Source organism: Ranitomeya imitator, chromosome 2 (assembly GCF_032444005.1).
Source record: "Ranitomeya imitator isolate aRanImi1 chromosome 2, aRanImi1.pri, whole genome shotgun sequence".
In the NCBI taxonomy this organism is placed as follows: Eukaryota; Metazoa; Chordata; class Amphibia; order Anura; family Dendrobatidae; genus Ranitomeya; species Ranitomeya imitator.
Window position 1 is genome coordinate 376,305,162 of NC_091283.1, and position 72,089 is coordinate 376,377,250.

Genomic DNA, 72,089 nt, shown 5'->3' on the forward strand with positions numbered 1-72,089 from the left:
GTCTGATCTATATATCATTGTATAAAGAACTATGGAGATGGCGCTATTCTTCTGTATAAAATACAGCTCTAGCAAAAATTAAGAGACCACTGCAAACATTTTCAGTTTGTCTGATTTTTCTCTTTATAGATATATTTTTGAGTAAAATGTAAATTGTTCTTTTAATTCTATAAACTACTGACAACATGTCTCCGAAGTTCCAAGCAATAGATTTTGTATTTATTTTCTGAAAATGAGAAGTGGTCAAAATAACAAAAAAATGCATTGCTTGCAGACCTCAAATAATGCAAAAAACAAAACAAAAAAAAAAACAAGTTCATAATCATTTAGAAACAACAATACTAATATTTTAACTCAGGAAAAGTTCAGAAATCAATATTTTGTGGAATAATTATGATTTTTAATCACAGCTTTCATGCGTCTTGGCATGCTTTCCACCAGTCTTTCACACTGCTTTTAGGTAACCATATGCCACTCCTGGTACAAAAATGTAAGCAGTTCCTCTTTGTTTGATGGCTTGTGACTATCCATCTTCCTCTTGATTACATTCCAGAGGTTTTCAACGGGGTTCAGGTCTGGAGGAACGCATTGTCCTGCTGGAAAAAAAACAGTCCTCAGAGTTTGGGAACATTGCCTGACCAGAAGGAATCAACTGTTTTTCCAGGATGCTTCAGCAAGGCTGGAAATTGGCAGGTTGATCTTTGTGTTTTCTTGCACAGTTTGTCAAAATATATAGTTTATACCTGTTTGAGTTTTTATTTCTGGTCAACAAATATGATTTTCAAGTAAAACATTTCCCACCTTCCAGGTATAATAATGGCTTCTCACTTTGTGAGATTTTTGATGTTTAGTAAGATTCCTTTTGTTGGTAAAAATTCTTAGAATGAAAATGGTTTCTCCCTCGTGTGAGTTCTCTGATGTTTAGCAAGACTTTTTTTATCTGCAAAACATTTCCCACATTCAAAACATGAAAATGGCTTCTCTCCTGTGTGAGTTCTCTGATGTCTAACAAAATGTGCTCTATTTGCAAAACATTTTTCACATTCAAAACATGAAAATGGCTTCTCTCCTGTGTGAGTTCTCTGATGTCTAACAAAATGTGAGCTATCTGCAAAACATTTCCCACATTCTGAACATGAAAATGGCTTCTCTCCTGTGTGAATTCTCTGATGTGTAACAAAATGTGATTTCCGTGCAAAACATTTCCCACATTCTGTACATGAAAATGGCTTCTCTCCTGTGTGAATTCTCTTATGTGTAATAAAATATGATTTATGCACAAAACATTTACCACATTCTGGACATGAAAATGGCTTCTCACCTGTGTGAGTTCTCTGATGTGTAACAAGATATGATTTATGTACAAAACATTTCCCACATTCTGAACATGAAAATGGCTTCTCTTCTGTGTGAGTTCTCTGATGTTTAACAAGATTTGATTTATTTGAAAAACATTTCCCACATTCTAAACATGAAAACGGTGTCTCCCCTGTGTGAATTCTCTGATGTCTAACAAGATTTGATTTACCCGCAAAACATTTCCCACATTCTGAACATGAAAATGGCTTCTCACCTCTGTGAGATATCTGATGTGCAATAATATGTGACTTCTCTGCAAAACATTTACCACATTCTGAACATGTATATGGCTTCTCCCCTGTGTGAGTTCTCTGATGTTTAATAAGACATGATATATCTGCAAAACATTTACCACATTCTGAACATGAATGTGGCTTCTCCCCTGTGTGAGTTCTCTGATGTGTAACAAGATATGATTTATCTGCAAAACATTTCCCACATTCTGAACATGAAAATGGCTTCTCCCCTGTGTGAGTTCTCTGATGTCTAACAAGATATGATTTATCTGCAAAACATTTCCCACATTCTGAACATGAAAATGGCTTCTGCCCTGTGTGAGTTCTCTGATGTTTATTAAGTGATCTCTTGTTAAATAGTTTTCCACATTCTGAACATGAATACAGCTTCTCTATTGCTTGAGTTTTCTTATGTTTAACAAGTTTTTTCTTACTTGTAAAACATTTCTCGGAGGAGAAAAAATGTTTTTCTTCCATGTGAATTTTTGGATGTGTAACAAAAGATGTTCTGAGTGAAAAACTTTTTTCACATTCAACACTTGATAATGGCTTGTTTGCTGTAAGAGCAGTTACATTTTTAAAAACTCTTTTGTGACTTTTATTTTTCTTAACAGTTTGTGAAAAATCGGAAGAAAGGACCTGTTTGGCATTGACGTCAGTTATATCTTGAATGAAATCAAGTTCATCTGACTTAAAAACTGAAGATGTTACTTGTCCCTCTGATCTCTTGGTGAGGTCACCTGCCAAGAATAAAAATTATTTTTGAATAAATTATGTTGAATTATTTTTATAAGATTTCTAAAATACCCACAGAAATTGCAAGTTATGTAGCAAAATCAAATTACCCATACAGGTCCTTCTCAAAAAATTAGCATATAGTGTTAAATTTCATTATTTACCATAATGTAATGATTACAATTAAACTTTCATATATTATAGATTCATTATCCACCAACTGAAATTTGTCAGGTCTTTTATTGTTTTAATACTGATGATTTTGGCATACAACTCCTGATAACCCAAAAAACCTGTCTCAATAAATTAGCATATCAAGAAAAGGTTCTCTAAACGACCTATTACCCTAATCTTCTGAATCAACTAATTAACTCTAAACACATGCAAAAGATACCTGAGGCTTTTATAAACTCCCTGCCTGGTTCATTACTCAAAACCCCCATCATGGGTAAGACTAGCGACCTGACAGATGTCAAGAAGGCCATCATTGACACCCTCAAGCAAGAGGGTAAAGGTACCTTCACACATAACGATATTGTTAACGATATCGTTGCTATTTGTGACGTAGCAACGATATCGTTAATGAAATCGTTATGTGTGACAGCGACCAACGATCAGGCCCCTGCTGGGAGATCGTTGGTCGCTGAATAAAGTCCAGAACTTTATTTCGTCGCTGGACTCCCTGGAGACATCGCTGGATCGGCGTGTGTGACACCGATCCAGCGATGTCTTCACTGGTAACCAGGGTAAACATCGGGTAACTAAGCGCAGGGCCGCGCTTAGTAACCCGATGTTTACCCTGGTTACCATGCTAAAAGTAAAAAAAAACAAACAGTACATACTTACCTACCGCTGTCTGTCCTCCAGCGCTGCGCTCTGCTCTCCTCCTGTACTGGCTGTGAGCGTCGGTCAGCCGGAAAGCAGAGCGGTGACGTCACCGCTCTGCTTTCCGGCTCCCAGACAGTACAGGAGGAGAGCAGAGAAGCAGAGCACAGCGCTGGAGGACAGACGGCTGTAGGTAAGTATGTACTGTTTGTTTTTTTTTACTTTTAGCATGGTAACCAGGGTAAACATCGGGTTACTAAGCGCGGCCCTGCGCTTAGTAACCCGATGTTTACCCTGGTTACCGTCATCGTTGGTCGCTGGAGAGCGGTCTGTGTGACCGCTCTCCAGCGACCAAACAGCGACGCTGCAGCGATTCGGATCGTTGTCGGTATCGCTGCAGCGTCGCTAAATGTGAAGGGGCCATAAGACCCAGAAAGAAATTTCTCAACAAATAGGCTGTTCCCAGAGTGCTGTATCAAGGCACCTCAATGGTAAGTCTGTTGGAAGGAAACAATGTGGCAGAAAACGCTGTACAACGAGAAGAGGAGACCGGACCCTGAGGAAGATTGTGGAGAAGGACCGATTCCAGACCTTGGGGAACCTGAGGAAGCAGTGGACTGAGTCTGGTGTGGAAACATCCAGAGCCACCGTGCACAGGCGTGTGCAGGAAATGGGCTACAGGTGCCGCATTCCCCAGGTAAAGCCACTTTTGAACCATAAACAGCGGCAGAGGCGCCTGACCTGGGCTACAGAGAAGCAGCACTGGACTGTTGCTAAGTGGTCCCAAGTACTTTTTTCTGATGAAAGCAAATTTTGCATGTCATTCGGAAATCAAGGTGCCAGAGTCTGGAGGAAGACTGGGGAGAAGGAAATGCCAAAATGCCTGAAGTCCAGTGTCAAGTACCCACAGTCAGTGATGGTGTGGGGTGCCATGTCAGCTGCTGGTGTTGGTCCACTGTGTTTCATCAAGGGCAGGGTCAATGCAGCTAGCTATCAGGAGATTTTGGAGCACTTCATGCTGACCTGGCACCTGCTCACAGTGCCAAAACCACTGGTAAATGGTTTACTGACCATGGTATTACTGTGCTCAATTGGCCTGCCAACTCTCCTGACCTGAACCCCATAGAGAATCTGTGGGATATTGTGAAGAGAAAGTTGAGAGACGCAAGACCCAACACTCTGGATGAGCTTAAGGCCGCTATTGAAGCATCCTGGGCCTCCATAACATCTCAGCAGTGTCACAGGCTGATTGCCTCCATGCCACGCCGCATTGAAGCAGTCATTTCTGCCAAAGGATTCCCGACCAAGTATTGAGTGCATAACTGAACATTATTATTTGATGGTTTTTTTGTTTGTTATTAAAAAACACTTTTATTTGATTGGATGGGTGAAATATGCTAATTTATTGAGACAGGTTTTTTGGGTTATCAGGAGTTGTATGCCAAAATCATCAGTATTAAAACAATAAAAGACCTGACAAATTTCAGTTGGTGGATAATGAATCTATAATATATGAAAGTTTAATTGTAATCATTACATTATGGTAAATAATGAAATTTAACACTATATGCTAATTTTTTGAGAAGGACCTGTATATACTCGAGTATAAGCCAACCCAAGTATAAGCCGACCCCCCCTAATTTTGCCACAAAAAAATGGGAAAACTTAATGACTCGAGTATAAGCCTAGGGTTGGAAATGCAGCAGCTACCGGTTAATGTCAAAAGTAAAAATAGATGCCAATAAAAGTAAAATTAATTGAGACATCAGTAGGTTAAGTGTTTTTGAATATCCATCTTGAATCAGGAGCCCCATATAATGCTCCATAAAGTTTATGATGGCCCCATAAGATGCTCCATATTATAATATGCCCCATATAATCCTATATAAAGGTTAATAATGGCCCCATAAGATGCTCCATAGACACATTTGCCCAATATAATGCTGCACAAATGTTGATTATGGCCCCATAAGATGCTCCATAAAGATATTTGCCCCATATAGTGCTGCACAAACCTTGATTTTGGCCCCATAAGATGCTCCATACAGACACTTGCCCCATATAATGCTCCACAAACGTTAATTATGGCCCCATAAGATGCTCCATAAAGATATTTGCCCCATATAGTGCTGCACAAACGTTATGGCCCCATAAGATGCTCCATACAGACATTTGCCCCATATAATGCTGCACAAACGTTGATTATGGCCCCATAAGATGCTCCATAAAGATATTTGCCCCATATAGTGCTGCACAAACGTTGATTATGGCCCCATAAGATACTACATAAAGACACTTGCCCCATATAGTGATGCACAAACGTTGATTATGGCCCCATACAGACACTTGCCCCATATATTGCTGCACAAACGTTATGGCCCCATAAGATGCTCCATACAGACACTTGCCCCATTTGCTGTTGCTGCGATAAAAAATAAATAAATCACATACTCACCTCTCCATCGCTCAGGCCCCGGCACTTTCAATATTCACCTGACTTCGTTCCGGCGCGGCTCCATCTTCAGCGTCTTCTGCACTGACGTTCAGGCAGAGGGCAGGCACTAACTATGTCACCGCGCCCTCTGACCTGAGCGTCACTGCAGAAGATGCTGAATACGGGGCGGCGCCCGGAACGGGAGCAGGTAAATATCACGCAGCGCTCCCCTCCCCATTATACTCACCTGCTCCTGGCGCGCTGCAGCTTCTTCCTGTACTGAGCGGTCATCGTTACCGCTTATTACAGTAATGAATATGGGATGTGGAGCCGCATATTCATTACTGTAATGAGCGGTACCGCTCAGTACAGGAAGAAGCTGCTGGCGCCGGGGAAAAAGACGTGCAGGGACCGCGCCAGGAGCAGGTGAGTATAATTAGACAGCCCACACTCCCCCTTCCCTGCCGACCCCTGGGTATGACTCAAGTATAAGCCAAGAGGGGGACTTTCAGCCCCAAAAAATGGGCTGAAAATCTCGGCTTATACTCGAGTATATACGGTATTTACTAAGACAAAAACAGTTAGCAATTAAACAGTAAAGTGCCATGCGGCATCAATAGTAAAAAGATCTAATGTTAAAAATAATTAAAAGAAAAACAAAAAAACCTGCTATTCTCACCTTCCGTAGTCCGACGATGTGCTCGCGCCTGCCGCTAGCTTCCGGTTCCCAGAGATGCATTGCGAAATTACCCAGAAGACTTAGCGGTCTCGCGAGACCGCTAAGTGATCTGGGTAATTTCGCAATGCATACTGGGAACGAAAGATGGCGGCAGCAGCGCGCGCATCGCCAGAGGTTCGCTGAATCTACGCTATTTTTTAATTTAATTATTTTTTTTAACAGGGATATGGTGCCCACACTGCTAAATACTACGTGGGCTGTGTTAGATACCATGTGGCTGCTATATACTACCTGGCCAGTGTTAGATACTATGCGGGCTGTGTTCTATACTGTGTGGGCTGCGTTATATACTACATGGCTGCTATATACTACGTGGGCAGTGTTATATACTACGTGGCTGTGTTCTATACTGCGTGCTATATACTACGCGGCCACTGTTAGATACTATGTGGGCTGTGCTATATATTACGTGGCCAGTGTTACATACTACGTGGGCTGTGTTATATACTGCATGGCTGCTATATACTGCTTGGCTGCTATATACTGTGTGGGCTGTGTTATATACTACGTGGGCTGTGTTATTTACTGTGTGGCCTATATTAACACATCGGGTATTCTACAATATGTATGTATGTATATAGCAGCCACATGGTATATACCACAGGCCACGTAGTACTCCTATATACTACGTGGCCTGTGCTATATACTATGTGGCTGCTATATACATACATATTCTAGAATACCCGATGCGTTAGAATCGGGCCACCATCTAGTGTAATATATGAGTTTCACTTTTTGTAATTGAAGAACTGAAATAATTTAACTTTTTGGTGATATTCTAATTTAGTAAGAAGCACTTGTATTCGAATCTGTTCAGACAGTAAATACAGAAAACTATACCTGCTAACACTAAGGAATACATTGCTAAAAAACAAGGATTCCACCCACTGGTAACAGATGACCAGATCCACAGAGCTAAATTATGCGAAGAAGCAGCCTCCTGGATTACAAACAGAGAGGACAACAGGATGCCTCTTGTGATCACATACAACACCCACATGAGCATCCTAAGGAAAATTGGTGCTGATCTCCAACTCATATTCCACAAACGAAAATAAATATTCTCAGAACTACCTCTTCTCTAATACAAACAGCCCCCTAACTTAAGGAATCTCTGTGTCAAAAATGTCCTCATCACCATCAGTGACAGCCAAATTCCCATGTAACAATAAAAAAATAAAAAAAAAAATCACTCAGCCAATCCAGATCTCCACTTTGCACTGACGAGGGGCAGTACCCCGAAACACTGTCCGCAAATTGAGATTCTGGTTTGGCTTTTATCCAAAGTCATGTGACAAGGCTTATTAAAGGGTCGACATTGACTGTTAGGATTGTTACTTCCAATAGGTGGAACTAGAGTTCTAGTCCTCTTCCTCTCTGAAGAGACAATTTGCATATTTCCCTGAGTAGCATTGCGGCTTTAAGTCTCCTCATCTCGACATGTCACTCTCCGCAAGGTGACACGATACTTCTTGGATCCCGGTCAGATGCCTCTCACTCAGCCAAACCAGATTTCCACTGCACTGACGAGCTGCAGTACCCCGAAACACAGTGTCCGCAAATTGAGATTCTGGTTTGGCTTTTATCCTAAGTCACGTGACAAGGCTCGTTCAAGGGTCGACATTGACTGTTAGGATTGCTACTTCCAATAGGTGGCACTAGAGTTTAGTCCTCTTCCTCTCTGAAGAGACAATTTGAATAAAAAATGCAAAACTTGTACCCACTGTGATAGAGTCACTGGTAAAGTGATGGAGCGGAGATACGTGTCACTGCGCATGATGGCGTCAGTGAAGTGAAACCAGAATAGTTTCCTCTAGAACACTGCATGTTGGGATGGTTTATATAAAGTTATATAATGGTCTGGTTTTAGTAGAACTCCATAGAGCGGGTGGGAGGAGGGCCACGTATCTCCCCCTGCAGTATCCTTACAGGACCTATGTGATGTCAGGATCATGTGATCAATCACATGATGAAGGAGTCACAAGGTCTGAACTTAAATAGCTGACTGCCAGAGCTTCCAGTGTTCAGTGAGTGGTTCCTGGAAAGATAGGACTCTGGGAAGTTGTGTGCTCTATCTGAACCTGGACATTGCAGCCTGTAAGCGGGCTGATCCCACTAGGAAAAAGGACTATGCCTTTTTTTGTTTCTTTGTTTGGCTGTGTTTACTTTCCCAGTTTGGTTTATGTTGCTACAATAAACTGAGCCTTTTCTTAAAGAGACAGTGTTCCAGTTATACCTTTGTGTCCAGCTGAGTGAGCTCCTTGACTACAAGTGGTGTTAGAAGTGCGGGCAGTTTCCCAGCGAACAAGTGTGGTGGCCGTAAGCCAGCGTAGATGGCAGGCAAGATGGGGACCTGCTCAAACATCTGCTCCAAGCACAGCAGCAACAGCAGCTACAACATCAGAAGAAACTACTGCAGCAACCCATGGCGCAACAGGAGACAAGCTGCTTATACAGCAGATACAGCTGCAGCAACACTAGCAGCAGACTGACTTACTGGCAGAAGCGGTTCGTGGAAGGCTGGCAGCCCCTCCCCTAAGTCCAGGTGACAACACATACGTCGGGAAGACGGTAAGACAAGCCATGCAAAAAATGACCACGGGTGATGATGTGGAGGACTTTTTGACAGTATTCGAGTATGTGGCGGAGCGTGAGAAGCTACCAACAGAACAGTGGGCAGAGGTGCTGGTCCCCTATTGCGCTGTTGAGCTCCAGAAAACCTATTATGATTTGGCACTGCAGGATGTGGAGAAGTATGCCAAACTAAAAACTGAAATTTTGGCATGCGCAGGGGTGACTATGTCAGTCAGAGCACAACGGGATCACCACTAGGTCTATTGTGGGGATAAACCACCTCAGTCCCAAATGTTTGACCTGCTATATCTGGTACAAAAAGGCTGTAGCCAGAATTCTCCACTACAAGCCAGATAGTCGAGCACGTTGTCATGGACAAGTTCATGCACTCCCTTCCTAGACCAGTGCACACCTGGGTTGCCCAGGGAAATACCTGAAATGCAGATGAACTGGTGGGCCTAGTCGAACGGTTCCAGGTGGTCGCGAGGAGAGCCACGGGGTGGTGCATCATCATACTGGGGTACCCAGCGAGAAACTGAGCCCGAAAAGAGGGGTAGTAAAGCCACCACTGGGAGGGAGTCCTAGATCCCAAGTGGTCACTGAGGGGTAGTCAAAGGCCACGGGTAAAGACCTGATCTGCTGGAGATGTGGCAGTCCTGGACATATAGCCGCCCATTGTCCCTTGTCCTCCGAAGAGATGGACTGTAGCCTAGGGAGGCGCTGCTCCTACTATGCCTACCCTGCCTGCAGCGTGGACTATCAGTCCGGTTAAGGGCCACAGGCATGTCCCATGTCAATAAATGGGGTGCTGGTGACATGACTCTTCGACTGAGAGTTTAGCGACCCTGGTAAGGGTGTTATGAATAGGTAATTCAGAACCACAATGGACCTTGAAGTTCAGAGCACACAAGTGACCTGACAAAAACCACAAAACATAGGACAAGCTCTGAGACGTGGGAACTCTGCTGACCGCAATCCCTAAACCTATCAAACAACACTAGAGGTAGCCGTGGATTGCGCCTAACGCTCCCTATGCAACTCGGCACAGCCTGAGAAACTAGCTAGCCTGAAGATAGAAAAATAAGCCTACCTTGCCTCGGAGAAATTCCCCAAAGGAAAAGGCAGCCCCCCACATATAATGACTGTGAGTTAAGATGAAAATACAAACACAGAGATGAAATAGATTTAGCAAAGTGAGGCCCGACTTACTGAATAGACCGAGGATAGGAAAGATAGCTTTGCGGTCAACACAAAAACCTACAAACAACCACGCAGAGGGGCAAAAAGACCCTCCGCACCGACTAACGGTACGGAGGTCCTCCCTCTGCGTCTCAGAGCTTCCAGCAAGCAAGCAAAACCAAAAAAGCCAGCTGGACAGAAAATATAGCAACAAAAGTAACATAAGAACTTAGCTTATGCTGAGCAGACAGGCCACAGGAACGATCCAGGAGGAAGCAAGACCAATACTAGAACATTGACTGGAGGCCAGGATCAAAGCACTAGGTGGAGTTAAATAGAGCAGCACCTAACGACTTAACCTCATCACCTGAGGAAGGAAACTCAGAAGCCGCAGTACCACTCGTGACCACAGGAGGGAGCTTGATCACAGAATTCACAACAGTACCCCCCCCCCCTTGAGGAGGGGTCACCGAACCCTCACCAGAGCCCCCAGGCTGACCAGGATGAGCCATATGAAAGGCACGAACAAGATCGGCAGCATGGACATCAGAGGCAAAGACCCAGGAATTATCTTCCTGACCATAACCCTTCCACTTAACCAGATACTGGAGTTTCCGTCTCGAAACACGAGAATCCAAAATCTTCTCCACTATATACTCCAACTCCCCCTCCACCAAAACCGGGGCAGGAGGATCAACAGATGGAACCACAGGCGCCACGTATCTCTGCAACAATGACCTATGGAATACGTTATGGATGGAAAAAGAATCTGGAAGGGTCAAACGAAAAGACACAGGATTAAGAACCTCAGAAATCCTATACGGACCAATGAAACGAGGCTTAAACTTAGGAGAGGAAACCTTCATAGGAATATAACGAGATGACAACCAAACCAAATCCCCAACACGAAGTCGGGGACCCACACAGCGTCTGCGATTAGCGAAACGTTGAGCCTTCTCCTGGGACAAGGTCAAATTGTCCACTACATGAGTCCAAATCCGCTGCAACCTGTCCACCACAGTATCCACACCAGGACAGTCCGAAGACTCAACCTGCCCTGAAGAGAAACGAGGATGGAACCCAGAATTGCAGAAAAACGGTGAAACCAAGGTAGCCGAGCTGGCCCGATTATTAAGAGCGAACTCAGCCAACGGCAAAAAGGACACCCAATCATCCTGATCAGCAGAAACAAAACATCTCAGATATGTTTCCAAGGTCTGATTGGTTCGTTCAGTCTGGCCATTTGTTTGAGGATGGAAAGCTGAGGAAAAAGACAAATCAATGCCCATCCTAGCACAAAAGGCTCGCCAAAACCTTGAAACAAACTGGGAACCTCTGTCAGAAACGATGTTCTCTGGAATGCCATGTAAACGAACCACATGCTGGAAGACCAATGGCACCAAATCAGAGGAGGAAGGTAATTTAGACAAGGGTACCAAATGGATCATCTTAGAGAAGCGATCACAAACTACCCAAATGACCGACATTTTTTGAGAGACGGGGAGATCCGAAATAAAATCCATAGAGATATGTGTCCAAGGCCTCTTCGGGATCGGCAAGGGCAAAAGCAACCCACTGGCACGAGAACAGCAGGGCTTAGCCCGAGCACAAATCCCACAGGACTGCACAAAAGAACGCACATCCCGCGACAGAGACGACCACCAAAAGGATCTAGCCACCAAATCTCTGGTACCAAAGATTCCAGGATGACCAGCCAACACCGAACAATGAACCTCAGAGATAACTTTATTCGTCCACCTATCAGGGACAAACAGTTTCTCCGCTGGGCAACGATCAGGTTTATTAGCCTGAAATTTTTGCAGCACACGCCGCAAATCAGGGGAGACGGCAGACACAATTACTCCCTCTTTGAGAATACCCGCCGGTTCAGGCAAACCCGGAGAGTCGGGCTCAAAACTCCTAGACAGGGCATCCGCCTTCACATTTTTAGAGCCCGGAAGGTACGAAACCACAAAGTCAAAACGGGAGAAAAACAGCGACCAACGAGCCTGTCTAGGATTCAACCGTTTGGCAGACTCGAGATAAGTCAAGTTCTTGTGATCAGTCAAGACCACCACGCGATGCTTAGCTCCTTCAAGTCAATGACGCCACTCCTCGAATGCCCACTTCATGGCCAGCAACTCTCGATTGCCAACATCATAATTTCGCTCAGCAGGCGAAAACTTCCTGGAAAAGAAGGTGCATGGCTTCATCACCGAGCAATCAGCACCTCTTTGCGACAAAACAGCCCCCGCTCCAATTTCAGAAGCATCAACCTCAACCTGGAACGGAAGCGAAACATCTGGTTGACACAACACAGGGGCAGAAGAAAAACGACGCTTTAACTCTTGAATAGCTTCCACAGCAGCAGAAGACCAATTGACCACATCAGCACCCTTCTTGGTCAAATCGGTCAATGGTTTAGCAATACTAGAAAAATTACAGATGAAGCGACGATAAAAATTAGCAAAGCCAAGGAACTTTTGCAGACTCTTCAGAGATGTCGGCTGAGTCCAATCATAAATGGCCTGGACCTTAACAGGGTCCATCTCGATGGTAGAAGGGGAAAAAAATGAACCCCAAAAATGAAACCTTCTGAACACCAAAGAGACACTTTGATCCCTTGACAAACAAAGAATTAGCACGCAGGACCTGGAACACCATTCTGACCTGCTTCACATGAGACTCCCAATCATCCGAGAAGACCAAAATATCATCCAAGTATACAATCAGGAATTTATCCAGGTACTCTCGGAAGATGTCATGCATAAAGGACTGAAATACTGATGGAGCATTGGCAAGTCCGAATGGCATAACTAGGTACTCAAAATGGCCCTCGGGCGTATTAAATGCAGTTTTCCATTCATCGCCCCGTTTAATACGCACAAGATTATATGCACCACGAAGATCTATCTTGGTGAACCAACTAGCCCCCTTAATCCGAGCAAACAAATCAGATAGCAGCGGCAAGGGGTACTGAAATTTGACCGTGATTTTATTTAGAAGGCGGTAATCAATACAAGGTCTCAGCGAACCATCTTTCTTGGCCACAAAAAAGAACCCTGCTCCCAATGGCGATGACGACGGCCGAATATGACCCTTCTCCAAGGATTCTTTTACTTAACTCTGCATAGCGGCGTGCTCAGGTACAGATAAATTAAACAGTCGACCCTTAGGAAACTTACTACCAGGAATCAACTCGATAGCACAATCACAATCCCTATGCGGAGGTAGGGCATTGGACTTGGGCTCATCGAATACATCCCGGTAATCAGACAAGAACTCTGGGACCTCAGAAGGGGTGGATGATGAGATAGACAGAAATGGAACATCACCATGTACCCCCTGACAACCCCAGCTGGACACAGACATTGATTTCCAATCTAATACTGGGTTATGGACTTGTAGCCATGGCAACCCCAACACGACCACATCATGCAGATTTTGCAACACCAGAAAGCGAATATCCTCCTGGTGCGCAGGAGCCATGCACATGGTCAGCTGGGTCCAATACTGAGGCTTATTCTTGGCCAAAGGCGTAGCATCAATTCCTCTCAATGGAATAAGACACTGCAAGGGCTCCAAGACAAACCCACAGCGCCTAGCAAACTCCAAGTCCATCAAATTCAGGGCAGCGCCTGAATCCACAAATGCCATGACAGAATAGGAAGACAAAGAGCAGATCAAAGTAACGGACAAAAGAAATTTCGACTGTACCGTACCAATAGTGGCAGACTTAGCGAACCGCTTAGTGCGCTTAGGACAATCGGAGATAGCATGAGTGGAATCACCACAGTAGAAACACAGCCCATTCTGACGTCTGTGTTCCTGCCTTTCAGCTCTGGTCAAAGTCCTATCGCACTGCATAGGCTCAGGTTTATGCTCAGATAATACCGCCAAATGGTGCACAGATTTACGCTCACGCAAGCGTCGACCGATCTGAATGGCCAAAGACATAGACTCATTCAGACCAGCAGGCATAGGAAATCCCACCATGACATCCTTAAGGGCTTCAGAGAGACCCTTTCTGAAGATTGCTGCCAAAGCACATTCATTCCATTGAGTGAGCACAGACCACTTTCTAAACTTCTGACAATAAATCTCTATCTCATCCTGACCCTGACACAGAGCCAGCAAATTTTTCTCTGCCTGATCCACTGAATTAGGTTCGTTGTACAGTAATCCGAGCGCCAGAAAAAACGCATCAATATTACATAATGCAGGATCTCCTGGCGCAAGGGAAAATGCCCAGTCTTGAGGGTCGTCACGTAATAAAGAAATAATGATCTTAACTTGTTGAACTGGGTCACCAGAGGAGCGAGGTTTCAACGCCAGAAACAGTTTGCAATTATTTTTGAAACTCAGAAATTTAGCTCTATCTCCAGAAAACAAATCAGGAATAGGAATTCTTGGTTCTAACATAGAATTCTGAGCCACAAAGTCTTGAATATTTTGTACTCTTGCAGTGAGAAGATCCACACATGAAGACAGACCTTTAATGTCCATCACCACACCTGTGTCCTGAACCACCCAAATGTCTAGGGGAAAAAAAGGCAAAACACAGTGCAAAGAAAAAAAAATGGTCTCAGAACTTCTTTTTTCCCTCTATTGAGAAGCATAGTACTTTGGGCCTCCAGTACTGTTATGAATAGGTAATTCAGAACCACAATGGGCCTTGAAGTTTAGAGCACACAAGTGACCTGACAAAAACCACAAAACATAGGACAAGCTCTGAGACGTGGGAACTCTGCTGACCGCAATCCCTAAACCTATCAAACAACACTAGAGGTAGCCGTGGATTGCGCCTAACGCTCCCTATGCAACTCGGCACAGCCTGAGAAACTAGCTAGCCTGAAGATAGAAAAATAAGCCTACCTTGCCTCAGAGAAATTCCCCAAAGGAAAAGGCAGCCCCCCACATATAATGACTGTGAGTTAAGATGAAAATACAAACACAGAGATGAAATAGATTTAGCAAAGTGAGGCCCGACTTACTGAATAGACCGAGGATAGGAAAGATAGCTTTGCGGTCAACACAAAAACCTACAAACAACCACGCAGAGGGGCAAAAAGACCCTCCGCACCGACTAACGGTACGGAGGTGCTCCCTCTGCGTCTCAGAGCTTCCAGCAAGCAAGCAAAACCAAAAAAGCCAGCTGGACAGAAAATATAGCAACAAAAGTAACATAAGCAGAACTTAGCTTATGCTGAGCAGACAGGCCACAGGAACGATCCAGGAGGAAGCAAGACCAATACTATAACATTGACTGGAGATCAGGATCAAAGCACTAGGTGGAGTTAAATAGAGCAGCACCTAACGACTTAACCTCATCACCTGAGGAAGGAAACTCAGAAGCCGCAGTACCACTCGTGACCACAGGAGGGAGCTTGATCACAGAATTCACAACATAAGGGCCACCCTAACCCATCAGTTAATCCCAGGGAAACACGTGGGTGTTTGCTGTATCCCCGCGGACTCCAAGCGTTATCCTGTCACCAGAGTGTCGGTTAAAATAAGCCGAGGTACGGAGTCTCATGAGGTCGGGGTGGTCGAAGGTTTGCTGTACCCCATGATAATTAAGAGGAGCTTCTGCCTTTTCTAGGACTTGTGGGGAAAGGCGGAGATATAAAAGGACACAGACAGGAGCCAGCCCGTGATAATTGAGAGGGACTTCAGCCTTTTCTGGGACTTGTGGGGAAAGGCGGAGATATCAAAGTACACAGACAGGAGCCAGCCCAAGCCATTCGAGACTCCAACAAAGTCAGAGATGGATGAGTTCCCCTTGTGTGTCCTGGCCAGTGACGAGGGCAAGATGGTTACCAGTTAGACAGAAATTCCTGATCTGGGGGTTTCTGGCGGGAATTTTGGAAGTGCCCAAATGCAGGACTTGACTTTGAAAAATGTAATTGAAAATGTGACTGTGATAAATGGAGTTGCCCAAGTGCCGGAAGTCAACACCAGGTTCCCATACTTGGCGGTCAATGGGGAGTTGCTATATCGGGTTACTAAACTGAGAGGGGAAGTATTAGAGCAGCTGTTAGTCCCGGGACCCTATAAAGTAGGGTGCTAGATCTGGCCCGGCCCATGCTCATGTCTTGGGGGGCACCTAGGTGTAGCTAAGACCCAAGAATGAGGTTTTACTGGCCTGGGTATCACAGGGACATTGTTAATTTCTGCCGCTCCTGCCCTACCCCTCATTTAACTGCCCCTGTATCCTACTTCCGCAGTCCCCTAGTTCCGTTACCTATAATCGAAATCCCGTTTGACCATATTGCTATGGACTTTGTCGGGCCCTTAGTTAAGTCCGCCAGGGGTCATCAATACATCCTCGTGGTAATGGACTATGCTACGCAGTAACCAGAAGCGGTAACCCTGAGAAACTCCCCAGCCCGGAGTATAGCACGTGAGCTAGTTCATATTTTCTCCCGGACGGGACTGCCGAAGGAGATCCTTACGGACCAGGGGACACTGTTTATGCCCAAGGTAATGGGGGAGTTCTGCAAGGCCCTCCAGATTACCCAACTTAGGATGTCGGTGTACAATCCGCAGATAGACAGCCTGGTGAAGAGGTTGAATAAGACACTGAAGTCCATGCTAAAGAAGGTCGTGGAGGATGGATGAGATTGGGACTGCCTCCTGCCATACCTACTGTTCTCCATCACGGAAGTTCCTCAGGCCTCTACAGGGTTCTCATCGCTTGAGCTGTTATGTGGGCGGCACCCCCAGGGACTTCTAGATTTTGCGAAGGAGACATGGGAAGCAAAAGTTACACCCCACCAGAGCGTCATCAAGCATGTGGCCCAAATGCAGGACCGAATCGCAAGGTTGATGCCGATTGTGAAGTAGAGTCTCCTTCAAGCATAAGAAGCACAGGCGAGGGTCTACAACCGGGCCACAAGGCTGAAACAGTTTAGCCCTGGGGACTGGGTGCTCGTGTTGATCCCCATTGTGGAAAGCAAATTCCTGGCCAAGTAGCAAGGGCCATAAGAGGTGGTCGAGAAGTTGAGTGATGTCAACTATAAGGTCCACCAACCAGGCAGAAGGAAGCTGTACCAAGCGTACCATGTTAACCTGCTGAAACCGTGGTGAGACAGGGATCCGGTAGAAGCACCGTGCCTAGGGGCCCATCCTGAAGCCAATGTCAAGGATGTCACAGTGGCAGACACTGTCGCCGGACCAGAAACAACTGTGCCGTGAGCTTGTTTTCGAAGTTACCAGGATGTACGCAGGTGGTCGAGCATGAGATCTTGACTGAACAATATGTGAGAGTGAAGCAAAGGCTGTATCGGATTCCTGAAGCTTGCCGTGAGGTGATCTCCCAGGAGGTGAAGAGAATGTTGAGCTTGGGTGTCATCAAGGAGTCAAAGAGCGGCTGGTCCAGCCCTATTGTACTGGTACCGAAGCCAAGTGGAGAGTTGCGCTTCTGTAACGATTACAGAAAGCTCAATGAGGTGTCCAAGTTCGACGCGTATCTGATGCCCCGGGTTGATGAGCTTATTGAAAGGCTAGGGTCAGCCAGGAACATCACCACCCCGGACCTAACGAAGGGGTACTGGCAAATTCTCCTGTCTGCAACTGCCAAAGAGAAGACGGCCTTCTCTTCACCTGACGAGTGCTTCAATATATCAGGAAGTCGTTCAGACTCCAAGGAGCCCCAGTCACCTTCTAGAGGGCTATGGACCCGATTCTGGGCCTTCATAAGTACGCAGTCGCTTATTTGGACGACATTGTGATTTTCAGCCCGGATTGGGGAAGTGACCTGGCAAAAGTCCAGACGGTACTCGTTAAACTAAGAAAAGCGGGGTTTACCATAAACCCAAAGAAGTGCGCCCTCAGTAAAGAGGAGGCGAAATACTTGGGCTATATCGTTGGAATAGGTGAGATAAAGCAAGTAGACAAAGTGGAGGCAATCCAGAAGTCGCCACAGTAGGTCTCCAAAAAGCAGGCTAGGTTGTTCATCGGGATTGTGGGATATCAGTGATTTATCCCGAATTTCGCCATGATAGCTGCCCCCCTGACTGATCTTCTCAAACGCACAAAGTCGACGTTGGTCAAATGGTCCTCTGAAGCGGAGATGGCATTCCAGGAGTTGGAGCTCATCCTGTGTAGATAGCCAGTCTTCATGAAGGAGTTTGTGCTCCAGACGGATGCCTCCGAAGTCGGTTTAGGAGCTGTGCTGTCCCAGGTTATAAACGGAGACGAACACCCAGTCCTATACCTGAGTAGGAAACTCTCCTCCTTTGAGAAGAACTATGCCATCGTGGAGAAACAGTGCTTGGTCATCAAGTGGGCAATCAACATCATGAGACACTACCTGTTAGGCAGGAAGTTCAGGCTAATATATGATCATGCGCCCCTGAGATGGATGAGGTAAAGAATGGGAAGAATGCCCGGGCAACTAGGTGGTTGCTGGAGCTCCAGGACTTCACTTTCCATGTGGAGCACAGGCCAGGGAGGTTGCATGGAAACACAGATGCCCTGTCCAGATGCCATGTCTCCTGTTTAGCGAGTGAAGGTGCCAAAACCCCTGGCTTTGGGCACAGGGGGGGATATGTGACAGTCACTGGTGAAGTGATGGAGGGAAGATACAGATGGCGTCAGTGATGTGAAACCAGAATAGTTTCCTCCAGCGCAATGGGTGTTGGGACAATTTATATAAAGTTATATAATGGGCTGGTTTTAGTGGACCTCAATAGAGCGAGTGGGAGGAGATCCATGTATCTCCATCAGCAGTGTTCTTACAGGACCTGTGTGATGTCAGGATCATGTGATCAATCACATGATGAAGGAGTCAGAAGGTCTGGGCTTAAATGGCTGACTGCCAGAGCTTCCAGTGTTCAGTGGTTCCTGGAGAGATAGGACTCTATCTGATCCTGGACATTGCTGCCTGTGAGCGGGCTGATCCCACTAGGAAAAAGGACTATGCTTTTTTTGTTTCTTTGTTTTGCTGCTGGAGGGCTATGTTTACTTTCCCAGCTTGGTTTATGCTGCTACAATAAACCAAGCCCTTTCTTAAAGAGACAGTGTTCCAGTCATACCTCTGTGTCCAGCTGAGTGAGCCGCTCGACCACAGGTGGTGTTAAAAGTGAACATGTGTGGCGGCCGATTCTTTGTTTTGCCCGGAGGGCTGTGTTTACTTCCCCAGCTTGATTTATCCAAGCCTTTTCTTAAAGAGACAAAGTTCCAGTTATATTTCTGTGTCCAGCCGAGTGAGCCGCTTGACCACCCACATATTGCCAACAAATACAATCCGCATACCAATCACAAATCAGGAATATAAGGTCATGGGTTTCTTTTCATGTACATCCTCCAATGTGGTGTACATGATGCAATGTACGAGATGCCCTGGAGGTATCTATATTTGGGAAACCATGCAAAAACTACAAACAAGGATGAATTTACACAGACACACAATCAGGAATGATATGGACACTCCTTTGGGAAAACATTTCTCTGGACCTGGACACTGTATGATGGATTTAAAAGTCTTAATCCTAAAAGGTCATTTTAAGGACAACAGAAAGAAAAATTTGGGAATGCAAACTGATAAAGATGTTCAAAGTTGTTTGATAGAAGGACACCTGGATTAATGACTTGCTACATGGATACAATTCACACCTCCACAAGATGGACTCCAGATAATTAAAGCCCCCGTCACACATAGCGAGATCGCTAGCGAGATCGCTGCTGAGTCACAAGTTTTGTGACGCAACAGCGACCTCAGTAGCGATCTCGCTATGTGTGACACGTACCAGCGACCAGGCCCCTGCTGTGAGATCGCTGGTCGTGTCGGAATGGCCTGGACCGTTTTTTGATCGTTGAGGTCCCGCTGGGTAGCACACATCGCTGTGTTTGACACCTTACCAACGACCTCGTTGACAGGACGTCCCATTGAATCATCATGAAATAGCATCGTTGTACAGGTCGCCGCATCGCTGCTGCGTCGTTGGGGAGATCGCACTGTGTGACATCTCACCAGCGACCACATAGCGACGCAGCAACGATCCCTGACAGGTCGTATCGTTGTCGGGATCGCTTAAGCGTCGCTATGTGTGACGGGGCCTTAAGAAGAACATTCCTCTCCATTTGTAACAAAATGCTTAATTTGATTTCCTTTCCTTGATTTCCTTTAGGAGGCATCACACCTCCCAACTCATGAAACAAATGTCCTGCTGTAATATCTCTTGAATGTTGTGTCTTTGTCTCATTAATTCAATTTTATCCTGCCTGAAGGAGCCTCTGTGCTCTGAAGGCTTGCAAACATATATTTTTTTTCTGGTTAGCCAATAAAGGTATCACTCTAAGAATACTCGTCATCGATGGGCATAAAAGTATTTACATCAATTTTTCTGACTTACATGGTACCACAATATCATTTTACTGTACATCAACAGTAGACCTTGAAAAGAAAGTAGATCTTAAAAAGATGGCTTCCTTGAACCAATCCAGCTCCCAAAGCCAAAAATCCCCTCGCTTCCGAGTCCTGCAGTGTGCCCAAATACTATTCCCATCCACAATTTTAGCATTGCTGTAGCAGGAAGAAGCCACTTCAAAATGTATGGTGGTTGTGTGTCCAGAAACAAAAGAAGCTGAACACCATATATTAAACACTAAAATGGAATATATGCAATTTTTACTCTCCAGCTGTCCTGTTGTGACAGTCTTCAGAAAAGAAGAGGGGCCTCAAACTGTCCCTGGAACTGGGACCCTAACTATCCCTGTCCCAGGGGTCTTCTTGAAGTAAGAAAGGTTCGGGTCTCCAACCTTACTATGCTCCTGTTAACCCCTAATCTGTCCCCTTGGCCACTCCATGAGGCATGGAACAGAAATAGAAGTCCAACAAGCCACAAAGACAAAACAGGGATAACAGAAAACATCTATTATACAAAAGAACTCGCCAACAATAGGGAGGATAGGGACAGGGAGAAAAAAAAGAAATGGGAATAGGGACCATGAGATAAACACATACGTACCACGGCAAACTACAGATAAATACAACTCCAATACAACTACTTAGCTTTAGCACAGGATCATGAATCTTTCTCCGACAGGGACTTAATGGCCAGAGCTAGTATATATAGCGGATGTAAATGATAAGCAGTTGCAGCTGAGAACAACCAGGCTGTATGGTCTCAGACAGCAGGGAAAATGTGCTTAACCCTCTCAGCACTGAGGGAAAGGTAATCCATGTAAAATAGGACATGAATCGCACCATCTCTAAAGAAGACCTGTGATTCATTACCCAATATGACAGTCTAACTCCAGGTCTTACAGGGGGGATGTGACACCCTTGTGACACAAGCATCAGCTGTGTGATAGTTTCCAGATATTACCTCGAGCCAAAATAGTCACTAGTCCTAAAGATGAATTCCCTGAGGGTAATACAGTCACTGTGTGCAAGTTTCTACTGTCTCGTTTCTCCGCCGTTCTGGGACTTTAGGTGATCTGCAAATGGTGTCAGCAAATTATTCCAGCAAAATCTGAATTCCCCCAGCCAAATTGTGCACGTTACCTTATGAGCCCTGCCATGTGCCCTACTGAGGGGTAACTTTTAGTTTCTGGTCATGCAGAAAGAACAATAGATAGCTCTAGTACAATTTCTTTCATACCGTACAAGCACATATTAACAGGGGCAGTTTTGGGTGGAGGAGCATGCAGTGGTATAGTGGCAGATTGGTGACCTTTAATTCTGATATGGTCGGATTACACCACCGACAAATCAGTGACAGCCAGTGACTGAGCAGAATCTGTGACTTCTCTGCACTTAGTAGTTACTACTCACCTGTGCTGTTATCTCTAGGAATCTCTTCTTTACACTGACAATCACCCTTCACAAATATCTCTGTAGTATTAATATGGGTCAGATCTTTACTCTGAAACAAATATTGTAAAAGTCACAGACAGATATAGAAGAAACATCTATGATCAGCTCTAATCCTGCCATCTCCACCATTCTCATTACACAAGTATAAAACATATAATACTGATGGATAAAAGAAGACTGAACACAAGACCTTCACAGCCGTCTACACATCATAGGGGAGATCTCATGACACCTTCTCTCCATCTACCTGATGATCCTGAGGAACATCTAGATCTTCTTGTTTACAGTCCTGTGGAAGAAGAGGACGGGGACATCTCTCTGGTGTTGTCCTCTTACTGGATAGATCTGGAGGAAACACATACAGGGACTGAATTCATTCTTTACTTACAGATAATTACATGCAGTGTGTATTTAGTCCTGTCTATTACCTGGTGATGTGAGGGACCGAAGATCCTCCATCACAACAATGTTGTACAGATATTTGTGTCCTTCTAAATATTCCCACACCTCTTCATCTACCTCATGATCCTGATTTTCTTGTTTACAGTCCTGAAGAAGAGGACGAGGACATCTCTCTGGTGTTGTCCTCTCACTAGAAAGAACTGGAGGAAACACATACAGGGACTGAATTCATTCATTACATACAGATAATTATAGGTTGTGCGTATTTAGTCCTATTACCTGGGGATGTGAGGGGCTTTGGAACCTCCATCATGACGTCCTTGTACAGATCTTCATGTCCTTCTAAGTACTCCCACTCCTCCATGGAGAAATAGACGGCGACATCCTGACACCTTATAGGAACCTGACACATACAATGATACCGTCATCCCCCGGTCCCTCCATACTGTTACTGTATAATGTCCCAGCATTCCCAGCAGTGTCACCTCTCCAGTCAGCAGCTCCATCATCTTGTAGGTGAGTTCTAGGATCTTCTGGTCATTGATGTCCTCATGTATCAGGGGGTGAGGAGGAGGCCCAGTGATTGGGCACAGGGGTCTCTCCCATTCTTCAGACACAGGGTCCTGACAGCGCTCACTAGAGGTCTTCTTCACTACTGTGTAATCCTGGTTATGGAGAGATACATTAATAAATCTCACTACAGACATTTCCATAGTCCTCACCTCTCCAGTTCTGTCCATCTGTTATTCCCATAGATAAGAATGATGTAATGTGACGTCATCAGAATCTCTCACCTCTCCAGTAAGCCGGAAGAGGATCTCTAGGGTGAGGTGTAACATCTTCTTCCCCATCTTCCCCTTGTCCATATCCATCATTGAGGGATCAATCATGAAAGCTTTATTATATAGAAGATCTCCACTGCGAGGATCCGATATTGTAGGGACCTAAATGGGAATAAAATGACGATGTAACACCATAAAGATTCCATGTAAAAACACAATTACAGGAGACAATAAGGGGAACATATGAGATAGAACGTGTAGATGTTGTATTCTCAGATCGTACAAACTGGAATGTCATAAACATCACCCACTTGCTGCACTCGTGACTTGGATGTGATTGTAAAGGGCGACTCCACTTCTCACAGTCACTTGTCCATTCAACTACCACAATAAGCTAAAAATGAGCCAAGCCCCCTCCCCCCCCCCACAGTCATTTCACACATCCACACCACAATCCCTGCACATACCACTCGCCATTTTGATAAGCCACCAAGACACCTGCCCTGTGGTAAACTAGCTTAAATGCACAGCTAACTTTTCAAAGCTGTCGATAGGTACTTCTTGCACTTCGGCATACAATGGATAAAAGAACCAAGCTATACTTTTCATCTTTGATGTCGGTACATTTAGAACAGCAAAGGACAAACTGATTATTTTTTATACATTACATATAAAATTTAAAGTACAGTGCTTAAAAAAGGACAGATAAATGAAATTATAAGATTTACACGCAAAGAAATAAAAACTGTTAAAAAATAAACATGTTAAATACAGGAACATCTTATGGTTTCAGATCTTCACCCTGAAACAATTTTTTTTTAAATCACAGCCAGATGGAGAAGTCACATCTATGATCAGCTCTAATCCTGCCATCTCCACCGTTCTCATTACACAAGTATAAAACATTTAATACTGGTGGATAAAACAAGACTCAGCACAAGACCTTCACAGCCGTCTACACATCATAGGGGAGATCTCATGACACTTTCTCTCCATCTACCTGATGATCCTGAGGAACATTGGGATCTTCTTGTTTACAGTCTTGTGGAAGAAGATGGGGACATCTCTCTGGTGTTGTCCTCTCACTGGATAGAACTGGAGGAAACACATACAAGGACTGAATTTATTCATTACATACAGATGATTATAGGCCGTGTGTATTTTGTCCGGTCTATTACCTGGTGATGTGAGGGGCTGGGGAACCTCCATCATGATGTCCTCGTACAGATCTTTGTGTCCTTCTAAATACTCCCACTCCTCCATGGAGAAATAGACGGTGACATCCTGACACCTTATAGGAACCTGACACATACAATGATACCATCATCCCCCTGATCCCTTCATAGCGTTACTGTATAATGTCCCAGCATTACCAGCAGTGTCACCTCTCCAGTCAGCAGCTCAATCATCTTGTAGGTGAGTTCTAGGATCTTCTGGTCATTGATGTCATCATGTATCAGGGGGTGAGGTGGAGGCCCTGTGATTGGGCTCAGGGGTCTTCCCCATCCCTCAGACACAGGGGCCTGACAGCGCTCACTAGAGATCTTCTTCACTATTGTGTAATCCTGGTTATGGAGAGACACATTAATAAATATCACTAGACATTTCCAGAGTCCTCACCTCTCCAGTTCTGTCCATCTGTTATTCCCATAGATAAGAATGATGTAATGTGACGTTATCAGAATCTCTCACCTCTCCAGTAAGCCGGAGGAGGATCTCTAGGGTGAGGTGTAATATCCTCTCCGCCATCTTGTCCCTGTCCCTATCCATCCATGATGGGTAAATCAGAAAAATTATCTCATACAGACGATCTCCACTGAGAGGATCCGATATTGTAGGGACCTGAATGGGAGAAGATGACGATATAACATCATAAAGATCCCATGTAATAACAGGAGATAATAAGGAGATAATAAGGGGAACATACGAGGAGATGGATCGTGTAGATGTTGTTTTCTCAGATCGTATAAACTGTAATGTGATAATCATCACCCACTTGCTGCACTCGTGACTTGGATGTGATTGTAAAAGGAGGACTCTGTTTCTCACACTCACTTATCCATTAAGGTACCACAATAGGCTGAAAATGAGCAAAGCGCCCCCCACAGTCATCTCACACATCCACACCACACTTCTCGCACCCACCAATTGCCATTATGATTAGACGCCTGCCCTGGGTGGCACACTAGCTCACATGCACAGCTAATAACCTACTAACTGCCAAGAGCAAGCAACACTACTCTGTCCTCCTTCTCTTGGACCTGTCTTCTGCCTTCAACACTGTGGACCACTCCCTAATGCTACAGATCCTCTCATCTCTTGGCATCACAGACTTGGCCCTATCCTGGATCTCGTCATATCTGACAGACCGAACATTCAGTGTTTCCCTTCCCCACGCCACCTCCTCACTTCGCCCCTTGTCTGTCGGTGTCCCTCAAGGCTCTGTTCTGGGACCCCTACTCTTCCCATCTACACCTTTGGTCTGGGACAGCTCATAGAATCCCATAGAATCTACGCCAATGACTCAAAGATCTACCTATCCGGACCTGACCTCACCTCCTTACTTACCAAAATCCCACTCTGTCTGTCTGCTATCTTGGCCTTCTTTTCTGCTCGCTTTCTAAAACTGAACAAGAACAAAACAGAATTCATCATCTTTCCCCCATCTCACTCTACCCCTCCACCAGACCTATCCATCAATGTTAATGGCTTCTCACTTTCCCCAGTCCCACACGCCTGTGCCTCGGGGTGATCCTCGACTCTGCTCTCTTGTTTAAGCCACACATCTAAGTCCTTGCCTCCTCCTGCCGTCTTAAACTCAAAAATATTTCCCAGATCCGCATATTCCTTGACCGTGACACCACAAAAACACTAGTGTATGCCCTCACCTCCCACCTCGACTACTGCAACCTCCTACTCTCTGGCCTCCCCTCTAGCACCACTCCAATCCATCCTACACTCTGCTGCCCGACTAATCTACCTGTCCCCCCACTATTCCCCGGCCTCTCCCCTATGCCAAGCCCTTTACTGGCTTCCTATCACCCAGAGACTCCAGTTCAAAACCCTCACAATGACATACAAAGCCATCCACAACCTGTCTCCTCCATACATTTGTGACATTGTCTCCCGGTACTTACCTACACGCAACCTCCGATTCTCTCAACATCTTCTTCTCTACTCCCCTCTCATCTCTTCTTCCCATAACCGCATCCAAGACTTCGCCCGTGCTTCCCCCATACTCTGGGACTCTCTACTCCAACACATCAGATTCTCGCCTACCATAGAAACCTTCAAAAAGAACTTGAAGACTCACCTCTTCCGACAAGCCTACAGTGATCCTCAACCTACGGGACTGCCAGCTCTAACTTCTCCTAGCGTATCCTCACCCATCCCCTGCAGACTGTGAGCCCTCGAGGGCAGCGTCCTCCCTCCTTATGTACCTGTGTGCCTTGTTTTTTGCTCATGTTTAAATGTATTTGTCTATATTTGCCCCCTTTTCGCATGTAAAGCGCTATAAAAATGCATAATAATATTAATATAAGTGCAATATATTAATAACAATTTGATCTCAGTTTTTCCATCATGTAATCATGTATTGTATACTAACCTTTGAATATTACGGTAAGTAGCAAACATAATGTATTGGACAAGGAGGCAACATGAACTGCTACTCCATGATTACACCCAAACTTAGCATGTGCATGGTCACAGAGAAGCTGGAGATACTACCATTACTTTTCTAATTCTTGTCCTGTCTCAATGAAGTGAGATGGACACAGGACTATCTAACCAGGGATCCAATATGCGGGATAAGTGCAGTTCATTTTGTATTAACAATAATTGATTAATTATTAACCACTTCACCGCCCAACCTGTTTTCACCTTCCTGACCAGGCTAAATTTTACAATTCTGACCAGTGTCACTTTATGTGATAACTCTGGAACACTTCAAAGGATCCCATTGATTCAGAGAATTTTTTTTGCAACACATTGTACTTCATGTTAGTCGTACATTTAGGTATATATGTTTGGCATTTATTTGTGAAAATATTGGAAGCTGGCAAAAAGTTCGAAAATTTCACAATTTTCAAACTTTAAGTTTTGATGCCGTTAAAGCGAACCTATCAGCAGGATTGTACTAAATAACCTACAGACATTGTCAGTTTGGCAGTGTTAAACTGATTAAAATGATACCTGGAGTGATTAGATCCATCTTGTGGTTCTTGTGTAATCAGTGTTAGAAGTTTTCAGTTAATGAGATGCTCGTGCTTCGTGGCAGGACTGTAGGCAGAGTCTTATCTTGGTGCTCTAAGCCAAAGAAACCAAGTAGAGACCTGCCCACAGGCCACCCCAAAGCACAAACAGTCGCTTTATGATGAGGAACATGTGTGTGCTTCAGGGCAGGCCTGTAGGTAGATTTCTCCTTGGTTTCTCTGGCTTAGAGCAGGAAGATAAGACTCTTCACCTCAGGTATCACTTTAATCAGTCTAACACCGCCAATCTGATGGTTACTTAGCAAAATCCTGCTTACACGTTCACTTTAATCCAGATATTTATAACACAAAATACTCAAATCACATTCCCCACATGTCTACTTTACATAAGCATCATTTTTGAAACATAATTTTATTTTGTTAAGAAGTTAGAAGGGTTAAAAGATGATCACAAATTTCTCAATTTTCCTACAAAATTTACAAAACCAACTTTGTAAAGATCACATTGCATCTGAAGAGACTTTGAGGGCCCTATGCAACAATAAATACCCAAAAGTGACACCATCTTAACATTTTTTATACCATTGGGCAGTGAAGAAACAATGACTGGAAATAGGTAAAACTGGGAACAAAAATTGTCAATTTCTGCTGAAGAGCAGAATCCCCCTTATGTGACCCCATTTAGGAAATTACACCCCTTTGGGAATTTATCTACAGATGTAGTGAAGATTTTGATTCAATGACTGTTTTCCAGAAACAAACAGCATTGAATGTTGCGGAGTAAAAAATTGCAAATCTGTCAGTGTTGTTCATTGTAGAGCCCTGTACATTGTGTCCAGCTTGAGATATGGACCCCGTACATTAGGCGGACTCTCACCGCTACAGAAACGCCAAACATCTGGACACTAAATGTGGTTTAGGCACATTGTTGGGTTCATAAGGTAGGGGAGGCAGTATGAAAGCCCCCTATATATCTACTGATGGATCTGAGTAGGGACTTGTTTTTTTTTGTAGATGACTTGAAGCATTTGTTGGGAATATTTTACTTAACATTTTGGATCACATTTATCCTGCGCTCAACGTTGAGCACTCACATCCGAGTTTTCATCTAAATCTCTGATCCATTCACTATAATGAGTTACTCTGGACTCCGTCTGGCCTCTGTTTAGCAGTATCTTTCTTTTCAGAGGTGCACAAAACTGTGTATGACAGCACTTTTATACTCACCTAAAAAGTTGTCCACCACCAGATCACAGGTCAGACAGCATTCACAGTGCCCTCATTATAAGGAATCTTACGCTGGGGGTTGCGTCTGAGTCACATATTTCAGAGATTTACACAGAGACTCCGATGTAAGGGTTTAGTGCCAAGCACAGGATAAAGGGCAAAGTGAGGGATGCTTCTACCCGTATGGATGTGACGCAGAGAACAGTCTGCACTTCACTTGGGTGAGATCCACAAGGTTTCCTCCTTTTTCATTCCCTTTTTTTTTTAAATCAGATAAATTTTTATTAAACAAACTTAAAACAGAAATAACATGTCGTATATACTTACATGGTTTACATTTTTATGGTAAAATCCCCCCCATGGACACCTTATCAGAAGTGAACAAAATTTCGTCATCAGTTGACAATGTCGAACATTAGTCCATTTCACCATAGGTTTAACACTGTAATATTGCATACTGGTACTTTCATTCACCTTTATTGCACTGTGACACTACGCATGTAGTCCTAGCATCACTAGTCAGATACGTTAGCTAGCATTCTTACTATAGAATGGGAATGCCTTTTTGTGGTTTGTTGAATCTTGAAAGTAGTTGTTAAGGTACCGTCACACTCAGCGACGCTGCAGCGGTATAGACAACGAGCCGATCGCTGCAGCGTCGCTGTTTAGGTCGCTGTAGAGACGTCAAACACAGCAACTCCAGAACGATGCAGGAGCGATCCAGTGACATAACGGCGACTCACTTATCGTTCTCGCTGGTTGTTAGATCCATGTAAAACATTGCTGGCGTCATTGCTTTTGCTGTCAAACACGACGATACATGCCGACCTGACGACCAAATAAAGTTCTGGACTTCTAGCTCCGACCAGCGATGGCACAGCGGGATCCAGATCGCTGCTGCGTGTCAAACACAACGAGATCGCTATCCAGGACGCTGCAACGTCACGGATCGTTGTCGTTCTCGTTGCAAAGTTGCTGAGTGTGAAGGTACCTTTAGGTGTGGATTTGGGCTCTTGCTGATTAACTGAATTCTTAAGTTATGATTTAATTAAAAGTTAATTATTAACAGTATTCTCTAGGCTGGATGTGCTAATAATACTGAGCAGGAGCCCGATTAAAGACAGAAACAAGGGCCTTTATAGCTTTATGCACTACCCAAACAATACAAATCGTCTCATACAGTCGGGCATCCCCCAGCATTGTATAGGCCCCGATCCCACCAAACATCCCCCAGCATTATACAGCCCCCGATCCCACCGACCGTCCCCAGCATTATACAGCCCCCGATCCCACCAAACATCCACCAGCATTATACAGCCCCCGATCCCACCGACCGTCCCCAGCATTATACAGCCCCCGATCCCACCAAACATCCCCCAGCGTTACACAGCCCCCCGATCCCACCACACAGCCCCCAGCATTATACAGCCCCCGATCCCACCACACATACCCCAGCGTTATACAGCCCCCGATCCCACCACACAGCCCCCAACATTATACAGCCCCCAATCCCAGCAAACGTACCCCAGCATTACACAGCCCGCGATCCCACCACACAGCCCCCGATCCCAGCACACATCCTCCAGCATTATACAGCCCCCGATCCCAGCACAAGTCCTCCAGCATTATACAGCCCCCGATCCCAGCACAAGTCCTCCAGCATTATACAGCCCCCGATCCCACCACATATCCTCCAGCATTATACAGCTCCCGATCCCACTACACATCCTCCAGCATTATACAGCTCCCGATCCCACTACACATCCTCCAGCATTATACAGCTCCCGATCCCACCAAACATCCGCCAGAATGATACAGCCCCCGATCCCACCAAACATACCCCAGCGTTACACAGCCCCCGATCCCACCACACAGCCCCCAATCCCAGCAAACGTACCCCGGCATTACACAACTCCCGATCCCACCACACAACCCCCAGCATTATACAGCCCCCGATCCCACCACACAGCCCCCAGCATTACACAGCCCCGATCCCAGCAAACGTACCCCGGCATTACACAACCCCCGCTCCCACCACACAACCCCCAGCATTATACAGCCCCCGATCCCACCACACATCCTCCAGCATTATACAGCCCCCGATCCCACCAAACATCGTCCAGCATTACACAGCCCCCGATCCCACCACACATCCTCCAGTATAAGGCCGGCTTCACACTTGCGAGTTTTACGGACGTAAGAGCGCAGAAACTACGTCCGTAAAACTCGCAAAAAATACGGCACAATTATTCTCTATGCCCCTGCTCCTATCTGCCGTATTTTACTGATCAGTATTATACGGCTTTCTACGGCCGTACAAAATCGCAGCATGCTGCGTTTGTCACCATACTGCGCAAGAAATACGCCAATGAAAGTCTATGGAAGCGTGAAAAATACGGATTTCACACGGACAAGCAGTGTGACTTGCGAGAAATACGCAGCGCTGTTAGAGAGAAAAGCCGGTAATTCAGTGCGGTGTACAGTAAAATCACACTGACAGCTTACAGTCCAATAGGTAGAATAAATGTGTACACATAGAATAGGTATATATATATATATGTCAGTGAGACACATATATGTATATATATTACTATTTATTCCAGCGCTATACAGCTTGAAAGCCGGTAATTCAATTACCGGCTTTTTCTTTCTCCTTCCTAAAACCCGACATGATTTGAGACATGGTTTACATACAGTAAACCATGTCTTCTCTCCATTTTTTTTGCAGATTCCACACTACTAATGTCAGTAGTGTGTATCTGCAAAATTTGGCCGTTCTAGCTCCCAGGCTTTCTAGGCAAGTTCCCACGATCTATAAACAGCCAGCAGAGGGCGCCTCAGCGCAAATGAAGCTAAATATAGCTCATTGATCTATATTTAGACTCATTCCCCGGGGTTTTGCAGCGAGGAGCAGCCTGCATTAGCAAAGCTCCTTGCTGCAAAATGTTTTAACCCCTTCAGAAGGATTTACATCGTTGGACGTTACAGATCTGCGGAGGGTAAGTATATTGTTGGTTTATTATGTTTTTTCTTTCACAGAACGAGGGTCTTCAGTGATTGGATTGGGCGTAGAATAAAATACTCCAACAACCATTGTTTTTATTTCATTAAAATAATTTTAAATAATGTGTTTGTGTTTTATTTAACCCTTTCATTCAATTGGATTAATAATGGATAGGTGTCATAATTGACGCCTCTCCATTATTAATTAGGCTTAATGTCACCTTACAATAGCAAGGTGGCATTAACCCTTCATTACCCCATATCCCACCGCTACACGGGAATGGGAAGAGAGTGGCCAAGTGCCAGAATAGGCGCATCTTCCAGATGTGCCTTTTCTGGGGTGGCTGGGGGCAGATATTTTTAGCCAGGGGGGGGCCAATAACCATGGACCCTCTCCAGGCTATTAATATCTGCCCTCAGTCACTGGCTTTACTACTCTGGCGGAGAAAATTGCGCGGGAGCCCACGCCAATTTTTTCCGCCATTTAACCCTTTATTTTAAGAGCTAGAACGGCCAAATTTTGCAGATACACACTACTGACATTAGTAGTGTGGAATCTGCAAAAAAAATGGAGAGAAGACATGGTTTACTGTATGTAAACCATGTCTCAAATCATGTCGGGTTTTAAGAAGGAGAAAGAAAAAGCCGGTAATTGAATTACCGGCTTTCAAGCTGTATAGCGCTGGAATAAATATTAATATATATACATATATGTGTCTAATGACATTTTATATATATATATATATATATATATATATATATATATATATATATATATATATATATATATATATATATATATATATATATATATATATATACAGTATATATATATATATATTTTTTTCTTTTTGGGACACATGGATCATTTCTATAGCGGTATGTTGGTTTTGCAAGCCTGCGAGAAAACCACGCAGTACGGATGCCATACGGATTACATACGGAGGATGCCATGCGCAAAAAACGCTGACACACCCTGCCTACGGAGGAGCTACGGACCACTATTTTCGGGACATTTCAGCGTATTACGGCCGTAATATACGGACCGTATTTTCATACGCCGAGTGTGAAGCCGGCCTTACACAGCACCCGATCCCACCACACATTCTCCAGCATTACACAGCCCCCGATCCCACCACACAACCCCCAGCATTATACAGCCCCCGATCCCACCACACATCCTCCAGAATTATACAGCCCCCGATCCCACCACACATCCTCCAGCATTACACAGCCCCCAATCCCAGCAAACGTACCCCGGCATTACACAGCCCCCGATCCCAGCAAACGTACCCCGGCATTACACAGCCCCCGGTCCCACCACACATCCCCCAGCATTACACAGCCCCCGATCCCACCACACATCCTCCAGCATTACACAGCCCCCGATCCCACCACACATCCTCCAGCATTACACAGCCCCCGATCCCACCACACAACCTCCAGAATTACACAGCCCCTGATCCCACCACACAACCCCCAGCATTACACAGCCCCCGATCCTACCACACAACCCCCAGCATTACACAGCCCCCGATCCCACCAAACGTCCTCCAGAATTATACAGCCCCCAATCCCACCACACATCCTCCAGCATTACACAGCCTCCGATCCCACCACACATCCTCCAGAATTATACAGCCCCCAATCCCACCACACATCCTCCAGCATTACACAGCCACCAATCCCACCACAGCCCCCGATCCCACCACACAGCCCCCCAGCATTACACAGCCCTCGATCCCACCACACATCCTCCAGCATTACACAGCCCCCGATCCCACCACACAACCCCCAGCATTATACAGCCCCCGATCCCACCACACATCCTCCAGCATTACACAGCCCCCAATCCCAGCAAACGTACCCCGGCATTACACAGCCCCCGATCCCACCACACATCCTCCAGCATTACACAGCCCCCGATCCCACCACACGTCCTCCAGCATTATACAGCCCCCAATCCCACCACACAACCCCCAGCATTATACAGCCCCCAATCCCAGCAAACGTACCCCAGCATTACACAGCCCGCGATCCCACCACACAGCCCCCGATCCCAGCACACATCCTCCAGCATTATACAGCCCCCGATCCCAGCACAAGTCCTCCAGCATTATACAGCCCCCGATCCCAGCACAAGTCCTCCAGCATTATACAGCCCCCGATCCCACCACATATCCTCCAGCATTATACAGCTCCCGATCCCATTACACATCCTCCAGCATTATACAGCTCCCACCAAACATACCCCAGCGTTACACAGCCCCGGATCCCACCACACAGCCCCCAATCCCAGCAAACGTACCCCGGCATTACACAACTCCCGATCCCACCACACAACCCCCAGCATTATACAGCCCCCGATCCCACAACACAGCCCCCAGCATTACACAGCCCCGATCCCAGCAAACGTACCCCGGCATTACACAACCCCCGCTCCCACCACACAACCCCCAGCATTATACAGCCCTCGATCCCACCACACATCCTCCAGCATTATACAGCCCCCGATCCCACCAAACATCGTCCAGCATTACACAGCCCCCGATCCCACCACACATCCTCCAGTATTACACAGCCCCCGATCCCACCACACATTCTCCAGCATTACACAGCCCCCGATCCCACCACACAACCCCCAGCATTATACAGCCCCCGATCCCACCACACATCCTCCAGCATTATACAGCCCCCAATCCCACCACACAGCCCCCCAGCATTACACAGCCCCCAATCCCAGCAAACGTACCCCGGCATTACACAGCCCCCGATCCCAGCAAACGTACCCCGGCATTACACAGCCCCCGGTCCCACCACACATCCTCCAGCATTACACAGCCCCCGATCCCACAACACATCCTCCAGCATTACACAGCCCCCGATCCCACCACACAACCTCCAGAATTACACAGCCCCTGATCCCACCACACAACCCCCAGCATTACACAGCCCCCGATCCTACCACACAACCCCCAGCATTACACAGCCCCCGATCCCACCAAACGTCCTCCAGAATTATACAGCCCCCGATCCCAGCACAAGTCCTCCAGCATTATACAGCCCCCGATCCCACCACATATCCTCCAGCATTATACAGCTCCCGATCCCACTACACATCCTCCAGCATTATACAGCTCCCGATCCCACCAAACATCCGCCAGAATGATACAGCCCCCGATCCCACCAAACATACCCCAGCGTTACACAGCCCCCGATCCCACCACACAGCCCCCAATCCCAGCAAACGTACCCCGGCATTACACAACTCCCGATCCCACCACACAACCCCCAGCATTATACAGCCCCCGATCCCACCACACAGCCCCCAGCATTACACAGCCCCGATCCCAGCAAACGTACCCCGGCATTACACAACCCCCGCTCCCACCACACAACCCCCAGCATTATACAGCCCCCGATCCCACCACACATCCTCCAGCATTACACAGCCCCCGATCCCACCACACATCCTCCAGCATTACACAGCCCCCGATCCCACCACACAACCCTCAGCATTATACAGCCCCCGATCCCACCACACATCCTCCAGCATTACACAGCCCCCAATCCCAGCAAACGTACCCCGGCATTACACAGCCCCCGATCCCACCACACATCCTCCAGCATTACACAGCCCCCGATCCCACCACACGTCCTCCAGCATTATACAGCCCCCAATCCCACCACACAACCCCCAGCATTATACAGCCCCCAATCCCACCACACAGCCCCCAATCCCAGCAAACGTACCCCGGCATTACACAACTCCCGATCCCACCACACAACCCCCAGCATAATACAGCCCCCGATCCCACCACACAGCGCCCAGCATTACACAGCCACGATCCCAGCAAACGTACCCCGGCATTACACAACCCCCGATCCCACCACACAACCCCCAGCATTATACAGCCCCCGATCCCACCACACTTCCTCCAGCATTATACAGCCCCCGATCCCACCAAACATCGTCCAGCATTACACAGCCCCCGATCCCACCACACATCCTCCAGTATTACACAGCCCCCGATCCCACCACACATTCTCCAGCATTACACAGCCCCCGATCCTACCACACAACCCCCAGCATTATACAGCCCCCGATCCTACCACACAACCCCCAGCATTATACAGCCCCCGATCCTACCACACAACCCCCAGCATTATACAGCCCCCGATCCCACCACACATCCTCCAGAATTATACAGCCCCCGATCCCACCACACATCCTCCAGCATTATACAGCCCCCAATCCCACCACACAGCCCCCCAGCATTACACAGCCCCCAATCCCAGCAAACGTACCCCGGCATTACACAGCCCCCGATCCCAGCAAACGTACCCCGGCATTACACAGCCCCCGATCCCACCACACATCCTCCAGCATTACACAGCCCCCGATCCCACCACACATCCTCCAGCATTACACAGCCCCCCATCCCACCACACATCCTCCAGCATTACACAGCCCCCGATCCCACCACACAACCTCCAGAATTACACAGCCCCTGATCCCACCACACAACCCCCAGCATTACACAGCCCCCGATCCCACCACACAACCCCCAGCATTACACAGCCCCCGATCCCACCAAACGTCCTCCAGATTTATACAGCCCCCAATCCCTTCCTCACATCATCCAGCATTACACAGCCCCCAATCCCACCACACATCCTCCAGCATTACACAGCCCTCGATCCCACCACACATCCTCCAGCATTACACAGCCCCCGGTCCCACCACACAACCCCCAGCATTATACAGCCCCCGATCTCACCACACATCCTCCAGCATTACACAGCCCCCAATCCCAGCAAACGTACCCCGGCATTACACAGCCCCCGATCCCACCACACATCCTCCAGCATTACACAGCCCCCGATCCCACCACACATCCTCCAGCATTATACAGCCCCCGATCCCACCACACAACTCCCAGCATTATACAGCCCCCAATCCCACCACACAGCCCCCAATCCCAGCAAACGTACCCCGGCATTACACAACTCCCGATCCCACCACACAACCCCCAGCATTATACAGCCCCCGATCCCACCACACAGCCCCCAGCATTACACAGCCCCGATCCCAGCAAACGTACCCCGGCATTACACAACCCCCGATCCCACCACACAACCCCCAGCATTATACAGCCCCCGATCCCACCACACATCCTCCAGCATTATACAGCCCCCGATCCCACCAAACGTCCTCCGGCATTATACAGCCCCCGATCCCAGCACACAACCCCCAGCATTATACAGCCCCCGATCCCACCAAACATCCCCCAGCATTATACAGCCCCCGATCCCACCACACAACCCCCAGCATTATACAGCCCCCGATCCCACCAAACATCCTCCAGCATTATACAGCCCCCGATCCCCCCCAAACATCCCCAGCATTATACAGCCCCCGATCCCACCAAACATCCCCCAGCATTATACAGCCCCCGATCCCACCAAACATCCCCAGCATTATACAGCCCCCGATCCCACCAAACATCCCCCAGCATTATACAGCCCCCGATCCCACCAAACATCCCCCAGCATTATACAGCCCCCGATCCCACCAAACATCCCCCAGCATTATACAGCCCCCGATCCCACCAAACGTCCCCCAGCATTATACAGCCCCCGATCCCACCAAACGTCCCCCAGCATTACACAGCCCCCGATCCCACCACACAACCCCCAGCATTATACAGCCCCCGATCCCACCACACAACCTCCGGCATTATACAGCCCCCGATCCCACCAAACGTCCCCCAGCATTATACAGCCCCCGATCCCACCAAACGTCCCCCAGCATTACACAGCCCCCGATCCCACCAAGCATCCCTCAGCATCGCGCACCCCTTCAAATCCCTCGTGTGCTGTGCATCCCCGACCCCCACAAATCTTTCCCCTCTGAAGACCCCACACTCCGCCCCTTTGTACCTGCAACTTCTTATAGGGAAGAGGCTAAATCCAAGTGGGTAAAGGACCTTTGCTGACGTCATTCCCATGTGACGGGATGATGTCCCAGGAAGAGGCGGGGCCTCCCAGTACAGACCTGATACCAGCGTTGGAAGCAGCCCACACAGTCTAGCGTTTACCATCCCCCTCACCTGTCCCCGGACCCCTCAGTCCCCAGTACCACAGCTTCCTGGTATCAGGTCTGTGGTGGGAGGCCCCGCCCCCCGTGACATCATTCCCTCACATGTGAATGACGTCAGCAAAGGTCCTTTAGCAACCAGTCTCTACTCTATAAGAAGTTGCAAGTAGAAAGGGGCCGAGTGTGGGGTCCTCAGAGGGGGGAAAGATTTGTGGGGGCATGCCCATGAGGGATTTAAAGGGTCTTTAGATGCTGAGGATGCTTGGTAGGATTGGGGGCTGTATAATGCTGGAGGTTGTGTGGTGGGATCGGGGGGCTGTGTAATGCTGGAGGACGTTTGGTGGGATCGGGGGCTGTGTAATGCTGGAGGACGTTTGGTGGGATCAGGGGCTGTGTAATGCTGGAGGACGTTTGGTGGGATCGGGGGCTGTATAATGCTGGAGGACGTTTGGTGGGATCGGGGGCTGTGTAATGCTGGGGATGTGTGGTGGGATCGGGGGCTGTATAATGCCGGAGGATGTGTGGTGGGATCGGGGGCTGTATAATGCTGGAGGATGTGTGGTGGGATCGGGGGCTGTATAATGTCGGGGGATGTTTGGTGGGATCGGGGGCTGTATAATGCCGGAGGATGTGTGGTGGGATCGGGGGCTGTATAATGCCGGAGGATGTGTGGTGGGATCGGGGGCTGTATAATGCTGGAGGATGTGTGGTGGGATCGGGGGCTGTATAATGCTGGAGGATGTGTGGTGGGATCGGGGGCTGTATAATGCTGGAGGACGTTTGGTGGGATCGGGAGCTGTGTAATGCCGGGGGATGTTTGGTGGGATCGTGGGCTGTATAATGCTGGGAATGTTTGGTGGGATCGGGGGCTGTGTAATGCTGGGGATGTTTGGTGGGATTGGGGGCTGTATAATGCTGGAGGACGTTTGGTGGGATCGGGGGCTGTATAATGCCGGGGAATGGTTGGTGGGATCGGGGGCTGTATAACGCTGGGGGATGGTTGGTGGGATCGGGGGCTGTATAATGTCGGGGGATGGTTGGTGGGATCGGGGGCTGTATAATGCTGGAGGATGTGTGGTGGGATCGGGGGCTGTAAAACGCTGGGGAATGTTTGGTGGGATTGGGGGCTGTATAATGCCGGAGGATGTGTGGTGGGATCGGGGGCTGTATAATGCTGGAGGATGTGTGGTGGGATCGGGGGCTGTATAATGCCGGAGGACGTTTGGTGGGATCGGGGGCTGTATAACGCTGGGGGATGTTTGGTGGGATTGGGGGCTGTATAATGCCGGGGTATGGTTGGTGGGATCGGGGGCTGTATAACGCTGGGGGATGTTTGGTGGGATTGGGGGCTGTATAATGCTGGGGGATGCTTGGTGGGATCGGGGACTGTATAATGCTGGGGATGCTTGGTGGGATCGGGGGCTGTATAATGCTGGGGATGCTTGGTGGGATCGGGGGCTGTATAACGCTGGGGGATGTTTGGTGGGATCGGGGGCTGTATAATGCTGGTGGATGTTTGGTGGGATCGGGGGCTATATAACGCTGGTGGATGTTTGGTGGGATTTGGGGCTGTGTAATACTACGGATGTGTGGTGGGATCGGGGCTGTATAATGCTGGGGGAGGTTTGGTGGGATTTGGGGCTGTGTAATACTGTGGATGTGTGGTGGGATCGGGGCTGTATAATGCTAGGTGGATGTTTGGTGGGGTCAGGGGCTGTATAACGCTAGGGGATGTTTGGTGGGATCTGGTGCTGTATAACGCTGGTGGATGTTTGGTGGGATCGGGGGCTGTATAATGCTGGGGATGTTTGGTGGGATCGGGGGCTGTGTAATGCCGGAGGACGTGTGGGGGGATCGGGGGCTGTATAATGCCGGAGAACGTTTGGTGGGATCGGGGGCTGTATAATGCCGGAGGACATTTGGTGGGATTGGGGGCTGTATAATGCCGGGGGATGGTTGGTGGGATCGGGGGCTGTATAATGCTGGAGGATGTGTGGTGGGATCGGGGGCTGTAAAACGCTGGGGGATGTTTGGTGGGATCGGGGGCTGTGTAATTCTGGGGATGTTTGGTGGGATCGGGGGCTGTGTAATGTTGGGGATGTTTGGTGGGATCGGGGGCTGTGTAATGCCGGAGGACGTGTGGTGGGATCGGGGGCTGTGTAATGCCGGAGGACGTTTGGTGGGATCGGGGGCTGTATAATGCCGGAGGACGATTGGTGGGATCGGGGGCTGTATAACGCTGGGGGATGTTTGGTGGGATTGGGGGCTGTATAATGCCGGGGGATGGTTGGTGGGATCGGGGGCTGTATAACGCTGGGGGATGTTTGGGGGGGATCGGGGGCTGTATAATGTCGGGGGATGTTTGGTGGGATCGGGGGCTGTATAATGCTGGGGGATGCTTGGTGGGATCGGGGACTGTATAATGCTGGGGGACGTTTGGTGGGATCGGGGGCTGTATAATGCTGGGGGACGTTTGGTGGGATCGGGGGCTGTATAACGCTGGGGGATGCTTGGTGGGATCGGGGGCTGTATAATGTCTGGGGATGCTTGGTGGGATCGGGGGCTGTATAATGTCTGGGGATGCTTGGTGGGATCGGGGGCTGTATAATGTCTGGGGGACGTTTGGTGGGATCGGGGGCTGTATAACGCTGGGGGATGCTTGGTGGGATCGGGGGCTGTATAATGCTGGTGGATGTTTGGTGGGATCGGGGGCTATATAACGCTGGTGGATGTTTGGTGGGATTTGGGGCTGTGTAATACTACGGATGTGTGGTGGGATCGGGGCTGTATAATGCTGGGGGAGGTTTGGTGGGATTTGGGGCTGTGTAATACTGTGGATGTGTGGTGGGATCGGGGCTGTATAATGCTAGGTGGATGTTTGGTGGGGTCAGGGGCTGTATAACGCTAGGGGATGTTTGGTGGGATCGGGGGCTGTATAATGCTGGGGATGTTTGGTGGGATCGGGGGCTGTGTAATGCCGGAGGACGTGTGGGGGGATCGGGGGCTGTATAATGCCGGAGAACGTTTGGTGGGATCGGGGGCTGTATAATGCCGGAGGACGTTTGGTGGGATTGGGGGCTGTATAATGCCGGGGGATGGTTGGTGGGATCGGGGGCTGTATAATGCTGGAGGATGTGTGGTGGGATCGGGGGCTGTAAAACGCTGGGGGATGTTTGGTGGGATCGGGGGCTGTGTAATTCTGGGGATGTTTGGTGGGATCGGGGGCTGTGTAATGTTGGGGATGTTTGGTGGGATCGGGGGCTGTGTAATGCCGGAAGACGTGTGGTGGGATCGGGGGCTGTGTAATGCCGGAGGACGTTTGGTGGGATCGGGGGCTGTATAATGCCGGAGGACGATTGGTGGGATCGGGGGCTGTATAACGCTGGGGGATGTTTGGTGGGATTGGGGGCTGTATAATGCCGGGGGATGGTTGGTGGGATCGGGGGCTGTATAACGCTGGGGGATGTTTGGGGGGGATCGGGGGCTGTATAATGTCGGGGGATGTTTGGTGGGATCGGGGGCTGTATAATGCTGGGGGATGCTTGGTGGGATCGGGGACTGTATAATGCTGGGGGACGTTTGGTGGGATCGGGGGCTGTATAATGCTGGGGGACGTTTGGTGGGATCGGGGGCTGTATAACGCTGGGGGATGCTTGGTGGGATCGGGGGCTGTATAACGCTGGGGGATGTTTGGTGGGATCGGGGGCTGTATAATGCTGGTGGATGTTTGGTGGGATCGGGGCTGTATAACGCTAGGTGGATGTTTGATGGGGTCAGGGGCTGTATAACGCTAGGGGATGTTTGGTGGGATCTGGTGCTGTATAACGCTGGTGGATGTTTGGTGGGATCGGGGGCTGTATAATGCTGGGGATGTTTGGTGGGATCGAGGGCTGTGTAATGCTGGGGATGTTTGGTGGGATCGGGGGCTGTGTAATGCTGGGGATGTTTGGTGGGATCGGGGGCTGTGTAATGCCGGGGGACGTGTGGTGGGATCGGGGGCTGTGTAATGCCGGGGGACGTGTGGTGGGATCGGGGGCTGTGTAATGCCGGGGGACGTGTGGTGGGATCGGGGGCTGTGTAATGCCGGAGGACGTTTGGTGGGATCGGGGGCTGTATAACGCCGGGGGACGTTTGGTGTGATCGGGGGCTGTATAATGCCGGAGGATGTGTGGTGGGATCGGGGGCTGTATAATGCTGGAGGACGTTTGGTGGGATCGGGGGCTGTATAACGCTGGGGGATGCTTGGTGGGATCGGGGGCTGTATAATGTCTGGGGATGCTTGGTGGGATCGGGGGCTGTATAATGTCTGGGGATGCTTGGTGGGATCGGGGGCTGTATAATGTCTGGGGGACGTTTGGTGGGATCGGGGGCTGTATAACGCTGGGGGATGCTTGGTGGGATCGGGGGCTGTATAATGCTGGTGGATGTTTGGTGGGATCGGGGGCTATATAACGCTGGTGGATGTTTGGTGGGATTTGGGGCTGTGTAATACTACGGATGTGTGGTGGGATCGGGGCTGTATAATGCTGGGGGAGGTTTGGTGGGATTTGGGGCTGTGTAATACTGTGGATGTGTGGTGGGATCGGGGCTGTATAATGCTAGGTGGATGTTTGGTGGGGTCAGGGGCTGTATAACGCTAGGGGATGTTTGGTGGGATCTGGTGCTGTATAACGCTGGTGGATGTTTGGTGGGATCGGGGGCTGTATAATGCTGGGGATGTTTGGTGGGATCGGGGGCTGTGTAATGCCGGAGGACGTGTGGGGGGATCGGGGGCTGTATAATGCCGGAGAACGTTTGGTGGGATCGGGGGCTGTATAATGCCGGAGGACGTTTGGTGGGATTGGGGGCTGTATAATGCCGGGGGATGGTTGGTGGGATCGGGGGCTGTATAATGCTGGAGGATGTGTGGTGGGATCGGGGGCTGTAAAACGCTGGGGGATGTTTGGTGGGATCGGGGGCTGTGTAATTCTGGGGATGTTTGGTGGGATCGGGGGCTGTGTAATGTTGGGGATGTTTGGTGGGATCGGGTGCTGTGTAATGCCGGAAGACGTGTGGTGGGATCGGGGGCTGTGTAATGCCGGAGGACGTTTGGTGGGATCGGGGGCTGTATAATGCCGGAGGACGATTGGTGGGATCGGGGGCTGTATAACGCTGGGGGATGTTTGGTGGGATTGGGGGCTGTATAATGCCGGGGGATGGTTGGTGGGATCGGGGGCTGTATAACGCTGGGGGATGTTTGGGGGGGATCGGGGGCTGTATAATGTCGGGGGATGTTTGGTGGGATCGGGGGCTGTATAATGCTGGGGGATGCTTGGTGGGATCGGGGACTGTATAATGCTGGGGGACGTTTGGTGGGATCGGGGGCTGTATAATGCTGGGGGACGTTTGGTGGGATCGGGGGCTGTATAACGCTGGGGGATGCTTGGTGGGATCGGGGGCTGTATAACGCTGGGGGATGCTTGGTGGGATCGGGGGCTGTATAACGCTGGGGGATGTTTGGTGGGATCGGGGGCTGTATAATGCTGGTGGATGTTTGGTGGGATCGGGGGCTGTATAATGCTGGTGGATGTTTGGTGGGATCGGGGCTGTATAACGCTAGGTGGATGTTTGATGGGGTCAGGGGCTGTATAACGCTAGGGGATGTTTGGTGGGATCTGGTGCTGTATAACGCTGGTGGATGTTTGGTGGGATCGGGGGCTGTATAATGCTGGGGATGTTTGGTGGGATCGAGGGCTGTGTAATGCTGGGGATGTTTGGTGGGATCGGGGGCTGTGTAATGCTGGGGATGTTTGGTGGGATCGGGGGCTGTGTAATGCCGGGGGACGTGTGGTGGGATCGGGGGCTGTGTAATGCCGGGGGACGTGTGGTGGGATCGGGGGCTGTGTAATGCCGGGGGACGTGTGGTGGGATCGGGGGCTGTGTAATGCCGGAGGACGTTTGGTGGGATCGGGGGCTGTATAACGCCGGGGGACGTTTGGTGTGATCGGGGGCTGTATAATGCCGGAGGATGTGTGGTGGGATCGGGGGCTGTATAATGCTGGAGGACGTTTGGTGGGATCGGGGGCTGTATAACGCTGGGGGATGTTTGGTGGGATCGGGGGCTGTATAATGCCGGAGGACGTTTGGTGGGATCGAAAGCTGTGTAAGGGTGGGGGATGTTTGGTAGGATTGGAGGCTCTGTAACGCTGGGGGATGCTTGGTGGGATTGGGGCTGTATAACACTGGTGGAGCCTTTGTGGGATCAGGACCTGTGCAATGCTGGGGATGTTTGGTGGGATCGAGGGGCTGTAAAATCCCGGGGGATGTTTGGTGGGATTGGAGCCTGTGTAATGCCAGGGGATGTTTGGTTTGATCGGGGGCTTTATAATGCCGGGGGATGTTTGCTGGGATCGGGGGCTGTGTACCGCTGGGTGATGTTTGGGGGGATTGCTTGCTGTATAATGCTGGGGGATGTTTGGTGGGATCGAGGGGCCTATGTAATGCTGTGGAATGTTTGGTGGGATCGAGGGGCCTGTGTAATGCTGGGTGATGTTTGGTGGGATCTAGGGAGCTGTGTAATGCTGGGGGATGTTTGGTGGGATTGGGGGCTGTTTAATGCTGGGGGATGCTTGGTGGGATCAGGGGCTCTGTAACGCTAGGGGATGCTTGGTTTGATCCGGGCTGTATAACACTGGTGGATGTTTGGTGGGATTTGGGGCTGTGTAATGCTGGGGATGTGTGATGGGATCGGGTGCTGTGTATTGCTGCTGGGGGATGTTTGGTGGGATCGAGGGGCCTGTGAAATGCTGGGAGATGTTTTGTGGGATCGAGAGAGCTGTGTAATGCTGGGGGATGTTTGGTGTAAAAAAATTATGTTTAAAAAAAAAAACTATGCTGATGTAAAGTAGACATGATGTAAATTTTATTAACTATTTTGTGTGACATAACTATCTGGTTTAAGGGCATAAAAATTAAAGTTTGAAAATTGTGAAATTCACGCCAAATTTCTGATATTTGCACAAATAAACACAAGTCATATCTTACAAAATTCACGACTATCACGAAATACAAAATGTCACAGAATCAGTGGGATATGTTGAAGCGTTCCAGAATTATTACTTCATAAGGTGACACTGGTCAGAATTGAAAAAAATGGCCTGGTCATGAAGGTGAAAACAGGCTTGGGGGGGGGGGGGGGGGGGGTTGAAGGGGTTAAATAATAATTTCTTTGAAATGGTAAAGATATCCTTGGGCCTGCAATCGTCCTACCAGGATCTCATTTGTGCTGTCCGCAGACTGGGCTGCATGGCTCAGATGGTAGGTTCCTTTAGAATACGTTTGTTTTTTTACAAATAGAATTTTTATCATCATCATGCTTTGTTTATATAGCACCATCATATTATACAGTACTTTACATATTTATATTATACATTATCATCACTGTCCTCATTGGGGCTCACAATCTAAATTTCCTATCAGTATGTCTTTGGAGTGTGGAGATAAACTGGGGAACCCGGAGGAAACTCCCGCAAACACGGGGAGAGCATGCAGACTTCTTGCACATGTTAATAAACCTACATAGAAAAGAAAGAAATACCAATAGTGACAATGAGTAAAGAAGTAGGACACTAAAGAACACAAATGAACCCAAAAAGAAAATAACAAGATAACAACATATACATTTTATTAAGTGACACATTTACACAACCTGATTGCACAACATAATTAAAAAGCATGTACAACATGCTACGACAAAAATGTAAAATCAATGGATGGAAAGATACATGAGGGATAGGTGTGTGAACCGGCCAGTAAGGACTAATTATACAATTATAAATTTGATAATTAAATAAATAATCACATAAACTCATGATAGTAATAGTAGTAAATATCAATTATACTGGATAAATATATAATGCCTATTAGATGTATGAATAAGTTTAACCCCTTAGTGACGGAGCCAAATTTTTGAAATCTGACCAGTGTCACTTTATGTGGTAATAACTCTGCAACGCTTCAACAAATCCCAGTGATTTTGAGATTGTGACACAGTATACTTTATGATAATGGTAAATTTAGGTCAATATGTTTTGTGTTTATTTATAAAAATTATCAGAATTTTGAGAAAAATGTTAAAAAATTAGCAATTTTCAAAGTTTGAACGATTATCCCTTTAATCCTGATAGTCATACAACAGCAAACCATTAATAAATAACATTTCCCACATGTCGGCTTTACATCAGCATCATTTGTAAAATGTTATTTTATTTTGTTAGCATTTTAGGAGGATTAAAATTGTAGCAGCAATTTTTCATTTTTTCAAGGAAATTTACAACATTTATTTTTTTAGGGAACTATCCATGTTTGAAGTGACTTTAGGGGTCTCATATATTGGGAAACCCCCAAACGTGATACCATTTTAAAAACCGTACCCCCTGACATATTGAAAACTGCAGTCAGGTAGTTTATTAACCCTTCAGTTGCTTTACAGGAATTAATGCAAAGTGGTATGACAGAAATGAAAATGTGTCTTTTTACCACCTAAATGTCGGTAACTTCTGAATAGATTACTGCAGCCGTCAGACTCTAAGGGTATGTGTCCACTTTCAGGATGGCAGGTGGTATCGTCGGAGCGGCTTTGCCGCTCTGCGCTAAGCCCCGACCCCTTCTGGGACGCGATGATGCCGGATGTGTTCACAGCACACATCCGGCATCATCGCACCCATCGCATAGGGCCCTGTGCTATATCTTGCGGCGACGCAGCGTCGCCACAAGATATACGGACATGCTGCGATCTGAAAAGACGCGCAGCATGTCCGGAGTCGCAGGGCCGCCGTGTGCGTGTTACCACGCATAGTGGAGACGGGATTTCATTAAATCCCCTCCACTATACTGTAACATCTGGACGCTGCGTGTCTGACGCTGCGTCTCTATGCAGCGTCCGACACGCAGCGTTTCCTGCACGTGGAAACATACCCTTATGCCGCTATTTGGTCGTGAATTGCCATCGCAAACATCAGGACCACACAATCGTGATCTGAGGGCACCAATTCGGATAAAGAGGAAGCCCCCACACTCTGTTAACCATTTATAATGATGTAGTCACTATTCACAGCAGCATCTAAGGGGTTAAACAGATATGTATGGTGCCAACACTGATCGTGGCTGATACAGCAAGTTGTCAGCTATAGTGGACAGCCGACCGCTGCTGGATTGTCACCTGTATGGGGAGGCTATTCTCTAATATCTCAGGTCAGTTAAAAGACGTATTGGCTGTCATTAAGGGGTTAATATATAAATCTATAACTGATGGACACTAGTTCATATAATATATATGTATATCTCAATGCATAGTGCAATATATTAGAAAAATAATATTAACTGTGCCAACAGAAAATTTGAATAGATATCAGACAAAAAGCATTATTTTTCTCGTACATGATAAGAGTAGATAATGGTTGCCAGACAAATTCATATTTACATAGTGAGGTAATACACAGTGCAATTAATGATAATGGTTACTGAAAAACATTGGTGGCTGCAACACCAGATGGCAATAAATTAGATCAACATTAGATCCATATGTGCCAGATGGAACAATACATGATGCAAATAATGATATCCATCATATGTCATAAGATAAACATGGTGAAGCAGATGGAAAAAGAAGTCCCAATGTTAAATCATGTTCCAGTACTGACCAGGAAACACCAACCGTCCCCTCACTGCACTCCAACGCGCGTTTCGCTACCGCTTCGTCAGGGAGTGAGGAGGATAGTGTGTGTGGGTAATATATAGCAAGATACACAGCTGTAAAGGCTATCAATTAAGGACGCCAAATTACAGGGCGCCACACTCACCCATGCAGCAGTCGCGCGCCAAGGACCCAGGAGCTGGAAGTGCGTCACCGAGTGCGATGTGAGTCACAGCGGCGCACCCAGCAGCACCAGGGAACGGAGCACAGCCGGCGCATGTGCAGAGCGGCGCACAGCGTCCCTACAGCCATGATGATTAATGGAAATTGCCAGAAGTGGAGTAATGGCAGGTACAAATGCAAAATAACACGCAGAATCACAGGGCCAATTTTATAACCAAAACTAGATAGAGTAAAGAAATAATTACAAAAGTAGAATGAAAAATGAAAATAAAAAAAGAATAATAAAAAGATGTATAAAGAAAACAAATAAATATTGATAATAATAGAGATGTTAACTAAAAAATGAATAATCATAATGTAAGGACGTATAAAATAAAAAAATATAATGAAAAAACAACGTAAACAAAAAAAGTATAAAGAAAAAAAGAAGAACAAATCAGATGGAAACAATGTAATACACAATTTTATTGCAAAAATAATAATGGCCCAGAATATGAAAGATATTGAAACTAAAAATAAAACAAAGAAAATAACAAAAAAAGCTATATATATATATATATAAACCCATCACTGACAAACAAATAAAAGAAATTATATATATATATATATATATATATATTATAAAAATCAAAAAGAAAGAACATAGAATAAAAATAAGAATAGAAAAAACAAGTGAAAAGGAGGGGAGGAATGTGAAAAGAGGAGGATGTATAAAGAAAATTAAAGATGACCAATTAAATGGATACTATGATGAAATATTATAGAAAGCTTGCAAAACCCTATTGTTCGATAAGACCATGGGGGGTCATGCTTTTAAGGAGGGTTATCCACCTACATTCTTTCTGTGCTAATCTTTTACTTAAATCACCTCTACGATTGCCAGGGTACAATCGATCAATACCTCTGACACGCAGTAGGTGGGATTGATTAGTGTGGAATTGTCGGAAATGTCTGGCCAAAGGTTTAAGTTTAAAGATGGTCTCCCTATCGTCAAGGCTAATTTTCTCTGCAGCTTTGATGTCTTTTACATGTTCCAAGGTGCGTACTCGTAATTCTCATGTCTCCATCCCCACATATGTTAAATTACATGGACAAGTGGCCACATAAATGACCATAGAAGTCCGGCAGTTGATAAAATGCAAGATCTTAAATTCCCGCTTTTGTGCTGAATCATGAAAGACATTGGTCCTGACTATATGTTTGCAGGCCTTACAAGAACCACAACTAACAGAGCCCCATTTAGGATCCCTAGACCCCCCAAAAAACTGTGACATAGGATGTACATAGTGGCTGTGTACTAAAAAGTCCTGTAAGGTCTTACCACGTTTGGCAACAATAGATGGTTGTTTGGACAAAAGTCTCGGCAATGATGGACCCTGCAACAAAATGGGCCAATGTTTGTTTATTATATCAGACATCTCCCGCCATCTTGAGTGGTAATTAGTAATACGGCGCACCTGGCCACCATTTGCCTTATTGTTATTCTTATTTCTGGAGATCAAAAGTGATGATCGATCCGTTCTTTTGGCTCGCAAATAGGCTCTCTGAATATTATCCGTTTGGTATCCACGTTGTAGGAATCTAGATGAAAGGTCTGTCGCTTGCTTCTCAAAGACATCCTCTTGATCACAAATACGCCGCATCCGTAAAAATTGGCCGGTAGATATGGCTCTAATAACATGACTCGGATGGGCAGCTTTTTAATTATGTTGTGCAATCAGGTTGTGTAAATGCATCACTTAATAAAATTTATATGTTGTTATATTGTTTATTGGATACTTATTTTCTTTTTGGGTTCATTCTTGCAGATGTTGTTCTTGGTGGGATTTGAACCCATTACTGCAAAGCAACAGTGCTGACCACTGAGCCACCGTGCTTCACAGAGTAATACGGTTTTGACCCTAGAATCAGACAAGTAATGTTATGACTTGGTGCCACCAGTGTGCAACAGCCTGTGTAGCTACCCAAACTATAGATCTACATGTGGACCACTCTTGGGCCTCATGCTTATTTTCGGGATTTCTGGGTTTTGTATATGTTCTGAGGAGTAGAACGGGTTAGGCCGGCGTCACACTTGCGAGATTTACGGACGTAAGAGCGCAGAAACTACGTCCGTAAAACTCGCCAAACATACGGCACAATGATTCTCAATGGGTCTCGTCCTATCAGGCGTATATTACGGATCCGTAATATACGTCGTTCTACGGCCGTGCAAAATCGCCGCATGCAGCGTTTGTCAGCGTATTGCACAAAAAATGCGCCAATGCAAGTCTATGGGAGAGCGTATAATACGGAATGCATACGGACCATGCGTGTGTCTTGCGAGAAATACGCTACTCACTGGCAGATGTCCTGAACTGGCCAAAGCCCTCAATCAGGCCGGTGAGACATGCAAATTAGCTGAAAAAGCCAGACAGTGAACCCGGAAGTCTGCTGCACGCCTCCACGGAGTGAGAGATTCAGCATGGCCCACATAATTAATGTAGACATGCTGATCATTTTGATACAGGAGAGGCCAGAAATATGGGACCAAAGAGACCCCAACTACGCCAACAGGGCAGTCAAACAAGCAGCATGGAGGAGCGTGTGTGGGTCCCTCTTCCCACAGTATGACCAGCAGCCACGTGCGGCCCAGCGACAAATAAGTAAGTACACCCATGTTTGCAATGTAATTTTCTTTGTAAACAGCAGGCCCTTACTACTTTGAATTGCTAAACCTTAATTTATTAATTTATCCTGAAAGTATTAGAAATCCCAGCAGTAAATACATGGTGCTGGACATGATAAATGTATTTCATGAAGTTTTTGACCAGGTGTGCCCTTACTAACATTGTTTTCCAGTAATTGTGTTTTTTCTGGGATAGAGGGTAGCTGTCCTTGTGGCCTTGCTTCATAATTTTTTTTTTTTAGTTAAATTTCTTGCTTAATGTGAGCCACAAATGCCTCTTTCTATGCTACCCGTAAATCTGTGTCCTCCATTACACCTTGTGTGAGCACTCTGCATATAATGGTCTAAGCAATGTGTGTATTTTTGTTGTTTCAGTGGATGATGTTACAACAAGGTGGCGGAGTATACGTGACCAATACAGGAGGGAGAGGCAGCAGCGGGAGAAAAGTGGAGCAGGGGCACCTCCAAAAAAGAAGAAATATATTTATTTTGACCGCCTAACGTTTCTCAACCCCAGCATGGACCTCAGGCCGTAAGTTAAAAAATATCAAACTGGGTTAATTTTTTAATGGGGAGAGATGATTACAAAAAACATATTAAATGTAAAAATTTATCTTTTGCAGAACTCAGTCTAACCTCACTGACAGGGAGACAGGGTCTGACTCAGAACAGGTCATTGACCCAGTTGGAGACGGTGAAGAGATGGCTGGTCCATCTGCTGCTCCCTCAATACCTCCAGGATGTTCCTCATCGGGCCACCCAGCTCCAGCTGCAGCAGAAGAAAACACAGAGGCCCCACAGTTCTCATCTTCAGCAGCAGCACCAGCACCTAGCCAGGATGACCCTGGAAATAGCAGCAGCCCAACTGTTGCCCTTGACCGATCCCCACAGGCTGCAGTCAGACCACAGCGTGCACGACGCAGGAGAGAGCTTCTCCAAAGCAGGAGAAACGTGGATGCTGGGGTCATGAACTATTTGGCCCGGGTTCGAGAGGATGATGGGGAGGAGGGATTTACATGTAGCCTTGCACAGTATTTACGCTCCATAGAGCGGGAGTTGAGGCTGCGTTTGAGAGGGTGTTTTCAGATCCTTATTGATGCATGCACCCCCCCAAATAACCCATACAATCTGTTGCAGATGATTGAACAGTGGCAGATGTCACCTGAAAATATTCTGCGGCCTCAGAGATTACAAGGCCTGCATGCGCAACAAGGATCTGAAGCACCCCCTCCACGTCAGCCAACACCTCCACCCCAACCCACAAATAACCAACAATGGCAACCTCAGCACCATATTGCAGGATATCAGCACCCATCCCAATATGGCCACTTGTCCACACCCAGTGCTGGAGGCTGGACCCAACCTGGGTTTGGACAATATGGTCATTTTGGTTTGGGGTATGATTCCCGCACATATGGGCAGCAACATCTGGGTTATATCCCAAATCCTGGCCCCACTCATCAAAGTGGCCAGCATCAGAGCAGGCAGAATTTCCCTCAGGCCACTATAACATCCACACAGGCTGCTGGACAATTGGGCCTACAAAGGCCACCTGATGCAGACCCAGACCAATCCACTTCTCCACTTCCTACCTACCAGGACTTGTAATTTGTTTGGCTACATTTGGTTTTATTTTGGTTTTCCAAAAGTAGGTTTTGATTGTGCTGAAAAAGCAAGCTATAATGTTTATTTTTGTGTTTGTTTGATTTCCAAAAAAAAAAGGGGCACTTAATTTGTCCAGATTTGTTATGCTAAAAAATAACTAAATCTACAAACAAGTTTCAACTCAACCAGTCTCCGTGCCCTGGAAAGTCTCAAATTAAAGACCCTACGCCGGTGGTCAAGGTTGCGCCAGGGGTAAGGCCTCATGACGTGCCTCGTCAGTTGGAAGGCCTCATCTCCAACCAAAACAAAAGTCACTGCTTCCGCATTGGAGCCTGGGAGTTGTTGTGGTGGTGGGAGGTTCAACTGGTTGTCACGTAGTCGCCGACCCATTATGGACGAATTGAAGACCCTAGAGTCTCCAGTTCGCCCATAGGCCCCAATGTCTACAATTATAAACCTGTAGTTGCTGTCAGCAACTGCTAACAGAACTACAGAGAAAAACTGCTTATAATTGTAGAATTGGGAACCAGAGTTCGGCGGCTTACGCACCCTGATATGTTTCCCATCAACAGCTCCAATGCAGTTAGGGAAGTCACAATTATTTTTGAAACCAGTGGCGATTTTGAGCCAATCCTCCATTTTTGGCTCAGGCATCACAACTTCATTAAGTTGCAGCCATATTTGGGAACAGGTTGTCCTAACAATGCATGAAATTGTCGAACGCCCAATGAGAAACTCCAGGTGTAGACCCGCATAGGACAAGCCTGTGGACAGGAAGCTGCAAAACAAGAACAAAAAGCACAAACAAAACATGAGGAATATGAAAACAGGAATAAGCACAAGTGTCTATTTAATTTTCTCAGTCATTATTGGCTAAGCAAAAAGGGTCATTTCACATTATTTTACGATACTCTAATATGACCCCCATTTTTAGAACGGTGCTTGTGGCTTCATGCCTAAGTAAAGTACCTGAAACATATTAGGACAAAACACATTTGCAAACCAAAAAAAATATAAAAGGTAAAAAAACATACCGTAAGGTTAGGAGCAGACGCTCCTCAGCAGAGATGGATTTTCTCATCCAGGTGTCCTGATAGGTGAGCCCAGGACGTAACATCTCCATCAACATGTCAAAAGTCCTGATGGACATGCGAGTATACAGGTAAAATTTGTCTGGATGGGCCCTCAAAGCTGAATATAGTCTCTGGAAATGTCCTTTACTCTGGCGTTGGGTCAATAGAGGATGCACCCACAATCTTCGTCTCCTCCTTCGCGGATCTACATTGACCGGATATGGCTGGCCAAAGCGATGAGACAACACCCAGTGAAGCAACACCCGCTGAGTTGTGCTTAAATACACATGGTCAGACATGTTTGTAAGGTCAAAGTAACACAGCCAAAATATGCTAGAGAACATATAGGGCAGATGGGAGGGGTACACCTGTTGTCGAGGGCTTAAATAGGGTTGTTAATGATGGTTTAAATGATTTGCAGGCCTGAAAACCGTTAAATGTCCATTTTGTGATGGTGCGTGTCAAAAACGCAATACGGATCACATACGGATTACACATGGACCAGTACATGCGCAAAATACGCGACCACACCTAGGCTACGCAAGAACTACGGAAAGAGATTACGGAGACATTTTGGCGTATTACGCGCGTATTACGGACGTATAATACGTTCCGTAATGTCTTACGCCGAGTGTGACGCCGGCCTTACTCATCAGCTTTTGCATGAATTTTGCTATTGTTATTAGGTCATTACCCAATTTTCTCTTAATATTTATTCTGACAGACAGAAATGTACTAGGTCATGAGAGAGGTAGAAATGGATAGATACTATACCCCCTGTACCAGTCGTGACTTGTATTAAGATTATTGTACTTGTTTTTATTGTGTATACCCCTCCTCACATGTAAAGTGCCATGGAATAAATGGCGCTATAATAATAATAATACTAGTAGATAAAACACAATGTGAAACAGCACAAGAATATCAAAAATAGCAAGCTATACAACCCCACAGTTTGTTGGAACCCACAACCCAACAGCCAATATACACAGGCAAATATTGTACACAGCACGCAAGAAATGTTCAAAGGAAAAAGTGAAAAAGTATATTGGCACATATGAAAAAAAGGCAACGTTTCAGCTCAAATACACAGATCTTTGTCAAATGCACAGAGCTTTAGTTTGGCTTCCCTAAAGCTTTATACATTTGACAAAGGATAGGTAATTTGAGCCGAATCATTGCCTTCTTTCACATGGGCCATGCATTTTTTGCATATAAGGGTATGTGCACACGTTGCAGTTTTGCCTGTGGAATTTTCTGCGCAGATTCTGCATCTCTTGTCAGAAAACGCAGGTAAAAATCCACACAGATTTGATACTTTTTTAATGCAAATTTTCATGCAGATTTGTATGCGTTTTTGTAGGCTAAATAAAGATCTATTATTTAACAACAACAAAAAGAATTGTGATGTCATTTCTTGTCCAACCTCTTAATTTACATACTGCATTGAAGAATAATGTTTACGCAAACAGATATAGATAGATAGATCTATAGATAGATAATAGATCTATAGATAGATCTATAGATCTATATATGTACAGCTCTGGCAAAAATTAAGAGACCACTGCAAAATTTTCAGTTTGATTTTTCTCTTTATAGGTATATTTTTTAGTAAACAAAGAAGACCAAATAAGAAGATATTTTACCAAGTACCTCCACCATGCTCACACCCCAAGTGGGGGAGCCACCCAGGGAGACACTTAGATTACAATTATCAGAACGGACACTCCTCTAAATAGCAGCAAAGAAGAGAAAACGGAGTTGATGTCCATGAATCTTAATAAATATTTATTGGTTACAAAAATGACAACCATAGCCATAAACATACATAAATCATAATTCAAATAAGCGTTAAATATAAACATAAAAAAGAGGGTGAGGGTAGCAGAAGATGGAAACAAGCACGGTGTGGATAATCCTGATGCCAAATTTTGTATTCCTAAAGTGCGTAGTGCAACAAACTCAAAGGGCCAAGGACCAAGTCATGTAATACTCCCCTACAAACAAATAACACTGGCTATAGATAAATGTATCGGGCCCTGCGCACAGGCTCAAATGACCACACATCAGGTCAGTAGTCAAAAGCCAGAAGAGGGGGAAGGTAAACCCATATGATCCTTACCCAGATGATGGCGACCAGGATGCACCACACCATGGCCCCTAGGCGTGCTTGTTTCCATCTTCTGCTACCCTCACCCTCTTTTTTATGTTTATATTTAACGCTTATTTGAATTATGATTTATGTATGTTTATGGCTATGGTTGTCATTTTTGTAACCAATAAATATTTATTAATGTTTTTTAGTAAAGTGTATATTGTTCTTTTATTCTATAAACTACTGACAACATGTCCCCGAAGTTCCAAACAATACATTTTGTATTTATTTTCTGAAAATAAGAAATGGTCAAAATAACAAAAAAAATGCATTGCTTGCAGACCTCAAATAATGCAAAAAAAAAAGAAAAACAAGTTCATAATCATTTAGAAACAACAATACTAATGTTTTAACTCAGGAAGAGTTCAGAAATCAATATTTTGTGGAATAACCATGATTTTTATTCACAGCTTTCATGCGTCTTGGCATGCTTTCCACCAGTCTTTCAAACTGCTTTTGGGTGTCCTTATGCCACTCCTGGTATAAAAATTTAAGCAGTTCTTTGTTTGATGGCTTGTGACTATCCATCTTCCTCTTGATTACATTCCAGAGGTTTTCAATGGGGTTCAGGTCTGGAAAATGGGCTGGCCATGACAGGGATTTGATGTGGTGGTCCTTCATTCACACCTTGATTGACCTAGCTGTGTGGCATGGCGCATTGTCCTGCTGGAAAAAACAGTCCTCAGAGTTGGGGAACATTGCCTGAGCAGAAGGAATCAACTGTTTTTCCAGGATAACCTTGTATGCGGCTTGATTCATACGTCCTTTGCAAAGATTAACCTGCCCAATTCCAGCTTTGCTGAAGCATCCCCAGATCATCACCGATCCTCCACCAAATTTCACAGTGGGTCACCAAGCACTCCTGGAGACTGCCGCAGATGCCCAGAAAAGGACCTTGATCCTGGAGGCCCATGTTTAGCTACTTACTCCATCTGGCTGTTAGTCTACAAACAGCCTAACGTTTTCTCCTTGAAAGGAGTCGTGTGAGAAATATGGGTAGCTCCACAGGGAAGCACATACAAATATTTGACAAAATGCATAGGTTTTAATGCCTTAACCTTGCTAGCACCTATCAACAGAATATTCACTTTGATCCTTTGGCCCCACTGTAATCCCATGGGAGTTTAATAGTTTTGCCTTTCAGTAATGTTTTTCATAGTCGGTTGGTTAGTCTTTTTTCCAGCAATGTAATTCTTAAAGGAGCATTGGTGCTCACAATGCTTAGCTGTCACTTTCCCCCCTAAGGGACACTGCCAGGGGATCGGGTACCCCCACATGCTTGGTTCTACTCAATATGGTTACTTATACCCCGAACGATAATTATGTTTGTTTCACCCTATCGTCTTTTTCCCACAGTTGCTTCAAATGGCCATCGATGCTTGCAGTCATCTTACTCTGAGTGGAGCGGACCACCGAGTGACTCAATCCAATGTCGACACTTAAATATAAATCCCGGAAAAATGGGCCAAATTCTTAGATTACTCCACAAAGAAAAAGGTACAGAAAAAGGTACAGATCGCGTGCCTACAGGAAACACACTTTAAGGAACATCATACCCCTACCTCTAAAAACATATACTATGCTCACTGGTACCTATGTAACAACACCCAATCAAAGAGTAAGGGAGTAGCTATCCTCATTCACAAAGGCCTTACACATGAGTTTGTTGAATGCATTAAAGATCAGAATGCAAGATATATGTTCCTAGTTTTAAAAATTCAAGGCGACTCTACCAGGGTCAAACTCAGTTCCTTCTCGACCTAATAGACAAAGCTATACCCATTGTCCAGGGTACAGTCATTCTGTGTGTAGACCTCAATTTGACCCTAGATCCTACATTAGATAATTCAACAGGAAAAGCATCTCTATCATATTCAGCTATCAAAAAAGTAAAGAGGGCATTTCTCCAATTATAGCTCTGTGACGTTTGGTGCCTCACACAACCGACTGTCAAAGATTACCGTATTTGTCCGACTATAAGACGCACTTTTTCCCCCAAAAAATTGTGAGGAAAATGGTGGGTGCATCTTATAGTTGGAATGCAGGCTTACCGGCATTGTGGCGGCGACAGAGGTGCCGGCTGATGTGGCGCGGTGAGCGGTATGGCGTGAGCAGGGTTCCTTCCACATTTGAGGTGACGCCGCGGCCCAGTATTGAAGGAGAGCAGCAGAGCTGGGTGAGTTAGGGCTTTCCCGGTGGCGGCGGCCATCTTCCTGAGGCCACACGTGCGCAGATTGAGTTTTATGCTTCCTGGAGCTTCAGGAAAATGTCTTCGTGCGCAGATTGAGATCGCGGCGGCCATTTTCCTGAAGCCGAGTTCGCAGATTGAGATCTCGGCTTCAGGAAAATGGCTGCCGCGATCTCCATCTGCGCACGCACGGCCTCCCGCGGCCATTTTCCTGAAGCCCTGGGAAGCAGAGTACTGAATCTGCGCACGCGCGACCTCAGGAAGATGGCCGCCATCACCGGGAAAACCGTGACTCACCCAGCTCTGCTGCTCTCCTTCAATACCACCGTGGTGTCACCTGAAATGTGGAAGGGACCCTGGACGCCGCCACCTGAGGAAATGACCACACATCTGCCGCCGCCACAGCACTGCCGCAACCTCCCCATGGACACCAGGCCATGTCGTCGCCCACCTAAGCAGGATGGGACCCTGCTCAGGTGCACGCCATTCCGCCCACCGCAGCTCAGCATCACCTCACCTCTGCCACCACCATGCCTCCTGTGACCCTGCTCTGCCACTGCCTGCCCTCAGGTAAGAGATCTTAAATTCGGACAATAAGACAGACCCCATCTTATAAAAAAAATCTTTTTTTTTGCAATTTTCACCCCAAATTTGGGGTGCGTCTTATGGTACGGTGCGTCTTATTGTCCGAAAAATACCTTTTATTCCCCTCCCCCACGACTCTTACAGCAGAATTTATTATGTCCCGGTGCAACACCGAGCCCTATCTTGGCAGCCGGAGACAGAGATAAGGACTATGCTTTGGTCTGACCATGCTCCCGTATTCAGTTCTCTCGTTATTCCCAGTCTACCCAAGTTTTCGTGGTCTTAAAAACTAAACGAATCATTGTTCCTGGACCCGGTGTGCACCCAGAATGTGACCAACACAATATTGAACTTTGAGGAAGACCACAAATTTAACGAATCTTCCCCCACAATCAAATGGGAGGCACTGAAATGCGTTCTTAGGGGTTTATTTATAAAACATGGTTCCCGATTGAAGCGAGATAGGGCACATAACCTTAATCTTGCTCTGCGCAAAATAGAAGCCCTTGCGGTAGCCCACAAACATGCCCTCTCCACAGTAACCGTCCGAGACCTATTAACAGCCAGACAGGAAGCCAAAAAACGATTATACTTGGGATATAGACGCTATCTTCAGGTCTGTAGCAGTAAGTTTTATGAACATAGCAATAAATGTGGACGCACGCTAGCGAGAGCTCTAAAATACCAACAAGCCCAAAATCACATCCCAAAAATAAACGATAACTCGGGTCAAATGTTAAATACAACGGAAGATATCGCCACTGAATTCCATAAATGTTATACTAAACTATACAATCTCGATGGTATACCAAACAACACATCCTCTGTTAATACTTCCTTGAATGAGACAGACACGCCTGAGACACAAGAACTGAACCATTTGAAAAACGTCTCCCACCTCATCTCTAGATGAACCCTTAACAGAGGCCGAATTGCAGTTGGCTACCCAGTCGTTAGCGAGTGGAAAAAGCCCGGGGCCAGACGGATATAGTTAAATTCTAAAAAACATTCCTTCCCCTCCTTTCACCTCTCCTGCTAGTAGGATTTAACCACGCATCCTGCACAAACCCTTTCCCTCCTCAAACCACAGAGGCACATATTACTGTTCTCCCAAAAAAGGGTGGGGACCCACATTTATGTTCTAGCTAGAAACCCATCTCTGCTGAATATGGGTCTGAAGATCTACGTGAAAATATTGGTGAACAGGCTGCAACTTTTCTTAACCAAAAACATACACTTGGATCAGGTGGAATTCCTCCCTGAGAGGGAAGATTGGGACAACAATTGACATTATTCATCATGCCCAATCAAGAGGTATCCCTCTACTAATACTTTCGTTACACACTGAGAATGCGTTCAATAGAGTCTCCTGGCACAAAGTATATTACTCTCTTAAAAAGCTTGGGGTAGGGGACCCTTTTATAGCCAAAGTCATGGCCCTGTATTGCAATCTGTCAGCTAGGTTGAAGATAAATGTAACAATCTCATCACCTTTCATAATAACCAATGGAACAAGACAGGGATGTCCCCTCTCTTATAAATCCTAGTGATGGAGCACCTGCTCTCATCAATACGTGATAACCGCGATATCAAGGGGATTAAGGTGGGAGGCTCAGAATACAAATGCTCCACATTTGCTGATGATGTCCTGTTATATATTACTCAACCACATATATCCATCCCTGCTGTTATGGCTGAAATAGATTTTTTTGGCACATGGTCAAATTTTAAAATCAACACAGCTGAGTCAGAGTCCCTCGGTGTTTCCCTCCTCAAATCCACACAGGATTCCATCGAGTCCAATTTTCCCTTTGCCTGGCCCTCAAAGGGCAGTAAATACTTAGGAATTTGTATTCATAGAGATCTCTCCCATCTATTTCATCTTAATTTTGGGCCCTTTATTGAACAACTCCATAGAGATCTTAATTCCAGTGCCAGTGCCGGGGCCCCGGAGCAAAACTTTATAGTGTGGCCCCTCAACATTTCCATCACTAGAGGTTGTGCAGAACGTGGTGAAGCCTGCTACGCATTGTTGTATACAACACACAGGCTTCACCACGTTCCGCAAGAACTTTAATAGATTTTGTTTATGATGCAAGTTTTAATATTAAGTTAAATATTCGGTGAATATGTTTGGAAAATTAATGAGGTGAATAATTCCAAATATTGCACAATTTTCAAATAACTATATGTTTATTAAATATTGAGTAGTTTTAAACAGTATATATTTAAACTTTGTCACTTAAACATAACATTACTTAAACATTTACAATTTGTTCAGTTTTAAACAGCTACTTAAACATTTGTTTCCTAACTTTCAGAGAAGCGAATTCATCAATTACTTTGTCAAAGTTGATCTTTTGAGCTCGATTATTCTCAATTGAAAGTAAATCTAAGCTGCTGAGTCTTTCTTGAGCCATAGTACTTCTCAAGTAGTTTTTTTTATGAGTTTAAGCTTAGAGAAGGATCGTTCAGCCTTAGACACAGTCACAGGAACAGTCAGTTTGGGGCCCCTTGGGTGGTTGGTGCCCCGGGGCAGTGCCCTGGCTGCCCCAGTTGTAGTTACGGCCCTGCTTAATTCTTGGCTGGTGAAAGATTTTTTCTGGTTCGGCAGAAAAAATATACTAAAAATGAACGTCCTACCTGAATTCTTATACCTGTTTCAAACCGTCCCTGTCATGATCCCAATGGCAGGGGATCACAAAAGGACAAGCACAAAAACAAAACAAGCTCTAGGGTGATGGAACCTGAGCTGACCGCGATCCTGAACCTAAACACACAACTAGCAGTAGCCGGGGAACGTGCCTACGATGATTCCTAGACGTCTCGCGCCAGCCGAAGGATTAACTTCCCCTATTAGAAGAAACACAGACCTCACTTGCCTCCAGAGAAACACCCCACAGAAATAGCAGCCCCCCACATGTAATAACGGTGAAATGAGAGGAAAGCACATACGTAGTTATGAAAATAGAATCAGCAAAAATGAGGCCCGCTAAAGCTAGATAGCAGAGGATACAAAAGTGAACCGCGCGGTCAGCGAAAAACCCTTCAAAAAACCATCCTGAAATTACTTGAACTCATGTGCCAACTCATGGAACATGAGGAGTAATTTCAGCCCACTAGAGCAACCAGCAGCAAGGAATCACATATCTGCAAGCTGGACTAAGACAAAAATTAAGCAAAACGTGGAACAGGAAAATCAAAACTTAGCTTGTCCTGAAGATAACAGACGCAGGGAGCAGAGGTAAAAAGACACGCTGATTACATTGATAGCCGGCGAGGAAATGACAAAAAAGCCAGGTTAAATAGGAAACTCCCATAACCTGATGGAACAGGTGGACACCAGAGACCGCAGAGAACACAAGTCACCCAGTACCATCAGTAACCACCAGAGGGAGCCCAAAAACAGAACTCACAACAGTACCCCCCCTTGAGGAGGGGTCACCGAACCCTCACGAGAACCACCAGGGCGACCAGGATGAGCCCTATGAAAAGCACGGACCAAATCGGCAGCATGAACATCAGAGGCAATCACCCAAGAATTATCCTCCTGACCATAACCCTTCCACTTGACCAAATACTGGAGTTTCCGTCTGGAAACACGAGAATCCAAGATCTTCTCCACAACATACTCCAATTCACCCTACACCAGCACCGGAGCAGGAGGCTCAAGCGAAGGAACAACAGGTACCTCATACTTCCGCAACAACGACCGATGGAACACATTATGAATAGCAAACAATGCCGGGAGATCCAAACGAAACGACACAGGGTTAAGAATTTCCAAGATCCTATAGGGACCGATGAACCGAGGCTTGAACTTAGGAGAAGAGACTTTCATAGGAACAAAACGAGAAGACAACCACACCAAGTCCCCAACAAGAAGTCGAGGACCCACGCGGCAACGGCGATTAGCAAACTGCTGAGCCCTCTCCTGGGACAACTTCAAATTGTCCACCACATGACTCCAAATCCGATGCAACCTATCCACCACCATGTCCACTCCAGGACAATCAGTAGGCTCCACCTGACCAGAGGAAAAACGAGGATGAAACCGAATTACAAAAGAAAGGAGAAACCAAGGTAGCAGAGCTAGCCCGATTATTAAGGGCAAACTCGGCAAGCGGCAAAAAGGAAACCCAGTCATCTTGATCAGCAGAAACAAAACACCTTAAATAAGTTTCTAAAGTCTGATTAGTTCGTTCCGTCTGGCCATTCGTCTGGGGATGGAATGAAGACGAAAAGGACAAATCAATGCCCATCTTAGCACAGAACGTCCGCCAAAATCTAGACACAAACTGGGATCCCCTGTCAGAAACGATGTTCTCCGGAATGCCATGCAAACGGACCACGTTTTAAAAAAACAGAGGGACCAACTCAGAGGAGGAAGGTAACTTAGGCAAGGGTACCAGATGAACCATCTTAGAAAAGCGGTCACACACAACCCATATGACGGACATTTTTTGAGAGACAGGGAGATCCGAAATAAAGTCCATGGAAATGTGCGTCCAAGGCCTCTTCGGGATAGGCAAAGGTGACAACAATCCACTGGCCCGAGAACAGCAAGGCTTAGCCCGAGCGCAAACTCCACAAGACTGCACGAAAGAACGCACATCCCTCGACAAGGAAGGCCACCAAAAAGACCTGGCCACCAAGTCTCTAGTACCAAATATTCCAGGATGACCTGCCAACACAGAAGAATAGACCTCGGAGATGACTCTACTGGTCCAATTATCCGGAACAAACAGTCTTTCCGGCGGACAACGATCAGGTTTATCCGCCTGAAACTCCTGCAAAGCACGTCGCAAGTCTGGGGAGACAGCCGACAAAATCACCCCATCCCTAAGAATACCAGTGGGCTCAGAATTTCCAGGGGAGTCAGGCACAAAACTCCTAGAAAGAGCATCCGCCTTCACATTCTTTGAACCTGGCAGGTATGAAACCACAAAATTGAAACGGGAGAAAAACAGTGACCAACGAGCCTGTCTAGGATTCAGACGCTTGGCAGACTCAAGGTACATCAGATTTTTGTGATCAGTCAAGACCAACACACGATGTCTAGCACCCTCAAGCCAATGACGCCACTCCTCAAATGCCCACTTCATGGCCAAAAGCTCCCGATTACCAACATCATAATTCCGTTCAGCGGGCGAAAATTTTCTAGAAAAGAACGCACATGGCTTCATCACTGAGCCATCGGAGCTTCTCTGTGACAAAACCGCCCCCGCTCCGATCTCGGAAGCATCAACCTCAACCTGAAAAGGAAGCGACGTATCTGGCTGACGCAACACAGGAGCAGAAGAAAACCGGCGCTTAAGTTCCTGAAAGGCCTCCACAGCCGCAGGAGACCAATCAGTAACATCAGCACCCTTTTTAGTCAAATCCGTCAAAGGCTTAACAACACTAGAAAAATTAGTTATGAAGCGACGATAAAAATTAGCAAAGCCTAAGAACTTCTGTAGACTCTTAAGAGATGTAGGCTGCGTCCAGTCACAAATAGCCTGAACCTTGACGGGATCCATCTCAATAGTAGAAGGGGAAAAAATATACCCAAAAAAAGAAATCTTCTGGACTCCAAAGAGACATTTAGAACCTTTTACAAACAAAGAATTGGCCCGCAGGACCTGAAACACCTTCCTGACCTGCTGAACATGAGACTCCCAGTCATCAGAAAAAAACAAAACATCATCCAAATACACGATAATAAATTTATCCAGATATTCACGGAAAATATCGTGCATAAAAGACTGGAAGACAGAAGGAGCATTAGAAAGTCCAAAAGGCATCACCAAATACTCGAAATGGCCCTCAGGCGTATTAAATGCGGTTTTCCACTCATCACCCTGCCTTATCCGCACAAGATTATACGCACCCCGAAGATCAATCTTAGTGAACCATTTAGCTCCCTTAATGCGAGCGAACAAATCAGTCAACAATGGCAAAGGATACTGATATTTGACTGTAATCTTATTCAAAAGACGATAATCTATGCAAGGCCTCAAGGAACCATCTTTTTTGGCCACAAAAAAAAAAACCTGCTCCCAAAGGGGACGAAGATGGACGGATATGTCCCTTTTCCAAGGACTCCTTAACATAATTCCGCATAGCAGTATGCTCTGGCACTGACAGATTGAACAAACGACCTTTAGGGAATTTACTGCCAGGAATCAAATCTATAGCACAATCGCAATCCCTGTGAGGAGGAAGCGAACTGAGCTTAGGCTCCTCAAAAACCTCCCGATAATCAGACAAAAATACCGGAACCTCAGAAGGAGTAGATGAAGCGATAGAAATCGGAGATGCATCATCATGAACTCCCTGACATCCCCAGCTTAACACAGACATTGTTTTCCAGTCCAGGACTGGGTTATGAGTTTGTAACCATGGCAGACCAAGCACTAAGACATCATGTAAATTATACAGTACCAGGAAGCGAATCACCTCCTGATGAACGGGAGTCATACGCATGGTCACTTGTGTCCAGTACTGAGGTTTATTCATAGCCAAAGGTGTAGAGTCAATTCCTTTCAAAGGAATAGGAACTTCCAGAGGTTCCAGACTAAACCCACAGCGATTGGCAAATGACCAATCCATAAGACTCAGGGCAGCGCCTGAATCCACATAGGCATCGACGGAAATGGATGATAATGAACAAATCAGCGTCACAGACGGAATGAACTTAGACTGTAAAGTACCAATGGCAACAGACTTATCAACTTTTTTTGTGCGTTTAGAGCATGCTGATATAACATGAGCTGAATCACCACAATAAAAACACAATCCATTTTTCCGCCTATAATTTTGCCGTTCACTTCTGGACTGAATTCTATCACATTGCATTATCTCAGGTGCCTGTTCAGAAGACACCGCCAAATGGTGCACAGGTTTGCGCTCCCGTAAACGCCGATCAATCTGAATAGCCATAGTCATGGACTCATTCAGACCTGTAGGCGCCGGGAACCCCACCATAACATCTTTAATGGCCTCAGAAAGGCCATCTCTGAATTTTGCAGCCAGAGCGCACTCATTCCACTGAGTAAGCACCTACCATTTCCGAAATTTCTGACAATATATTTCTGCTTCATCTTGCCCCTGAGAGAGAGCCAATAAAGCTTTTTCAGCCTGAATCTCTAGGTTAGGTTCCTCAAGAGCAAACCCAATGCCAGAAAAAACGCATCCACATTGAGCAACGCAGGATCCCCTGGTGCCAATGCAAATGCCCAATTCTGAGGGTCACCCCCCAGGAAAGATATAACAATCTTGACCTGCTGAGCAGGGTCTCCAGAGGAGCGAGATTTCAAGGAAAGAAACAACTTGCAATTGCTCCTAAAATTCAGAAATCTAGATCTATCTCCAGAAAAAAACTCTGGGATAGGATTTCTAGGTTCAGACATAGGCGTATGTACAACAAAATCTTGTATATTTTGAACCTTAGCAGCAAGATTATTCAGGCTGGAAGCCAAACTCTGGACGTCCATGATAAACAGCTGAGGTCAGAGCCATTCAAGGATTAAGAGGAGGAAAGAAGCAGCCAAGCTGCAATTAAGGCTAGGCAGCAAACACTGAGGAGGGGGAGAAAAAAAAAAAAAACTTCCTCAGACTACTTTTCCTCCTACTTCAGCCAAAACGATGACCAATTTTTTTTTTTGGCCGGCTATACTGTCATGATCCCAATGGCAGGGGATCACAAAAGGACAACCACAAAAACAAAACAAGCTCTAGGGTGATGGAACCTGAGCTGACCGCGATCCTGAACCTAAACACACAACTAGCAGTAGCCGGGGAACGTGCCTACGATGATTCCTAGACGTCTCGCGCCAGCCGAAGGATTAACTTCCCCTATTAGAAGAAACACAGACCTCACTTGCCTCCAGAGAAACACCCCACAGAAATAGCAGCCCCCCACATGTAATAACGGTGAAATGAGAGGAAAGCACATACGTAGTTATGAAAATAGAATCAGCAAAAATGAGGCCCACTAAAGCTAGATAGCAGAGGATACAAAAGTGAACCGTGCGGTCAGCGAAAAACCCTTCAAAAAACCATCCTGAAATTACTTGAACTCATGTGCCAACTCATGGAACATGAGGAGTAATTTCAGCCCACTAGAGCAACCAGCAGCAAGGAATCACATATCTGCAAGCTGGACTAAGACAAGAATTAAGCAAAACGTGGAACAGGAAAATCAAAACTTAGCTTGTCCTGAAGATAACAGACGCAGGGAGCAGAGGTAAAAAGACACGCTGATTACATTGATAGCCGGCGAGGAAATGACAAAAAAGCCAGGTTAAATAGGAAACTCCCATAACCTGATGGAACAGGTGGACACCAGAGACCGCAGAGAACACAAGTCACCCAGTACCATCAGTAACCACCAGAGGGAGCCCAAAAACAGAACTCACAACACGTCCCGTAGCAATTCCCTCCAATTTTTGGAAAAGGCTATACAGTAGCTTTTGCAGATTCATTTGGGCAAGTGGGCATCCATGTACTCGTGGAGAAGTCCTGATCAGGTTCAAACAAAAAGGGGGGCCATAGCCTCCCGAATGTAGAAGGTATTACATGGCAGCGGTACACACTAGAGTCCTGGACTTCTTCCATCATTTGGAGGGGAAATTATTCGTCAAACTATCTCAATCCATTTGTCCTAAAGTTCTTACCACTTTCCCATGGTGCGCTCATTTAACTGTTCCCTCTCCTGTCATCATGTCATATAGTACCTACGCCATTGTTCTGGCTTTGAGATCCTATAAAAAAAGCTTATCATTAATCGACCCCCAGGGCCCTGATTTCTGATAATCCGGATTTCCTACCAGGACTATCTGCAAATAGATTTCTCAGTTCAAACAAATCCCATCCGATATTCTTTTCTTATGTCATCTCCAATACTTCACTGCTCCCCCTGAATGACTTGCTACAGGGAAGAGATGCTTCTCAGAAGGTTCATTTTGAATATAGTCAGTTACAACACTTCTATTCAACTATGAAGAAGCGTGCACATCTTCATAGAGATCTCACAAAGTTTGAAAAACTGTGCCTATCATCGTACCCCCCTACACACTCCTACACCCTAATTTATAATCTCCTCATTGCCCAGGTAACTGACAATACGCCTGCATTTTGCGATGCATGGGAAAGGAAACTGGGGAAATCCTTCTCTGACTCACAATGGGATAAGCATTTCTTCCTAATACATAAAATCTCAAAAGGGTCCAAAGATCAGGAAACCTCCTTCAAAATTATCTCTAGATGGTACCGGGTACTGGCGATCCCCCATAGATGGTACCCAGTGGTCTCAGACAGATGTTGGAGGTGTGGGAAGGGGGAGGGGACAATGTCACACATATGGTGGGGGTGCCCTAGCTATAATATTTTTTGGTCAAAGGTGCTTCCCTTGATTGAGAAAATAACTGGTTTGACCATCCTCAATATGCCAGAAATCCTCTGATGGTTACATCTCAGTTTATCTGTGTTCAACTCAGGTCAGATCATGAGATCCCTGACTCCTCCCCTCCGTATGGCTGATCACATGACTGTGACATCATTACAGGTCCTGTAAGCACATATAACTGCTGCTGGCACTAGGAAGAGCTGATCGGTGAGGGTGACAGGTGTTGCACCTCCACTGATCTGTTATTGATAACCTAGCCTGAGGATAAGCCATCAATGTAAAGTACTGGACATCCCCTATAAACTCTTCAGTACCGAGCTATAACTTTCACTAAGGTAAGATATCTGGGTATAAGGTGTATGTTCAATCCTTCCATTAACCATTGCATATATCACCACTAAGGAGTGTGTCGGGGTGCATGGATTGGGCTCAGAAGATTCACAATGGGTAGGTGGGTGTCGACTGTATTATGCTGCCAGCATCTGCGTCTAACAACCATGATCGAAGCGAGCTCTGATTGCTGCTGTTTAACTCCTTAAATGCCGCTGTCAATCACAACACATTAAGGCTATGTGCCCACATTGCAGAAATGCTGCGGAAATGTCTGCAGCATTTCCGCAACTCCCTGCCACGGGTAAAACGCAATGTGTTTTCCCACAAAACACAAGTGATTTGCAAGCGTTTTTAGCTTGCAGAATGCTTGTGTTTTCCAAGCGATGTGTAGCATCGCTTGGAAAAGTGATTGACAGGTTGGTCACACTTGTCAAGCATAGTGCTTGACAAGTGTGACCAACTTTTTACTATTAATGCTGCCTATGCAGCATCAATAGTAAAAGAATGTTAAAAATAATAAAAAAAGATATGGTTATTCTCACCTTCCGACGGCCCCTGATCTCAGCGGCGCTCACGGTACATTTCATTCCCAGGGAAGGACCTTTGTGACATCACAGACACGTGACCACGATGTCAGCTCAGGTGATTTGCGCAATGCATCCCTGGGAACAGAAGCCGCCGCATGCACCGCTGAGAGCCGGGAGGACTCAGGTGGCCATCAGATGGTGAGTATATCCATATTTTTTATTTTAATTCATTTTTTTTTTACATGAATATGGATCCCAGGGCCTGAAGGAGAGTCTCCTCATGAAGCGCTCACTTTACGCATGGTGGGCATAGCCACGTGCGTAAAGTGAGCGTTTCAATGCAATCCCATGGCTGTGGAATCGCCACAATTCTGCAGAAATAATGAACATGCTGCGGATTTTACCGCTATGTGATTCCGCAGCGGGAAAATCCGCAGCATGGGCACAGCGACTGCAGAATCCCATAGGATTGCATGGGAATGCGTTTTTTAAGCGTTTCCGCTGATGCAAAAAACGTGGCAGAAACGCATAAAAAACGCAACGTGGGCACACAGCCTAATGGAGTCATTCAGAACTACAGATCATCCCGCAAAAAAAAAAAAATTCTCATATGGCTAGGTCGACAGAAAAATAAAAATTAATATAGTCTTGTATAAAGAAGAGGGAAAAATGAAAATGCAAAAATGAAAGATGGGGTATTTATAACTTACTTTATAACTTTTTTGTTGGGCGTAATAACAATAGAGGGTTTTGTAGGGGTCTTATGACCTGTAATCCATATTATCTCTGAGGAATGGCTGCCACAGACCAACAGCTGATAGGTTTGGGCATATAAAATGGTGATTAAAAAGGACTCTGTTGTTCTGCTTCTAAGCATCACTACATGAAGGAACAGCACATTGGTGACATTACGTCCTAACCATGTACAGAGCGGGGTACGAAAACAAGACCGTTTCACATCGCTTGTGTGGTTTGTACATGATGACTCTTCTTGTTCTGTCGTGTTATTAAAGTAAAACTGTCTTTATTGTCCAAACCAACCAATGAGCTTTCAAATCACCAGGGCAACCAATCAGATCTCAGATTTCTTCTTACCACAGATACCAATCAGAGCTCAAGTTTTATTTTACCTCAGCAGTGTAAGAAATGACTGAGGCCTCTGTCTCTTTCCTGCCAGTCAGGTGTTTCTCTGCGGAGGACAGTGGTGGTGTTTGTACCACATGAACTATTGTGATAGTGGAGGCCAATGTACACACAGGACCATTCATAAAAACACAACTCTCTCTTACTGATCAGAAGGATTTGGGAAGAATTTGGAGCAAACCTCTGGTAAAAATCCATAAAATTGGCTTCTCCACCTGGTAGCAAAAAATGTCAGAGAAGCAGCAATAAAAATTCTGAGGTAAAGTCCTGCCTGGGTGGAGCCTCCAATGTGAGGAAGCTGGGCCCCAATCAGTACATCAAACTAAAGCAGTGATTGTATGCACTGTAGTAGTTTTTCTACACAAATTCACTTGGAAACTGTTCACAAAACATCTCCCATTATTTGCAACAGGATATTGACACTGCTGTTAATACAACTGTGGATTTATCCTCCAGGGACTTGAAAAATATTTTAATGTTCCTTATGTTAGCCGTTTCCACTTGGAAACAATTTTCATTTACCATCCATGGATTCTTCCTAAATTGTGGTAGTAAACATCGACACATTACATCGCCTCATATGTTTCTCTTTATTATCTCCAGTCATATTATTATTATATGGGATTCTTTATGACGTTACATCTTCTACTCCTTCAGGTTCCTAAAATATCAGATCTTCTCAGTAGAGATCTTCTATATAAGAGAATTTTTCTGATTGACTGTCTAGGATGGGTTGCGACAGGGACAAGATGGCAGAGAGAATATTGCACCTCACCCTAGAGATCCTCTTTCGGCTTACTGGAGAGGTGAGAGTTTCTGTATATATGGGAATAACAGAGAGAACTGGAGAGGTGTCGACTCTGGAAATGTCTGAAGTGAGATTTATTAATGTGTCTCTCCATAACCAGGATTACACAATAGTGAAGAAGACCTCTAGTGAGCGCTGTCAGGCCCCTGTGTCTGAGGGATGGGGAAGACCCCTGAGCCCAATCACGGGGCCTGCATCTCACCTCCTGATGCACGAGGACATTAATGGCCAGAAGATACTAGAACTCACCTACAAGATGATTGAGCTGCTGACTGGAGAGGTGACACTGCTGACAATGCTGGGACATTATATAGTAATGCTATCAAGAGATCAGGGAGATGACTGTATCATTGTATGTGTCAGGTTCCTATAAGGTGTCAGGATGTCACCATCCATTTTTCCATGGAAGAGTGGGAGTATTTAGAAGGACACAAAGATCAGTACAAGGGCATCATGATGGAGGTTCTCCAGCCCCTCACATCACCAGGTAATAGACAGGACTAAACACACACGACCTATAATTATCTGTAAGTAAATAATTCAGTACCTGCATGTGTTTCCTCCAGTTCTATCCAGTAACGGGACAACACCAGAGAGATGTCCCCATCCTCCTCTTCCACAGGACTGTAACCGAAATAATTCCAATGTTCCTCAGGATCATCAGGTAGATAGACAAAATGTCTGTCCTATGATGTGTAGAAGGCTGTGAAGGTCTTGGTTTATCCACCAGTATTATATGTTTTATACTTGTATAATGAGAACAGTGGACATGGCAGGATTAGAGCTGATCATAGATGTGTCTTCTCCATCTGTCTGTGACTTTTACATTATTTCTTTCAGGTTAACGATCTGCCACATATTAATACTACAGAGACATATGTGAGGGGTGGTGAACAGTGTAAAGAGGAGATTCCTACAGATAACAGCACAGGTGAGTAGTGACCAATAAATCCAGTTTCTTTAAAATTGGTATTGTACAAGCGACGGGACGAATGATAGATGTCTGCGGAATACTTGCTTGGTCAACGTCTGACCTCCCCTTACACATGAATGTTGGGCCACTGTAACATTGCGTTAAAATGCAATAAGAGACTATCAAATCATCAGCTCAGGATGCAAAAAAATAAGTTCTCACACAGCCCCATATCCCGAAAACTGAAAATATTATGTGTCTCGGAAAATGGCAACACATGGCAATTATTTTTTACAAAGGTCAGTTTTATCAGATAGTGGACTTGGTAACTGAAAAAAACAATTGTGGAATTGTACTTTTTTTGCAATCTCAACACACGTTAAATATTTTTCCCGCTTTCCAGTGCATCACATGATAAAATAAACCAAATAAACCGAATCATTCAAAAGTATAGTTTATCCCACAGTAAACTAGCTCTCATATGGCTATGTGGACCGAACAATAAAAAAAAAAGTTATTGGTTTTGGAAGAAGGGGAGGAAAAAATGAAAAAAAAAAAAAAAAAAAGAGAAAAAAAGAAATTGGCTGCGGCATGAAGGGGTTAAACACTACAGAGAGCAGCTGATGAAATACTGGGATGCAGATACCGGTGAAAATAATGATGGAATGGGGGGCTATAAACTTCCATCATCGAACCTGTGCATCTGAGATCGCAATATGCGCAATGACGTCAATACAGCTCTCAATCTATGTCTGTCTGGAGCAGCGGGAGATTTTTTTTTTACAGTACATTTTGGTAAACGGTGGGGACACAATACTGTGCCAATGGGTTGCATGGTAACATACCATTGAGCAAGGGGGACGTGTGGGAACATCCTACTGTGACGGGCCATATGAGGGACATCATACTGCATGGGGGATTGTTTGCAGACATCACACTGTGCAGGGAGACTTTGTGAGGACTTTATACCTTGTATGGGGGCTGTGTAGAATTATTATATTATGTAGGTGGGCTGTGTGGGGACATCATACTGTATAGGTGGGGATGTGTGTGGACATTATACTGTGTAGGTGGGCTTTGTGGGGACATTATACTGTGTAGGTGGGCCTGGGTTCTATTTATAGGACAATTGCCTTATGTTTTCAATGCTAATGAATAGGGGAGTTTCCTGATCTCTACTATATTCTTGTTTTTCTGTTTTATGATAGCCT

General features: G+C 46.1%; 2 protein-coding genes and 1 long non-coding RNA gene across 4 annotated transcripts in view; 2 read left to right on the forward strand and 1 right to left on the reverse strand.

Annotated features, from left to right (window-relative positions):
• Window positions 1-453: 453 nt before the first annotated feature.
• LOC138664021 (zinc finger protein 432-like) lies at window positions 454-28,893 on the reverse strand. Its single transcript, XM_069750424.1, has 12 exons — window positions 28,858-28,893; window positions 24,782-24,931; window positions 24,463-24,654; window positions 24,268-24,391; window positions 24,090-24,184; window positions 23,102-23,251; window positions 22,793-22,972; window positions 22,587-22,710; window positions 22,334-22,507; window positions 22,153-22,250; window positions 21,864-21,954; window positions 454-2,335 (listed from the first exon to the last, which is right to left on the reverse strand). The coding sequence occupies exons 2-12, from the start codon at window positions 24,857-24,859 to the stop codon at window positions 879-881; spliced, it is 2,763 nt and encodes a 920-aa protein (XP_069606525.1). The 5' UTR covers window positions 24,860-24,931; window positions 28,858-28,893; the 3' UTR covers window positions 454-878.
• A 21,102-nt stretch (window positions 28,894-49,995) lies between these two features.
• Window positions 49,996-51,140, forward strand: LOC138667443 (uncharacterized). Its single transcript, XR_011318761.1, has 3 exons — window positions 49,996-50,134; window positions 50,533-50,689; window positions 50,781-51,140. It is a non-coding gene; the product is annotated as an uncharacterized lncRNA (long non-coding RNA).
• A 16,154-nt stretch (window positions 51,141-67,294) lies between these two features.
• The window catches only part of LOC138664022 (oocyte zinc finger protein XlCOF8.4-like), a 20,477-nt gene continuing 15,682 nt past the window's right edge, over window positions 67,295-72,089 (forward strand). The window contains exons 1-6 of one of the 2 annotated variants that reach the window (XM_069750426.1): window positions 67,295-67,489; window positions 69,815-69,963; window positions 70,066-70,245; window positions 70,329-70,452; window positions 70,532-70,629; window positions 70,806-70,896. In XM_069750426.1, coding sequence (XP_069606527.1) covers window positions 69,886-69,963; window positions 70,066-70,245; window positions 70,329-70,452; window positions 70,532-70,629; window positions 70,806-70,896 — 571 coding nt within the window. In that variant the 5' untranslated portion in view covers window positions 67,295-67,489; window positions 69,815-69,885. The remainder of the gene's footprint in view (window positions 67,490-69,814; window positions 69,964-70,065; window positions 70,246-70,328; window positions 70,453-70,531; window positions 70,630-70,805; window positions 70,897-72,089) is intronic. The other variant, XM_069750427.1, reaches the window with a different exon arrangement.

Coding starts and splice junctions, on each gene's coding strand:
- LOC138664021 (XM_069750424.1), bottom strand. CDS start 24,859: ATGGATAGGGACAGGGACAAGATGGCGGAGAGGATATTACACCTCACC. Junction 22,973..23,101: donor TCTTCCGGCTTACTGGAGAG/GTGAGAGATTCT, acceptor CTCCATAACCAG/GATTACACAGTAGTGAAGAA. Junction 2,336..21,863: donor TCCTAGAGATAACAGCACAG/GTGAGTAGTAAC, acceptor TATTCTTGGCAG/GTGACCTCACCAAGAGATCA.